This window comes from Protopterus annectens, chromosome 5.part1 (assembly GCF_019279795.1).
Source record: "Protopterus annectens isolate FY-2018-M chromosome 5.part1, PAN1.0, whole genome shotgun sequence".
NCBI classification, from domain to species: domain Eukaryota; kingdom Metazoa; phylum Chordata; order Ceratodontiformes; family Protopteridae; genus Protopterus; species Protopterus annectens.
In genome coordinates this window covers 245,840,481-245,912,569 of record NC_056736.1, presented here as the reverse complement: position 1 = coordinate 245,912,569, position 72,089 = coordinate 245,840,481, and positions in this window count along the sequence as shown.

Genomic DNA, 72,089 nt, shown 5'->3' with positions numbered 1-72,089 from the left:
TACATTACTCTTTGGAATGTTTGCTGATGTCACCATTCTACAAATACAGCAGGAGAAGACAAACCCACCAGTAAAGCAAATAGCACGCCGTGTTAATGTGTCACTCTCTGGTATCATAACATAGTTCGGTAGGGGTTTGAATCCTGCAAACAGTGTGTGTGTGGGGGGATGTGTATGTGTGCAGTTGTCTTTAAAAGGAATGTCCTTTTTGGAGACTGTGAAAACACACTAACAGAGGTACATTACTCGTTGGAAAATCTGATGATGTCACCATGCTACAAATACTGCAGGAGAAAGGAAACCAGCCAGTAAATCAAACAGTGAGCCATGTTAGTGCATTTCTCTCTAATATTATAACATAGGTGGGGTTTGAATCTTGCAAACAATGAGTGTGTATGTGTGCAATTGTCTTTGAAAGAAGTGCCCTTTTTGGAGACTGTGAAAACACACTGAAAGAGGTACATTCATCTTTGGAAAGTCTGATGATGTCACCATCCTACAAATACAGCAGGAGAAGGAAAACTAGCCAGTAAAATAAATAGCGTGGCATGTTGATGTGTCTCACCCTAATATCATAACATAATTAAGTAGAGGTTTGAATCCTGCAAATGCTGACTGTGTGTGTATGTCACTGTTGTTCAACACGGTGTGGGTTTTGCTTTTACTATGGTATGACATAGTATGATGACAACAGTAAGTGCATTGCAGACATTAGGTATCTGCGTGGCAAATATATATGTGTACATGTCCCCTCAATCACTACATAGGTGTGAAGCCTGCATACTACATGAATACATTTGTTTCCATTGACAGGTTGTGTGGCTGCTACTCAGATCGTAGGTCACATATGTATGTATGTGACATGGCTGTCCACTGTCATGTTCTGTGGCCAAGGTCATCTGTGGCACACACACCCATGACAGTTACTTAAGAGTAGTGTGAGTGAGGGTATATACCTGGGGTATATGTCAGACATGGTCATACACAACAAAGTCTGCCAAGAATGGACAGTCTTTATAGGTGTACGACTGCCTTGTGGATATGCATTCAGGCATCTAATGTCTGTGATACACCTTTGGAATCCACAATACCTATGGATATGTGGATACCAAGGGACACATAACATGGGTCTGTATGTACACAATGGTACCCGACATACATGTTGAGGGCTACCACCAGTGTGGTACTGACAGGATAGTATGTATAGTACATGAGGATGACTATGCCATAGTCGGCTTACTGCTATACAGCATGTATCACACAACAGGTATCTGTCTGTATGATACCCTTGTGTAGGATATGCTTCCCATCCAGGAAATGCATTTTAGGCCATTCCATGCATTCCCAGATTTGGATGGACACATCCCTAGTGTGTCTGCATGTACCTAAGGGGGCTATATGACACACAGGTGTGGTCACAGTAAAGGGTGGCAGTCATCACCACTGGTTAGTGTTATAGTGTAGCACCGGAAGGATCCAATTGATACTGGGTTCCCTACTACTGTGTGTCATTTGTGAGGACATCATCCAATGATTGCTTATAGTCATGCTGTTGAGATTGTGTATACTACCAGACTGCAAATCATTGACTGATATCAACGGTATCACCCGCAGCATAGTGTCAACCCATGTCATACACATGTCTACCCATGTTATTACATAACAGTAGTAGAATGCATACTGGCCATTGAAACATGAAATGGGATGTTAATAATGTGTACGTCAGGGTATGCCACACGTCCCATGTGTCCACTATACACGTACATCCAGACAGTGCGCACCCACCATGCTTACAGATGTGCACTTGCTAATCTGTACTGCACACATCACACACATACTGTCCACTCGCTAACACATGCTGGCAACACATCACACATCAGCCAAGTGGCACATGGGTGGATAATACGTACTCAGACCTAACCGTGGTGTAAACAATGCTACATTGACAATCAGAGCTTTGATGTATAATGTCTGCTCAGATATACCTACAAGGATGTAGTTAGACTTCTTTGTTGACAACTCGCTATTATTGCTACACTGCTGTAGTGTCACCCTGTGCATCAGCACCATGTTAGCCTGTCCCTCCGTTGATAGTGCAGATGACAGAAGGCAGCACAGGTATCATCATATGCACAGGGAGTTTTGTTGTTTGCCAGAGCCTGACACTGACCCATCCAATCGACATGTCTGTGTGTGTGTGTGTGTGTGTGTGTGTGTGTGTGTGTGTGTGTGTGTGTGTGTGTGTGTGTGTGGGACAACAGTACAGCATGGGCCAATGTTGATGTAATGTGTGTGTGTATGTGTGAGCCCTAGTTGTTTGCTTAATGTGTGTGTGTCTGCATGCACACAGCTCCACCATGTGGCTGCCATATACGGTGGTTTGTGGGACAGCCACAGACTGTACCTGCTTGGCTGTACAGATCACTGTCTCCAGCCAAGGGGACAGTACCTGTGCCTGGCAGGGGTGCTACGGACGGTATCGGGTACCAACCCTGACTGGGTACTGTCATCAGAGGCAGAAGTATGATGACTGGACCCATGTCCCTGCTGGGACTGGTCAGAGCCATGTGCACGTGGTCTACTGGGATGGACAATGGACAGGCCAGCCACAGCATTGCTGGAGCTGGTACTGCCACTACGGGAGCGGCTGTGAGCTGTGGGCCATCTGCGACCACTGCCAGCTGTTGCTGTTGCTGGCATGGGTCTGCGTCGACGTCGCAGCCATCCCGCATGGTCCTGGCTTGAGGAAGACATGTTGTGGAGGGCATCTATTGTCTCCCCCCAACGTCTATCAATGACCTCGGTGTATGTCCGGATGGCACCGGCAAGGTCACGGATGCTGTCATTGATAGTGGTGTTATGTGCCCTCTGCGCCCTAAGCCCCTGCCTGGTGTACCGTTCCATACGTGCCTGAGTCTGCATTACAGCCAGGAACATAGTGGTCATCGTAAGACCTGTGAGGGCATGCCTGCCAGGGGCAATACATCCAGTGGTCCTCCCCTGAGAACCCCTGGACCTCCGCCTATGTGGTACTGTTCTGGGTCTATGGCTATGGCTGCTGTGAGGGGATGCACGTGCCATGGGTACCACACTCTCCTGGTCAATGCCAACTGTATGCTGTCCCTCCCCTATGGCCATTGGTGGTGAGGGATGTAATGGCAGTATGAGTGTGCGCATAGATGGGGTTGAACGCTGTGTACTGTCGATTGATGGACCAATGACAGACCCTGTCAAATCTCCCTGTGCCAAAATGCATGTGTCATCATCACCACTATCCGTGGCAGTGCCTTCAGGTCGCCTGCTGCTTTCGCCAAGCCCTACCTCAGCACCTGTGAGAGGAAGACAGGAAACACACGTTACAGTCGGCACATGCACACATGAACACATGCATACATGCACACATGAACACATGCACACATGAACACATGAACACATGCACACATGCACACATGCACACATGAACAAATGAACACATGAACACATGAACACATCCACACATGCACACATGCACACAGGCACACAGGCATACATGCACATAGGAACACAGGAACACAGGAACACATGGACACTCCTCACTACAGCAGATACACACACACAACAGAAATCCAAATCATACTCAATACTGGTTGAAGGTGGGTGACAGTATCACAAGGCAAACAGTCATGCACATGTGTCAGCATGCAGAATAAGTGTTGATCAAGTCCATGCAGTGTGAGTGTAGACAGCCATAGTTAATGACAGTGTACATAGCTGTGGTGCATGTTTGTACATGTTCAGTGATTGCCTACACCCTGGAACACAATGTGTACAAGGACACAACATTTCTGTGCAAGTATTATAAGCTCTGCAATGTCCTGTGCACCATCGCACACAGGTATACATACCATGGCTGCCTGTGTTATCTGTGTGTCACATGGATTTCCATGTCTGATTGCAGTGTCTGTGTCTGTAGCAGATAATTGTGGACACAGGTGTAGCACATGCATGCTGTGTACACACACGGGATGAGTGGTGCATATATACGTGATGGCATACCAATCCTGGACACGGCCATTGTAACAGTATGGGGTGTAGTACCATTAGTAATCATCATCATGCATCATGTGGTCACTCAACGCCATTAAAGTGTGCTAGACTACCGCCTAGCATGCTGTACCTGAACCGCAGTGCCGTGGCTAAGTTCACAATTACACAGCCACATTGCACAAGGGTTTGTGGGATGTCCAGTAGGGAGCATTGCCTAACATGACTGTGTTATGTGTTGAGGAGTGTTGCACAGCCCCATGCTAGGCCCCTACCCCTCAGGTATGGTATGTGTGGTGTGTGGATGACATGTGGGATACTGAAGTGTGACCTGGCAGCGGGTGTCCAGTTGCACTATGTGTAGCATGTTGAGGTGTACTGCGTATGAGAAATGTGTTATGTTGTGTATATGTATGTCAACTATGCCTCTCCAATATGCAGTACAGTGTTGCCGCATTTGTGTCTGATACTCTGTGCATTTCATGTAATTGAAGCAGCTACTGACATTACTGAGATGTTTCACGTCTCACAGCAAACATGCACAGCATGCATTATGCGTAGGTGTGTTATGTGTACATGGCCTACACCTCACCTATAACATGCACAGTTCAATACCAAGTTTAAAGTGTTAACACACTCACCAGCATGTAATGTCTGCCCTGCTGTCACACCAGAGGGACCTGCAAGAATATGACACAGTTTGTCAGTGGCCACAACTGTGGCATTGCTACTGTGAGTGTGCTAAACTACAGTAGAACAACAGGCATAGGTGTACAGATACTATTCAAATTATCAGTATTGCACACAATAGGCAGCACAACTACTAAACACAGTACACATCTCACACATGTATAATCTAACAATACAGGTAACAGTAGTCTACAGCTAGGGCATGTTACCTGCACGCTCCATGTCACTATGCTGGGTGGCTCCGGCCTCCATGACGACAAATGTGTGATGTTGTTGTTGCTGTAGGACAGGAGCCACCACACTTAGCAGCAGTTCCTCCACTCTGGTGAGGGGGGATGTATGGCCACCTCACCACCTGTGGCAAGCTGTTGTCTGTGGATATCAAACGCACACCGCCGGACATGTCTAATTAAATCACTGCAGTGATGGCGTACCTGCTCATATGTCCTGTTATGCATGTCTATGTCATTTACCCGATGAACAAGTTCTTGCCACAGTGCAGTATGCTCCTGCTGGTGCTGGCTGGCCCTTGAAAACAGGAGGGTATAGTGCTGAACCAGGTTATGGTGGATTTCCTGTTCCTCTGCAGCTGTGTAGCAGGGGTTCCTGTGATGAGCCATAGGCCTGGAAGACAAGTAAACGATATGTATGAGCAAGTCATGTGGCATACTTAACATTATACAGTACAGATATCAGTTAACTGCCATACATAGCATCTGTTCTTCTGTCAGAGGATACACACATTCAGTACCACATATCAGTGCTCAGCCCACAACTGGCTGACAGTGCCTGCCACATTCCATATGACACATCAGTATACACCAGTACTCGGCTCACTGTTTGGAATCCAATGCACATCCTTGCCAGGGGGGTACATATCAAGCTAATGCATGCAGAAATATGTCATCCATTGCAATGAATGTGAAGTACAGTTACAGTATAACCAGTAACCCACCCTAGTCATTGATGCCATACCCCTACCTAACATATGTGCACAGTTGTTAATATAGCTGGCATACTGCTGCAACAGAGTATACATGTTGCTAGGTACACACGCAAACCCTGCATCACACATGTGATTGCGGACATGGTACAGGCATCATTACACACACATCAGACATTCATACAACACACAAATGTATGCTAACACAGATGAGCATTTGCTATGTACCTTACAGTATTGTGTGCCCTTACTTACAGATACCTATGTCTGAGGAATGTAATCTGTGCAGACGGCAGGAAACACACAAGAAAGAGTTACCAGGTGAAGTGAACATACACCATACTGTGCTGTTTAGGCCTACAGCTTCAGGTGGTACAACAGTTCAAATGTCGGCTGGATTCACCAGCAGTACCACTTACTGAGCATATATGTATTGCTTCAGCCTATGATGGGACACCACAGTCGTACACAAGGAACTACGTCACAACATATACCATCCTACTATATCTGCATCCCAATAACTGACATATCTTTCTCTGGCCTCACACTTAGGACACAAACGACCATGACAGAAACAACCTTACACCTAGCTATCACACCTTCACAGACCTTGCACACGTTCACTGTCACACTCATTCCACCTCACATAGTAGGTATTGCACTGTGTACATGTCTGTGTGCATTGTGTCATAAGTAGGTAATACGCTATTGTCCCTAAGGCCTACAGCAGCCTAGCCATACGCTACTCTGGCCCGTGACACACATGTCATTAGATTTCACTTCCTTCTGTCAACCAGATACACAGAGGTGATTCCCAGGGTGTGTTACCTATCCCCCAGATAATCATCAGGGGTATGTCTGACATCTGCTACTGAGGAGCCTTGTTTGTTCATGCTGGGTGGTTTACTCCAGAGTATGGCATATTTGCCAATAGGAGCCTATCCCTCCAGCATGTGTTGTTTAGTGAGGTTGCGGGGACTAGGGGCCCAGTCCGTGTAGCCCGGTGGGATTGTGAGGTGTTGACATGGTGGTTGTCTGACTGCTATGGGTGTGGCATACCTCTGTATGTTTGGCCGGTATACAATGCACTGTAGCTGTGGGTATGTGAGTCAGTCTGCATAGGATATGTGTTTCACGGCAGTATTACCCTTTGTGAGGTATGTCTGTGGCCTTTCCACTTGCTATAGTTTTCATGTGAGGTACATACCACATGGGGCATTGTGATGAGTACAGGGGAACACTGACCTATATTTCCATACATGACACATCGTTTGTGATTACACGTACCATGTAGACAGATTACAAGACTAGTGTGGCACTGTGAATATCAAAGGGGAGACTACTGTCCACCTGTGTCCCATGTTCCCTTCTGACACCTTCAGTGTTAGTCAGGCAACCACCTATCTGGTAGTGAGTGGGTAAAGTGTTTTGGAATGGGGTATGGCACTGCAGTATCAACACTGGTGTTCAGTCCATGCCTTGGTCACCAGGCACCTGTTACAATATGTCTGACCCTGTGTCTCCCTCTCTCACTACATATATAAATATATATATATATATATATATATATATATATATATATATATATACACATATGAATATTTATATACATATATATTTATATATCACTATATATATATATATATATATATATATATATATATATATATATATATATCTATACACATATCTATATATATCCATAGATATCCATATATATCTATATATCTCTCTATATATCTATATATGTATATATCTATATATCTACATATCTATACACACACATATATATATATATATATATATATATATATATATATATATATATATATATACTTGTAAACAGCCACTGCTGTACATATACATGCACATATATGCAGATATACTGCCCACTTTTCATGGTGGGAATATCAATTATGGAACACTTGTGAGACATACAATTATGTAATAATTGTACATGTACAACATCAGGATAAAGTATGCTAAAAATGCATTATCTAGACATGTTATTGATACATCACTAGATCTCAAATTTAAATTTTTAGTTATGCAAGTTAATCATCCAACTGTTAGAACAGGGGATATTTGCAAGAGAACAGAACAAAATGAAACCAAGTGGATCATCAGACTAAGAGCTGATCGTGAACCTGGCTTAAATGATAGGATTCCTATTAAACCAATACTGAAAGGCAAAGACCTTAGTAAGTAGTAAATGGTATTTGATGAGTCGAGTAGTATATATAGATAGTATGGCTCTATTTCTTTTATGATATTAAATGTACTAGAATGTGAGCAACCATTTACGCCCACCCTTTAGTTTTTCATAATGCTTAAAGGTATATTTAAAAGTCTATATTTGAAATTGTGCATTTAATTAGAGGCTGGTTGATGTTAAAAAGCTAGCCCCAATAATAGTAGGGCGATAGTACAAGGAAAATGTAATCTTGAAGTTGTATCTTGTCATTAATAACAAAAGACACAACACCTTATACTTTGCACTAGCTCTAATCATGCTGACGTTGAGTTTACCATGTTCACTTTATGTTGATCCAGTGAACCTATACTATTTACCATATAACACATGTTTAACAGAGATTAGCTGTTCATGTTTGCAATTTAGACTTCAGATTTTTGTAAGACGTTTTGAAGCATACACATATATTCCTATTTGAATTTGTGCATCTAATATAAGAGCGATTGAAGTCGCTATTTTAATGGAAGCTGCATCAGTTCATTCGTGAAATATATCCTAGAACCTAGGTATTACTCTAACAAGCTATTTCCAGCAAACTATTTTTGTTTCTCATTTTAGAAGCACAATCAAGTGTTTTCACTTGAATTTGGATATCTAATATATGTTCGACTGAAGTGCCTTTGTTTGAACGTGGGTATTTAATACATGTCCGACTGAAGTTTTTAATGTTAGTTCTGACAATTATCAAGCTTTATATTTCCTAAAATGCAACTTAGAGTGCAGATTTTGTACTGACATGATATGCCTAGAGATGTATTTTAACCATCTATCCATTAATATTGAATGGTTTTACATGCTTGAGTTTGCTTAGCACAGCTATTTTTATTTGGCATAAGTTTAATAGTAGGCTTCTATTTTATTTCTAAAACATGCGTATTTTTAAAAAATGCTTACTTGATGTTATTTTAAACAATTAATCCTAGCACATGAGTGAGTGATTAAATTTAGAATGAAAGTATGATATTTATGTTCATATTTTTATTTTTTATTATTATATAATTGGTTTTAAGTTGTATATGTTGAACTGATCACAGTAGACTAATTTTATACTTTGTATTTTATATACATTCTTTATATAGTTAGTGTTGCTTTAAATGTTTGAATGTGAGTTAAGCACAAGGGAAGTGATGTCACACAGATCTAAAGTATATATATATATATATATATATATATATATATATATATATATATATATATATATATATATATATATATATATATATGTTAAAAGCTCTGTGATAAGTTTGGCCTGAAGAAGCCTATAAGGTGAAAGCGCTTGCCAGTTTCTTTGTCAATAAAGTGTTTTTGTTCCTAAGACTACATCATTGTGGTCCTTTCAAAAGTGTATTTTGGACAGCTGTTTCCACTTGTAATGAAGTGAAGACCGAATTTCAACACGTAATAGATTGTGCTGTTTTATTGTGGAACAAGTTTTTGTTTGGTGAGGAGAAGACTGACCTGTTAATTCAAGAAAATTTACTGGGATTTAAACAGCCAGTGTGTTTTGCTGACTATTTTACAGCAAACCGTTTGCAGAAGACGTGAAACTCTAACAACTGCTATCTTAACAGACAGTTATTGTTCAACATAAACTTGTTTTTGGCTATCAATTTGGATGGTTACCTTCAACTATCTAAGGCGTTTATTTCAAATTTGCTCCACTAACTGTAAGTAATAAACTGAAAGTAGAATAGTGACAGTTGCTCTGCCAAGGTGTCTTGCCATTTTTTAACTAACAAATTATGTAATAATATTGCATAGTGTTGTGCAGAATGCATTTCGCTGTCCTCAGGCCATATAGCCGTAGCAGACCTCACTGGCTGTAACTCAGTCCCACAGCATTAAACCACCACATGACATATACCTGCACTGCTTGCTGTTTTCAATGCCACACACTACAACCTAAATAGATATGTGCACATAGCAACCTTCAAATACATATATATGTCCAGCCTTCACTAACAATTGCAGTATGTCCCTTGTCCTATGCACATCTGCATATACATATAGATACGGACTGCTACCAAATAAGGAGTGTTTACAGAATGTAAAGTACCCTTCAGACACATCATTCGGATGCCAGCAAATACATCTGTGTTACATACCTTACCTTTGTATTTCTCACCTCAGTCTTTTGTACCTGTTGATGTTTTTTTTTTTATTTGTTTTTTTTTTTATTTGTTTAAGTTGGTGTCTTCCACTGCCTCTGTTTGTTTTATTTTTTGTTTTGGTTGGTTGGTGTCTCCAACTGCCTCTGTTTTTTTATTTTGGGTTGGTCTCTCCAACTGTTTGTCTGTCTGTCTGTCTGTCTGTCTCTCTCTCGCTCACTCTCTCTCTCTCTCCAGTTGCTGCGATGATATTATTGCATGTGTAGACAGCAAGTACAGGCTGCTTTTTTAGGTATCTGCACATGTGCATGTGATGGCCTCTGCACCAGTTGGTGCCCACCATTTAGTAATTGCATGCAGCCTGCTGTGTGGTAATTGCAATTCTCTCTGTGATTTCAGGACACTGCTTTAAAATGATAGGTTAGGTAGGTGTAGGCCTTTCAGTTTTGCAAGGTGGGGACCATTCTTGTTTGCTGTGGACACTGTTGTGTCAATCAGAAGGTTGGTATATGTCTCATATCTGAAGCTGGGTTGTAGCCAGTGAAATGCATGTTGTACTGAAACCTGACTGTTGCTTCTTCAAGTACACTCTTCTCAGTGTGTAAGTTTACTCACACCTCCTAATGCTAACACTGGATACATGGGAGTATGTACTTTCTTTTGGAATTAGGGAATTAACTGGCATACAGCAGTAGTTATTGCAATGTATTCCTATGACTTTCCTATTTTCCCTTTACATTCAATCCTTGTAATGCATGTTATATTTCTTTATTGCAATGTATTCCTATGGCTTTCCTATTTTCCCTTTACATTCAGTCCTTGTAATGCATGTCATATTTCTTTATTGCAATGTATTCCTATGGCTTTCCTAGTTTCCCTTTACATGCACTCCTTGTAATCCATGTTATATTTCTTTCAGCACCAAGCTATTGTGTGTCTGCTGTGGCTTAGTGGTGCATCATGTAGACTGGTGAGTCCAAGGTGTGGGGTTTGAGACTGATGAGGGTATTTTATTTTGCTGCTGAGCAATACAAGGGCCTTGTCATACAGAGTGACTAAGGCACTTTTAAGCAGTTGTAAGTGGGTTGGCGCGGGTTTGCGCGATGCTTAGCAATGCTTAGCTAAGTGCACACAAGCTCACACTGACGCACCCCCGCTAACTACTGCTTAAAAGTGCTTACTCTCGCTAACCCCAGCGCTAATTTATATTAAAGAAAAGAAAATGGGGAGATAGGAAAGTGGTGAAAAAAGGGGGCACAGAGAGGGACAGACAGTAGGAAAACAAGCTCGAGATGTGCAGAAAGGGTGTAGGGACGGCCCATAGCTGCCCATTTCTTTAACAGCAACAGCTGTGCATATGTTGAAAATTTGGAGTGAGTTTTGACAGCTTCCACCCCTGAGAGAGGGGTGAGGACAACATAGTTTGTTGCACTGCCAATTAAAATTATTGGTGTACATGTCCTATGGACATGTGTGCAAATTGGGAAGCTATGTATGGGGCGTAATTTTTTTTCGGGTACTGATTGCCCTTTATTTTATTTATTCATTTTTTTCAGGTGAGAGTGGTAAGTGAGGTAGGGGAAATAGGTATATTTGGGGAGGTAGGTTGGGGAGGTAAACAGACAAGACAAACAAGACGCATACAGGGGTGGAATTTGACACATGGGGTGGGTGAACACAATTGATGGGGAAGGTTGTTTGGAAATCGCAAGCCCATGAGCCCACAGATGGTAACAGTGGAACTGAGATGCCCACCCATGGGCAGTCACCACTGCACCTTCACAGCCCCGGGGGTGGCTGTGCTGGGGGCTGAGTAGGACGGGCAGGCTCACCCGTGAGACACGCCACTCTCGCCTCAAGCTGGCATAGGGGATCAGCGACTGAAAGCTGGATCTCCCTACGCACCACAGCCCGGACACTTCAAAGGGTGATGGGTGGCCCTTCTCCACCCACGCTTGCACGGGGGGGATGAGCCCCATCCCCTGCAGCGTTTCCACCTGAGGGTGGCACAGGACCAAAGGAGGAGGGGAGTCCGGGCTGAGCACCAGAGCCACTGGTGCCAGGTGCACTCGCCAACTGAGGAGGGACAGGTGGGTCCGCTGGGACCGGCCTTCCCATACGTTCTGTGATTCGGTGTGTTTCATTGCAACATAAACAACAGCATTCCAGATTAGTTGTAACAGCATGCAGTAATATTCCTGTTAACCCAACACACCACAGTTCCAACAGTTGAACAGCAAACATAACACCTGCATATATTGAACAACAGTGGTTATTCCAACCGCATGCAGGGATGATTGGTAGCAACAGGCCACCATGAACATGGTGTTTGAACAGGGCACATGCATCAACATGAGTGCAAATATTTATGGAATAATAGGACATATATCCCAACAAATATTTAAGATTGCACATACCCATTGAGGTGCGGAATTGCATGGTTTATGCACAAACAGTAGGGTGTAGAAAAACCTCCATTAACATCTTATAAGCACTTTTACTCTACACTACATTCCTAGTGACTGCAGGTGTATATTCCCTACATGTATTATTACACTTGCCACCATGAATTAGGTTGTGTAATGGGTTTGGCTAGTTCAATCTATACTTGACCTATATCTCACATACTAACTGTCCAGGATGCAGATGTTACTGCTACATATTTCATGGCTGCATTTATATTTCTTTATCTACATATCTGGATGTTTTCACATGATATTTTCACTTCTAATTGTACAGAACCCTGCATTTATTGAAGCACACTTACATTTCTGGGGAACATATTTGCATGCTACTCGCGTGCCAGATTTACTTATGCATCCAGACAGTAACTGACTGTTGAGGACTGTATATTTACTTCACAGCTACTAGCACTTCCATCACCCACTTTAGATGGGACTGCAGAAATCTGGGTTGCCAGCACTTTCTAACACATTACTATTTGTATAATGCAAGGGTACAACATTTCATACTAAGTGAAACAGACACACTCTGGGTTTTAGACCTTTATTAATGACATTACACACTTTTCCACAGGCTCACTCCTTTATTTGTTTTAACGGTATATATATGGCAGACATGTTCACGACATATTGTACCTTTATTAATAGGTTAGCACACTCTTTTTTCAGGCTCACTCACATATTATTTTATATGACAGTGCCTGCAGAGATATTATTCCAGACATTTGTTACCTTTCTTAATGGGTTACTACACTCTTTTTCTGCCTCTCTAATGTTTTTATCCGACAGTACATGCAGAGGACTTATTCAGTCCATTTTATGGCTGTATTATTGGACTACAACACTTTCTTTCATGCTCTCTCCCATATTTTATATAACAATACATGCAGAATAATCACTAACCTGCCTGGCGGCGCAGCCTTAGTAGCCTATCTTCATAGGCTTGCTGATTCGTAACACGGTCACCTGCAGCTGTAAAGTAAATGAAGGGATATTGAGACATTCCTATCCGTTATACATACTCCATTTTAAATCCTTACGTACTGCATTCCATGGCTACATACTCAGTTGTGGGGCATCCCGCATCCCATGGGCCTCCTGTATCCACTAGTTCAGGTGGTCCTCCTTTCGTTTCTTCAGGTCCGCATGGTGGTGACGGACCTGCTCACCAGCCCAGGGAATGCCTGCGGCACTGGTGAGGTCACGAGCTAACCATTTCCAAGCCTCCACGTTGTACTCCGTCCCTTGGAACTGGCCCTGCAGTTGTCTTGCCTCGTGACGGTGGACTAGGAGCCAAACCATGTATTTGGACTCCTCGGTGCCGCATCCCTGTGCTCGGAAGCGCACTCCCTCTCCAACACCAGACATTCTGACCGCAGATGTGAGCTACAATCAGTTATGGCGTGTATTCCCGCCTGTGGGGCTTAAATATGCCGCATTTCCCACACTTTTTTGTGATTGGCCATTTTGTAACATTCTCGGCTGACTGCAGACCTGCTTAGTAATGGTTAAACTACCATTCCTAAGTTTATGTATGTTAATAGTGGCTGTTTCCCCTATGTTGTCATGGCTTAGTGGTTCTGTATTTTGATTATATGCAGAGGGTCCTGGGTTCAAACCTTGTCATTCTTTTATTTTAATACTGTCTAGACAGACTAGGGGGTGTGACTGCGTTTAAGCAACTTAGCTCTACGTTGCTCCCCTGTGCCCTACGGTGCCCTGGTTGGTACGGCGTGCACATCTGCACAAACACACTGCGCTGGGTAAAGCATTTTTAAATGTTGGGCAACTCTATTGCGCTGGGTAAAGAGCTATTATACTATGGGCAACTCTGTTTATATGGGTATAGCGCTATTAAACTATGGGCACCTCTGTTTAGATGGGTATAGCGCTATTAAACTATGGGCAAAATATATATTTTGTTCGCTGATACATTGGCCATGTCACTGCTTTTAATAAAATTTTAATCATATTTGTCTGGTATTATTTCAAATACTGATTTAAAACATAAATAAGAAGGGGAGTGGTGGGACTCGAACCGTGAATGCCTTCTCTTTGTGCATTCGCTCTACTATTACGCCATTGCTATTTGGATTAATTTGCATAGGTAGTTCTTATATGCTCTTCAATGTCACAATTGCTAACTGTGGTTAAGCAATGGGCACACCCGCGCAAACAAGTGCAAATACGGGCAGCTATATCGTGGATTTAAAAAAATATATATTTTTTTCCGTTTTATAACTCTGATGGGGGTTTACAGTGTCAGGGAGTGTGGTGTTGGGTGCAAGTACATTTGAGCGGACTCGCTCTTGTCTGTTGACATTATGCTTTTTAAAACCTTGCAGGGGCGTGGACTTTTAGACTGCTCGGCAGTCGGACACACCCCCTTCTTGCCTACTCAGTCCGTGTAAGAGTTACGGATGAGTCAGCATGCTCTCATGAATATTCATGGCACACTGACATCATACCGTTCAGCTGCAGCCTCCGAGTAAGACATATTAAGTCTTACACAGAGGTTTCGTGAATCCGGCCCAGTGATAATGCACTGACATATTATTTTGTATAGTACATTCAGCAAATGTTATTGTGTTTATATTGATGTAGGGCAGTGGGGTTAAGTAGCATTGCACAGAGGTAACTGCAGTATTTTAAAGCTGCTCACCATGGCATGGCATTGGTGCATGATGCCATACTCTGTGCAAACACAAAGGCCAAAAAGTGAAGGGATCCATTGTTTATTTTGGTACTTATGTGTGTTGTGTGTGATTCTATGTTTTTACTAGATTATAGGTGGTAAAGTGGGGTAGATAGGAAATGGAGGAATGAGGATAAAGCAGGGGAAGAACAAAGGGAAAGAAATACAGAAATGTGCAGGAGGGAGATAGGAAAGAACCTTAGCTATCCATTTCTTCAACTGTAAAAACTGATATGTGCTGAATATTAGCTGAATTTGGACTGTCACCTCCACAAAGAGGGGTGATAACATAATCATGTTGTATAGCCATTTAGACCAAATCAAGTGTGTCAAGAAGATGTGTGTGAAATGCAAAGCTATGTATGGGACAATATTTTTTTTTTGTGGGATAGGCACCCATTTTTTAATTCAGTAAAAGAGGAATGCTGGATAAAGGATGTAGGTACTTCTGGGTCAGTTAAGTGGAGTAGGTGAGGAAGCAAATGCAAACAGACAAGACAAACAAGACAAGACACAGTGATGGCAAGGGACACAAAAGGTTGAGAGAGACCATGACTGGAGTGAGGGAGGGGACAATACATGCTCATGCCCATCAAACATGAAGACAGTGAGAATCGAGTTCTCACCCACTTGTTTGTCATCACTGTCCCCTTACTACACTGGTGGCTGGAGTGCTTGACATCTTCTCCTGCTATGTACCATGAGGGAGAACAGCCCCTCCATCCAGCATAGGCATACTCCAAAGCTCTGGCATCTCCCCAAGGGTGATGAAATTCCCATTTCCAGCACTGTTCCTGGAGGGTAGCACTGCACCATCTGCCAGAGCCATACTACCTGAGGGTGCAGGTAGTTGCAGGGCAGCAGAGACAGTGTTGCCAATTTGGCTCCCTTGATGCTACAGCCAGTGAATCGGAAGAAGGCTGATCCACTGGGGCTGGCCTACCTTCCTTGCTATGTAGCATTTAGTGATCTGGTACGCCTGGGTGACATGGAAGCACTTTGATAACACATAATAGAAAATAAAAAGAGAGATAAAGATTGGGGTGAGAGAAAAAAAGAGAAAAGTAGTGTCATCACATGTGACATACAATGCATTAACACAAGTATACAACTATTTTGTCTGAATATTACATTTAAGTATACAGCCTAACAAATACACACGATACCTACAGATTGCTGAAAGTAATCCTTGAAATGTGCATATACTGCACATATGTGTATTTCTATTATACAGATTACAGTTAACAGCAGAGCATTTATATATGTAAATACTGTTAAAGAAATACGGTACTGTATAGTTGTAATTTGTGATATTTGAAGCCAGAACCTCAGAATACAGTCTTATATTTGAGTCCTAAAGTTGGTTTGTTCTACAGACTAATGCATGCATACTTGCTTTTACATTTAGGGTATGCATGCTCAGTTTGCTACATCTATATATAAAAAAACAAAATCTATCTCTTACTTTTAAAGCTACAATAACACTTCTCTTGTGCTGCATATATACCACTTGCTTCCCTCAGTTTCTCCATTCGAGCAGCATGAGTACATTGACTGAGCTCTATGTCAGCATTAGCTGGGTAAAGAACAGAAGAGTATTATGCATACCAGTCTTGCCTATATTTATTAATTTATTTATTTTATTTTATTTTATTTTACATCTGTTGACCGGGGTAGTCTGACTGGATACTTGTCCATTTCCAGCGGATCCCTGGGGAGAAAAGCTCCTAGGTGCAAACAATAATACATTTCATACGGCTTAAAACAAAAATAAAGTGCACAGAGACATTATTTACAGATTTTTCAGAAAAAAGACAATATTTACAGATTATTTCAAGCATTATTTGCAGATTATTTCAGAAAAAAAAACAAGTAATACATTTAGTAATTAGCAGATGTATGTAAGCTAAGGAGCTAGGATTTAGCTTTCTAAGTATTACAAATACTCTGTTATTGTCATACTTACACATCTATGGGATGTCCACTTTCTCAAATTCAGTCAACCAATGCTTGAGGGTATCATTTTGTGCCTGTGTATGTCATTACAATGATGCCTACACTATTCTGCAGTGTATGGGATGCCAGTAGCACTGGATACACCCTGAAACAAACTGCTCCATGCCTCAGACTTGTACTGGGAGCCACAATACCCCCCATGCAGAAACCTTTGGCTATGGGATTTTACCAGGAGTCCAATAAATATCTTGGAGTCCTGGACACCCCACCTCTGTGCCCTTAATTGTGCAGCTTCCCCACTAACTCTGGACATGTCTAACACCCGACCTATAGCAATGGAGAATTATGCTTTCTCACCATTTCCAATTATAGTGCTTACTGGTAGTGCACAAATCTGAGCAATGATGCCAACTGTGTTTGCTCAATGGTAAATTGAGCACAGCAGTGTCAAGCAGGGATAATATAAATATTTGAAATAGGAAGGTTAATCTGATACTTGACCTTAGTTTGAGGGGTGTGTGGTGATGTAGCTTGGAAATATGTATTAAAAAGTGGAAAGTAACTGTTAGGTGAGTTAAGTTTGTAGACATGTGGGATTCAAACCTAAGCATAAGGGACAAAACATTTTCTTCCACAGTGTTGATTTTCCATCTTTGCCACAGTAGAAGTGCTGCTCAGACATTGTCAGGAATCATTCATAAATACAGCTGACAGTTTAAGGTGTTATACATGTATATGTGTGAGGTTCTTGTATATAGATCCAGTTGTGTATGTATCTTATTTAATTGTATAGGCCATCCAAGTCCAGCTAACAGAATTATACATACAGAATTATAGTAGACAGTATACTCTCAGTCATACATCTGAAAACACACTAAGAGTGTCTTATCCCTCATACATATACATCATATCAGCTCCACTGTCTAAAGTGTTATAAGTGAGAGTGAATATAATAGGAAATGGAACAACAATAAAAAATGCCTGGAATGTCCTGTATTACAACCCGACACCATGTGAATGGCAGTCCTACACTTTCACCTGTTGCCAAGAATGTTGAAATAACACTTGTCTATTTTACAGTTCATTGCTATAAACTGCACTGTCACAACAGTAAAAATAGGTTGCACACCCTGTACAACCCAGGACCATCTGTACTACAGCCCCATGCTTACACCTGCCACAGGACTAGTGACATGACATGTCCATAAATTTCTACTCATTCTTAAGTTCGCTGTGTTAACTGTCGCACAACACTGCTTAGTGTGTTTGCACAGTGCCTAACATAATTAACTAAATACATCCATTTTCACTTATTGGCTGTGTTATTGTTAATTGTGGTGATGTTGTCTTTACCTTTTGCTTAACCCTCCAGGACCATCCAGCATAGGAAGCATACTATCATCTGCATGTGGTAAGCCAAATATTTTTATGTCAGTACTGATGAGCAGATCAAAGAAATATTTAGTATATAATGTTGGTGTCAGGACTATTGTGTGTATTGCTGCACTGTCTGTAATAGTGGCACCACTGTTAGTTTGTTAGCATATTTTGGAATATAGTAGTGTAAGTATTTTTTTCCTGTGTTTGTTGCTTATTATCACAGGTGATCCTGATGGTGGAAGCATGGGACTTTTACCACCTCATGTCAGAGTATTAGCAGACTCTGATGATGATGGTGACCAAACAGAGGCACAGCCAGGGCTACAGGGGTTGACACTGAGATTGACATAAAGCCATCCCCTGTGATTTAATTGGACACAGACAGGAAGCCTATGCCTACCCATTCAAGTGTGTATTTAGATATTGGACAGGTGGAGGAAGAGACAATCTGCGAAGTGTGGCTGCTGTGACTTCAGTGCCTGTTGACTCTGGCCATAGCCAAACTGTGGGCAAGGAGCCATGCAGCAGGGTTGTTAGCGGTGCTCAGAGGAGGCCTGCTGTTCATCTTCCACCTGATGCATGTGTTTCTTTCTGTGCCACTCAACATATGTTTAGGGCCTTCATGGAGGCACAAGCATGTTCCCATAAGTCCTCCAGAAAAATGCTTAGGGTTGTACATGTGGAACAGGCTGACAATTTTGACTGCCTCACTGTGTTGCTGATTCAATAGATTGAATGAATGACACATTGGAATGGGTGGTGTCTGTGATGGAACATCTGCTTGGAGGGGAAATGGCATCCTCGTGGGCATAGGTCAACCACATCATCTGCTGTTAGTCAATGTGACTGTGCCTGATTTCATTCCCAGAGTGGCAATACTTCCACTGCTCTATCAATGGTTGAGCTGTCTGCACCCAGACATGTCAGGCCATGGGGTCATGGTCCTGGGCATCCTCATGAGGGTATCTTGTCCAGCAGACATCAGTCATGCTCAGGTATCAGCAGTGCGTCTGACCCTGGATGTGGACATGCCAGTCCAACTGCTGGCAGAGCCAGTTCTCATGGTTAGGTATGGCAACAATGAACTGCCAACTCTACCATGCACCACTCACACCTGCTCAAAATACCAAGATGTAGAGCTTGAACAGACCGTGGCTGTATTCATGCAGATACTTGCACACAAATTTCACCTGGTGGACCCATACTGATACACACACAACGGTTACATGGTTAAGCCATGAAGCTTAAAAGTCATTTTCGTCTCACTGGCCATTTGTTACTTTTTTGAATGTCTGTCTGCTTCTCTCTCTTACTCACAGACATTCAGTGACCTTTTGTGTCAGCCTAGGCTTCCTGCCCCTCCACAAAACACCTTGTGCAATTGATGATAACTGTACCATATCCCTGTTTTTTATCTTTTGAATAGAGGGATACAGAAGCTTTGTGTCTGATTCCCAAGGTGCAGAGCCAACATAGAGCTTAGGATATCTGCATTTGTGATGTTGAATTGGTAATTGTACCTTTGACTTATATTGGTCTTATAAAATTAGACAGTTGATAGCATCAAACTTTTTTTGCAGCGGTATTGTTAATGATCTTGTGAGGGTTGTGAAGTCTGAAAATGATAAACCACAAAAAAACGGCAAAAGCACCACAATTTCACTAAAACCAAGTCCAAGGTACTCATGAAAGATGTCACCAGCAGCACGGATCCAGTTGAAGCAGTTTTAATAAAAAGTAAATTTACATAAACAGCATTTTTGTTTCTACCAAGCAGACTTCATCAGATGTGGATGGACAACTACAATAATGCTTTAAAACTCTTCCAAAACACAAATTAGCCAATAAAATACAACAAGTAGTTAAAAAGCTAATTATTATAAAACTTATGAATATTCATGATATTTATTGGCTAAGTTGTGTTTTAAAAGGATATTAAAGCATTATTGTTGGAGAATAGGCTAGAGTAAGTATCTGAATACTTGGGAGAATTAGGTTGTGGTGGAATCAGTAGTGGAACAGTTGCATATCCCTTTGGATAGAAAATAAAGGTGTAAATCCTTTTTAAATGTAGAATGGCATTGTTGAGAGTGGATAGAGGGAGGGAGATTGTTCCTGGCTTTGGCTATTATCCAAGAGTATAGTATTTGTCCTACTGGTAACTTGGGTTTATGAACTTGTAGGAGGAATTTGATTTCGGATCGTAGGTGCCTAGCAGGGATATAGAGGGTAATTAGAGAGTTCAGAGCAGGGTAGTCCTGGGACCTGTATATTAGTTTGTGTGTACCTGTAAGCTGTAGGAGAAGTAGGTAGTGGGGGAGTTCCAGCCATTGCAATTGTTTGAGAGCTAGACAGTGGTGTACAGAATGACGATTGTTGATGGCGAATTTTGCTATCCTGTTATAGCAAGATTCCAGTTTTGTGAGTAGTGAGAACTGTAGATTTAGTGGTAATGGGGCACCATAGGTTAGCAAGGGTAGGAGGTATGATGAGGCTAGAGATTGTTTGGTTGGGAGAGAGAGGAATTTACTATGCCGGTAGAGAAGTCCAAGTTTTTTGTGGGTTTTACTTATACAGTTCTGAATGTAAAGGTTAAAGCTGAGGTTTTCATTGATTATTACTCCCAGTAATTTAGTATGGGTTTCTAACTCACTCTTGGTAGAATCAGTTGAGTAGATTTCAAGGTTACAATTTTTGTTAGGGGCATTTTTCTTGGGAGGGAATATCATCAGTTTGGATTTTTTTGGAGTTAAGGAGAGATGGCTTTTGTGAAGCCATTTTTCAACGGCGGTAAATTATCCATGGACGTATTTTTGTAGGCTATCCAGGGTTTTAGCTCAGCAGACTATAGTAGAGTCATCTGCATACTTGATTAGGGACCCATGCTGAATAATATGGTTCAGGTAATTAATGAAGATATTAAACAAGAGAGGACCTCGGACAGAGTCCTGAGGTACCTCTGTTAGATTGTGCAGAAATGGGGAGATAGAGTTATGCCATTTGACAGCATGCTCCCGGTTTGTGAGATAGCTCTTGAACCAGTTAATAGAAAGGGGAGTTAGGCCTATAGCAGATAGGTGGGAGAGAAGGATAGGGTGGGAGGTTGAATGCTTTTGATAAGTCCAGAAAAATGGTTGACACTATGTTACTTGAATCACGAGCTTTGGTGATTTTGTCAAGGAAGGAGATAAGTGCAGTGGATGTGCTATGGCCAGGGTGGAACCCATGTTGTGTAGAGGAAAGGATATTGTTTTTCAGTAGATATTCTAAGAGTTGTTTTTGTACACATTTTTCAAAAAATTTGGAGATAAGTGACAGTATAGCAATGGGATGAAAATTGGAGATATCAGTGGATGGGCCACCTTAGTGAAATGGTAGAATGATGGCTTTTTTCCATAAATTGGAGGCATAGGCTTCCTGAAGGGATCTATTTATTAGGATGCTTATAGGATATGCCACTGAATTGGCAGGGAGTTTTAGAAATTTAGCAGGAATCTTATCTGCTGAGTTTGAGCATGGTTTTAGTTTTAACAAAGCTTTTTAATCGAAGAGGTGGAGATGGGTCAGAGATAAAATTAAGGGTGAGAGGTTTGCTGTGTGCTATTGGAGTGAAGAAAGAAGTTTCTGGGAGTAGTGGAGTAGGGTAGAGGGGTACACGTTTGTGGTGAGGGGGGTGGTGAGGATGTAGAATTGTCTGGGAGTGGAATGGAGAAAGTCACTGTAATTTTGGCTATGGTGTCTATGAAATATGAATTAAAGAGACTGGCTATTTGTTGTGGTTGCATGTCAGGATGTGGCCAGGTGTTGGGTTTAGTGCCAGGTGTTAGTTGGTTGTTGATAGAGGACCAGAAGAGTTTGGGGTTCTTTGTTTTATATGATTGTTGGGTCCAGAAGTATGACTGTTTATCTTTGATCACAAGTTTTTTAACTTGGTTACGGAGTTGCTTGTATTGAATTAGGTCAGAAGTGTTTCTAGATTTCTGCCAGAGTTTCCAGGCTCTGTCCCTAGAATGCATGATATCTTTAGTGGATTTAGATAGCCAGGGGGCATTATTGGATTTGATCCTTTTGGTTCGGGTGAGAGCTATTTTGCTTAGAATTTCTAAAAAAGTGTTGCTGAAAAAACTGTAGGGCATCATCTAAGGGGAGATATTTAAGAAGAGTTCCAATTGATGCTTTTTAGGGTGGTATTAAGGGTGAGGCTTTAAATTTGTACAGGTTTTGGACTAGTTTGAAGGTATGGGTTTGTTGCAAATATGGGTAGGAGCGAATGGTAAAGGGAGGTAGATGGTTGTTAAAGAGTTGAGCATAGTGCCTGAGGATATATACTTGGTGGGGTCAGAGACTAATATCCAGTCTAAGATGGTTCCTTCATTGTTTTTGATATACATATACATATATATATATATATATATATATATATATATATATATATATATATATATATATATATATATATATATATCTATTGGTGGTGGTGGTAATAAGCTGTGTGAAATGATACAGATTAATGCTAGAGGTAGAAATTTTACAGGAGATATGGGCCCAGTTAATGTTCATGTCACCTAGGATTGTTGTTTTGTTCTTTATGGCATTAGATATCCATGAGAGAAACTCTTCTAGAATGGGAATGTTATTCTCAAGAGGAATATAGATGACTGATATACAGAGTTTTTTAGAGTGGTTGATATCAAGGAATAAGATTAAAATTTCAGCATTATGGAATTAGGGATTTTGAGCTTTAAATTGGGTTAGGCTCAAGGTGCTAGGGTAGATGATGGCTACGCCCCCACCATTTTTATGTTGTCTGTCTGAACGGATTATGTTATAATTGGGAGGGAGAATCTCAGAGTCTGGGATGGCTGTTTTAAGCCAAGTTTCTGTGGCTGTGAGGATAGTTGTGTTACTTTGTGCCAGCCATGCATGCAATTCAGTAGTTTTATTACAGATACTCTAAAAATTAACATTAGTTAGGTGGAGGGATCTGGTATTATTAGGGGTGTGAGTAGAAGCTGGACTGTAGTTAGGGTGGATGTCACTGGAGTGATAAAGAAGGGATAGGGCATGGTAGAGATGTCATGTAAAGTAAGAGATCTTAATAGTTAGATAGTGAGTTAAGTTGTAGCTAGACAGGTGAGGGAGGTGAAATGTTTCTATAAAATGGAATATATATATATATATATATATATATATATATATATATATATATATATATATATAGTTTAGTGAGGAGGATGGGGCTAGTATAATAAAGGCTAGGGCCTAGACTGGAGGCTTTCTGAAAAGTTTGTGGTAAATGTAAGAGTTAGAAGAAGAAGAATGGAGATTGAGAATAGAAGTAATGTTTGGTTGAATATAGGATTCATGGTGGGTGAGAGTGGAAGGAGTAGTTGTTTGCAAGGAAGTAATATAATGGAAGTGAGGGAGGGAGATGGGATGCAGGAAGGGGAAGTGTCTGGCTAAGTATAAAAGTAATGAAAAAGGGGGTGGGTGGGTATGGGGGTAGGGGAGAGGAGCGGAGTGAGCCCAAGTGGAGCGAGGGTGAACGGAGCGGGTTGAGTCCGGCCCTGAGATCAAAGATAAGGAAGTAAGCCAAAAAAACTATCAACAAACCAGCAGAAATGGGTCAAATGTCTTTGGTATGAAATGTTAAGATTAGACCAGGGCAGGAGATAATTTACTGGGTATGCACACACTACTTGCAAAGGGACAAAATAGAACAACTGTTACGTGAGGGTATTGGGAGTTTTTAATTGCTGGCATTTCCGGCTGAGCATTCAACAGTGTGATACCAGGTAGGCAGAAAGCATTGTGGCCAAAAATAGCATTTAAAACAATTTAATTACAAAGGGAAATAGCTTATTTTAACCAGGCAAACACTACATTCAAGTAATATAGTGAAAGTGGAATACAATGCCACTTATTAGAACTTCTAATCAAATGCTGTGAACAATTCTGTGTCATGCAAATGTATAGTCACACAATTTAAAATACATGCATTTTCTTGATGCAGTTGGTGCAGTAATGAAATCCCTATATTTTAGTTATAAAATAACTGATATGGAATGTGTCATGCAGTTAGTTTATACAGTCAGACTTCTCAGTTAGTTGCATGGTAATGTGACATGGATTGCATAGCAATTATATGAATGTACATAAATTAAGTGCTAAGGCAGTTATTTTGGATATAACCGCTGTTCATGCTATCTGTTTTCCATATCATTTGCCCAGGAAAATGAAGTATACACAGTTACTGTGCACATTCCAGATGGTCTTCTCCATTGGACAACACATCTTTGAATAGCTTTAAACCATTCAATCCACAGGCAATGTTCATTTCACACAATGAATTAAATGTTATATTATGATATGACATTTATCAAGCTCTGTTGATTGGAGGGATAAAGCCAGAATTACAGCCCTGATAACCAATGGACAGTGCAACCTATGAGACGATGTTTACCTATACTGTGGGGACATGCACCTGATAAAATAACGTAATAAATGGACATATGTCTGTGGCCACAGACACAATTCCATTTCAGTGGACACCACAGACATCAGCTTTGCAAAGCAGAACACATCAATTCAGTTAGGAAGTAGCAGAGAGTATTATGTTATGCTATCATGCAGCCAGAATGTAGCAGACCTCATGATCTGTCTGACACCAAGGAGGAGGAGGATAAGGGTTCAGGGCATAACGGAAATAAATACCTGCATTGGCAGTGACAACGGCTCACCACCACTTGAGTCTTTTCCCCACAGATAGCTGCCTATGACTGGTCAGGATAGGGCAGATGTGGTGGAAGCATGGCCAGTTGGGAAGAACCAAAAATAAAATAAATGCAACCATAAAATTATTCAAAAGTAACTATTGCAATTTCATTTTTTTAATTTTACCTGGTCCTATTAGTTGTCTACATTTTACTAACAGTAAGCACATTTTGACAATCTTGCTAAAAACAGCTGCAGTCATTTCATTTTGAATGGCTCAATGGTGTTTTTTTTTTGTCATTAGTACCAATTTCATGAAAGCTAAGGAAAAATACACAGGTTATACTGGACAAGACAGTTATGTTTGTAACAAGGCACTACTATGATCTCCTAGACAGAAGTATAGATAGACACAGAGATAGACAGACAGATGGAGAGACAGGCAGAAAACTAAACAGAGATCAAGAGAGATAAAAAATAGACAGGGTCATTTACTTGGTTAATCCATATATCCAGTGAAGAAATGTATATTTTATTTTTTGCATTGCTGTTGCACTTGTGGTTTGGTAAACATATATCTGTTTAGACACATGCAATTACTATAATGCCCAAGCAGATTATTTAGTAAAAAGCTACAAGGCCTAAACAACATGTCCTACATAGACCAAATTAAAGTCCAGTTACTATAATGGGTATCCTTCAGACTGATAAGAGGTGACCCGTGTCCGGCATACAATGCATCCTGCAACCCATTACTGATGAATTTACTGATATCAGCAGGTCAAATGACATAAGAAATACTTAGGCATCTAAATTTCTTCTTCCACATTCGGTTTAGAGAGACAGATATATCTGGCAGAGGATACTGCTGCTGTGAAACAGACTCGCCATCCACATAAAACAAAATTCATCCCTGCCCATATTCAAGCACACCTTAGATCTATTGATGGGAAACAGATCATTTACCCCAGAACTCCCCCCTGTAATACTAATGGACAGAGCAGCTCCTAAATGTTTTATTCCATGCAAGGGTCCCCTAAAATTATCTGTATTATGAACCCAGCTATTCTCATTTGGGGTGATATGTAATAATTGACCATGGGATGAGTAAGGCCAATCTATAACCAAATGGAACAAATATTTTGAGCACAAAAAGTGAAATTACCTAGGCTTAAAATGGCCAGAAAGGGCTGCTAGCCTAGTGCTTACTTATGGACCTGTGAGCCTATGTACTCCATAAAATAGTTTGCTGTTAATTACTGGGAAGACACTTGTTCAAAACAAGAAATGTCAACCCAGGCTGCACGGCATAGAAGGGCAGAGACTTGACTATGATCCAGAAGATCAGAGTTCAGTTACTGGCTTCGCTGTGTAGCAGCAGGGCAGAAAGAGTGGAAAATGTATAACTTTTGGCATGCCCATCCTGAATATATATTTGGATGTTTCCTTGTGGGTTTCTAGTGTAATGTGGGTCCTTCTGTACTTATAATTTCTCACCATTCAAAGGGATAAAAATGGTTCAGAGATTTTTTTTTACAATAGCATTCACACCGATTAATCACTTGTCTTACAAGATCGATTAAAACATCTTGCCCTTTACTGCATGGTGTGCAGACTGATGAGGGGTGATAGATATTACATTAATATAGAGGTGTCTAAAATATTCTTGCAGCAACATTGGCTATATCTTTTAGACTGCATACCTTACATGTAAGGAACAGTAGCTTATTAGTATCACTTCATTTATGTAAGTCAACTTTTCAGCATGTTCTTCCCCTATAAAGCAGGAAGGCTGTGGAACACATTACTCTTTCACATAAGGAGGTCCAATATCTTTGAAATATTTAAGAAAAAAGTTAGACAACTGGTTTGATATATGTTATATGATCACAAGTTGAATAGATACAAATTCTTGAATAGCCTATCTTAGGCTCTAAAATTGATACCCATATACATTGAACACTGGATCATAATCAACATTTCTGAGCTGAAAGGCAAGATGCACATCTCAATAGTCAGACAAGAACTGGATAGGTAGTCATTAGAAGCAGTAATGCATCTATCATCATGTCACATCTCATCTTGGCTAGGACTTCCCCTCCTTTATGTATCCAAAAGTCCCCACCCTCATCAGCAAAGCAGATGAAGACCTTCCACTAACTCTTAGCCCTTAATGGAGGCACAGTGATATGACAAGGTGAGTCTGCACATAAGTATGTTTTTCCCGGAATGGAAAGGACTAACTGCTGAAACCTTATGCCAGGATTTCACTGTTTTTTGCAAGTAAAGGGAACAGACTCTTCTATGTGGATTAAGGGCAGAGAACAGTGGCAAGGTGGAATATATGGGGCAAAAAAAGAAAAAAAGGAAAAAAAAAAAACAGGAAATGTTGAAATCTGCATCCATGTTTGTATATCCACATTATAACTTAACACTGGTTTTACCATTTAGAAGGTGTGCAAAGGTGTTGACTAAAATTATCTGAATAGTGTGCTTGCCACTTTAAAGGGAGAGAACTTATGCAGCTGTAAAATGGCTTTTAGGTGCAATACAGATTATTTACTGGAAGAGCTACAAAGCCCAAGCAAGATGTTGGAGAATAGAAAGAAGAGTTCCAGAGGAGTCTGGGTGAGTTTGTGATCAGCATAGTGGAGACCAGAGTTCCAAATCTAGTCAGAAGGATCATTAAACCAGAGGAAAGTATTGGTGATTTCATGTCTGACCTTGGGAAAGAGACTGTGTTTTATTTCTGTTTTTACTCAGCACGGAATCCACTGTAATATTTTGTTTTAGCTAGAGACCACAGATGTTTTGGATCCACTGAAGGAAACCTTGGAGTGAGCTGGCTGTAGAAAACAGACACTTATTTGTGTTGCAAGCTGCAAGGACATTTTATTCTATAAAAGCTGTAAAATTCTTATTTGATGTTGAGCAATATTAGTACTGAGTTTTACTTTCTTGTTAATAAAGCTATTGTTGCAGCAAACTCGAAATGTAAGCTGCAAATTGGTGGATATAGGGGGAATTATCTGCAGGTTTTATAATTTATTATGAAGCCCCAAGCTGTTGCTTCCAAACAAAGATAATTCTCCATAATACAGCATTTTTTTTTTATTTTCAATTTTTATGTGTGACTTGTGATGCTGCAAAAGACTGCACATGGCAGTGAGTTATAATGAAATTATTGAAATCACCTGAGCTACTTTCAGAATTCCAGTGGTGGTGCAATTTTTGCACTTTAGTTACAATAGATGGAACAGAAAATGAAATTTCAAGATCCTATACTAGCAAATTCAAAGCACAGCAAAAAAGGGGAATTCACAAAACCACACCGAACTATAGAAGCACTTGTTTATTAAAATAACACAAAGCTTTTGAGATTAACAACTCCCTTCCTCAGTGTTGTAAAACACACTGATACTGGATTTTCTACACATACAACTCGGCTCGGACGGTGAAAAAACTGTTTAATGCCAAAAACCACGAAAATCCACAAATAAGTTAAGCGCTTTCATCTGACTAGCAGACTTCCTCAGAACAAAGTTAATTGGTACTGAATTCATTAAAATTCTTAAAATTCTTTATTCATTATTCTTTATTCATTAAAGCCCTTTTGGCTATGAAGGAGAGTAGATGGCATATGTTCACTGATGCCACTAGACACCCAGGTATTAATGATTTTATTAGTATAAAACCATATTTAGTTTTGTCCTAATTTTTCGAATTTCAAATTTTAAGAATATTAAGAATTCTACATGTAGTTTATGTATATATGTAGACATATATATGTTTATATATTTTTTATTGGATTTTACAAGAGTTTTTTATATATTGATCTAATATGTAAATATGCTTATGCATTTGTGCAATTCTGTACTTTAGAAGTGTTAAAATGTATGTATTTCTTTAAGATAATCATTGTGTGATTTTGTGTTAGGCGCCAAAATTTTGGTATTTAATGAATTCAGTTCTGAGGAAGTCTGCTAGTCAGATGAAAGTGTTTAACTTATTTGTGGATTTTCGTGGTTTTTGGCATTAAACAGTTTTTTCACCGTCCGAGCCGAGTTGTATGTGTAGTAAATCCAGTATCAGTGTGTTTTACATTTACCTTCTTCAGTGTTCAATTAAAACCATGTAATACAATCTACTTAAATAGCAAATAAAACATATGGGTCTATATTATATCCTCGAACGCTTAAAAAAATGAACGCTGATTGATCAAACTTATTTTCGCGAAACTGCAAAATATCGAAGCAGCAGAAACTCAAATTTTTTCCTAGGGAAAGAATTTGGTTGTCTGTTTCTGTTGCTTCGGTATTTTCAGTGTTATGGTGGAAAGTTACCGGTCGGATTCAGGTAAGTGTGCGATTGTGTGGATGTGAGTGTTAGGGTGATTTAGGTGAGTTAGGGTTAGGGCTCGGGTGAGGTGTGTGTGCGATTGAGTGGACATGAGGGTTAGGGCGGATTTAAGTGAGTTAGGGTTAGGGAGCGGATGAGGTGAGTGTGCGATAGTGACGGACCTTAGGGTTAGGGTTTGGGTTAAGGTAACTGGGTAGATAGTGGTGTGTGCATAGTTTAGTGTAGGGTTAGGTATTAGATTTTAGGTGTATGTGTGTGGATTTCTGTTTGTTTGGTGTGCTTGTGTTGTGTGTATGTGTTTTGGATCAGTGATTTTTTTCCCTTGGAAAAAAATTGCTGATCTGACAGTTCGAGATTGTAAGCTTTCACTTAAATTAGGTCGATCAATCAGCGTTCGCTTTTTTAAGCGTTCGATGATATAATATAGACCCAAACATATCAGATGACAAAACCCCCCAGTCAGCAATCACAGAAAGTTGAACAAATAAAGTACAATATATTAAAATGCATATCATATGACATAATATAAAGCTCATTTCCTTTTGGCTTATCCTGGTTAGGGATCGCCACAGTGGAACAACGGTCTACAGAATGATTGGCAGTGGAGTTTTATGGTGCTGAGTTGCAATCCCAGTGCCCAACCTTCAACAGAAGGTATGCACACACACACACACACACACACACACACACACACACACACACACACACACACACACACACACACACACAAACACACACACACACACACACACACTAAGGGAGAATTGAGAGTGTCCAATCCACCTACAGCATACCTTTGGGATGTGGGATGAAACCGGAGCACCCAGAGGAAACCCACATGACCACAGGGAGGACATGCAGACACTGCACACAAAGCATCCCAGCTGAGAATCAAACCAGAAAACCTCTTGCTGTAAGGCAGTAACCCTAACCACTGCCTAATTTAAATTCATCTGCCTGGCTCTTAATACAGGCTTAAGAGTAACCATTGTATTCAGACCTGGAAAAGAATCAGCTTGTAAATGCAAGATCCATTCATACTCTATCACTTCCAACTTATTATTGTAATCACTTCCTCTTATACTTTTCGACAGAATTTGTGTCACTATAAATCTATAAGTTAAACCATAGTCCATCACATGTTTAGCAAGGGGATTCATTGGTACCTTTTGTCTAATGTCTGATTGATGTTCCAGAATCCGATCCCTTAACCTTTTGGTGAGTTTACCTACACAGAAACAGGAACACATAGAGGATGTAGCTAGATATACTATATATGTCATGTTACAAGTAGCAAACAATGTAAAACAATAATTCTTTAGATTTACTGGATGTACAAAGCTGTTATCACTTAAAATATGTTTACAGCTAGAACAATTGAAACAAGGAAAAGTGCCTTTCTTATTTAAACATTTAGGATAAGGAGTTAATTCCATCTCCTTGTAACCTAAATGCTGCTTCAAATTTTTACAATTTCTAAATTCAAACTTGGGTCTCTCACCCAAAAACTGTCCAGTTTCTGGCATCGCATGTAACATATCCCAGTTCCTTGTAATTGTTTTCATGACATCACTAGATATTCTGCTGTAGTTCATAACATATCTCAAGCATAAATTCCCTTCTATCTCTAGTTCCAGTAGTTCCTAACTGAGAAAAGTAAAGTCTAGCAATAAACTGTCTCTCACTAAGAACCTATCTTCTCATATCATTTAAAACACTTTCATCATATCCCCTTGACTTAAAAATCATTAAACATATCTAGCATCTGTTCATTACACTTCTCTAAATCAGTGTTAAGCTTGTTCACCCTTAAGAGTTGGCTCTTCAAAATGCCCTTAAAAGTACAACTAGGGTGCATACTTTTTTGATGGCGATATCTATTAGCTTGAATATCATTTTTAAAGATGCTACTATTTAATTCATCATTTTTCTTAACAACAGAAACATCCAATAATTAAATATGTCTATAATAATAATTAAATTTAAATTTCAAATACTTAGTGGTGGTATCCAAGTGATAACAAAATTAAATAGCTCTTGTTCATTTCCCTTCCATATTAAAAATACATCATCCACAAACCCCTTCTAAAAAGATATCTTGTCATAATGCCAAGTACTCTCATTAAAAATATACTCAGACTCCCATTTCTCCAGGGACAAATTTGCATATGTATTTTCTACAGATTTTCCCATAGCCACCCTTTAGGTTTGATGAAACACCTGTTTATCAAACAGAAACGCATTGCTAGTAAGAACTATATCTAACAATTCACAAATAGTTTCTACTTGTCTGGAAGTATATTTTTCTTTCATAATTAGATACTCAAGTACTGCCTGAATTCCATAGTCACAAGGAATGACAGTAAACAATGAATTTATATCTAATATCACAAAAATAAAATTAGTACATTGAACAGAGGTATACCAAACATAAAGTTTGTGTAAAAAATTTCCTGCCTCACATATGAAACTAGTTACTTCATTCAAAAGAGGTTTTAAAATATCTTCCAAGTATAGTAAAATGGGTCCCATCGCCCATCATCTCTCAGAGACATAATACAATGTGAGAACCTCATTCAAGTATAATGTTTTATTGTATTACAATATGCTAGAATGTTTACAAGTCTTTGAAATGCAATTAGAAGCGGCCAAGAAATGTAAACTACAAAGAGATATACATGATTTTAAAATGGGGAACATTTTTATTGGTCGAAGAAAGAGAGTGTAATACGGCAATCGAACATTAATAATGCACCATCTAGTAGAGGCTCTATATATCAATTAGATGAGATAACTAACTATACCAACATCTGATACACAATCCAATAGCACCTGTTCCACAGTGACTCTGAACCAGGTTTTAACAGATACTCCAGTTTTGGCTAATGATACGGGTGAACAGAGGCCTGTAGAATGTATACATGATTCTGAAGTAAGATAATGTTTTCCAACAACAGCGACAGCCTTTTTTACAGAATCTACCCAAGAAAGGCCAGTTGAAACAATGGAGTCAGTCCAGGAGTCATTTGTGAGGGAGAAGGATTGGCGAGAAAAGCAATTTCAATGTTCCACATACATGGAGCAAGACTGTCAACAGCAAGAATTGCAATGGTCAGTAATTAATCTTTCAGACTTTGTCTTAACAGCAAATGACCTCTCCTTGTTAAATAAAGGACTTCAGTTTATCCCTTCAGACTCTGATACTTTAGAAAATGCTCTTACAGATTTAAAGTTATTCCTTCCTAATTTAACGTTAAAATGAACTTTTAAAATAATGAAAATATGGCTTATGTCCATAAGAAATCTAGTGTGTTTATAGTTGTTAGTCTACCTGTTTTAAATGCATTTCACAATGTATGTGAAAAAAGATAAGAGAAATTTATGAGAAGTGGAAGTTGATGAAAAATCATAATTTATCCAGAACAGAATATGATTCACTTCTGAAACTGCAGAATACTGATAGCATTCTGATTAAGCAGGCCAGTAAATGGGGTGCCATTGTTATTTTAAATAAGGAAGATTATATAAAATCAGTGCATGATCTCTTATCTGATACTAGTGTGTTCTGTAAAATAGACTGTAATGCACTTAAAAATGTAATCTATAGAGTTAATAGCTGTATATATAATTTGCAACTAACAGGAGGTTTGACTTTAGAATTCTATAATTATTTTACCATACCTTGTCCGGTCACCCTTGCCTTTTATGGGCTGCCGAAAATACATAAATATCTAATATGCCCCCCCCCCCCCCATGAGACCTGTCATCTCTGTGAGAGGATAGGTGATGGAACCCATTTCATTATACCTGAAAGATATTTTAAAACCTCTTTTGAGTGAAGTAACTAGTTTCATATGTGACACAGGAGATTTATTACGCAAACTTTATGCTTGGTATACCTTTGTTCAGTGCACTAATTTTATTTTTGTAATAGATATAAACTCATTATTTACTGTCATTTCTCATGACTATGGAATTCAAGCAGTACCTGAGTATCTAATTATGAATAAAAAAATATACTTCTAGACAAGTAGAAACTATTTATGAATTGTTAGATATAGTTATTACTAGCAATGTGCTTTTGTTTGATAAACAGGTGTTTCATCAAACCTCAGGGGTGGCTATGGGAAAATCTGCAGTCAATAAGTATGCATATTTGTCCCTGGGGAAATGGGAGTCTGAGTATATTTTTAATAAAGGTACTTGGTATTATGACAAGATATCTTTTTAAGAGATTCATGGATGATATCCTTTTAATATGGAAGGAGAATGAACAAGAGCTATTTCATTTTCTTGCCTTCTTGGATACCACCACTACGTTTTTGAAATTTAAATTGAATTATTCTTATGAACAGATTCAATTCTTGGATGTTTATACTCTTAGGAAGAATAATGGATTAGATACTAGGATCTTTAAAAAGGATATTCGAGTTAATAGATATCTCCATCGAAAAAGTATGCACCCTAGTTGTACTTTTAAGAGCATTGTGAAGAGCCATCTCTTAAGCTGAGCAGGCTTAACACTGATTTAGAGAAGTGTAATGAACAGATGCTAGATATGTTGAATGACTTTAAGTCAAGGGGATATGATGAAAGTTTTTTAAAAGATTTGAGAAGACAGGTTCTTATTGAGAGACAGTTTATTGCTAGACTTTAGTTTTCTCAGTTAGAAGCTACTGGAACTAGAGATAATTATGAAAGGAATTTATGCTTGAGATATGTTATGAACTATAGTAGAACATCTAGTTATGTCATGAAGATAATTGCAAGGAAGTGGGATATCTTACATGCGATGCCAGAAACTGGTTAGTTTCTGGGTGAGAGACCCCAGTTTGCATTTAGGAATTGTGAAAATTTGAAGTAGTGTTTATGTTACAAGGAGATGGAATTAACGACTTATCCTATACATTTAAATACGAAAGGCACTTTCCCTTGTTTGAATTGTTCTAGCTGTAAACATATTTTAAGTGATAACAACTTTTTACATCTAGTAACTCAAAAGAATTATTGTTTTAAATGGTGTGCTTCTTGCAACACAACATATATAGTATATCTAGTTATATCCTCTATGTGTTCCTGTTTCGATGTAGGTAAATTGACCAGAAGGTTAAGGGATTGTATTCTGGAACACCAATCAGACATTAGACAAAAGGTAACAACAAATCCCCTTGCTAAACATGTGATGGACTATGGTTTAACTCATATTTATAGATTAGTGATACAAATTCTGTTGAAAACTATAAGAGGACATGATCACAATAATAAGTTGGATGTAATGGAGTATGAATGGGTCTTGCGTTTACAAGCTGATTCTTTTCCAGGTCTGAACAAAATGGTTACTCTTTAGCCTGTATTAAGAGTCAGGCAAATTAATTTATAATAGAATAACTTTATATTATGTCATATAATATGCATTTTAATGTATTGTACTTTATTTGTTCGACTATCTGTGATTGCTGATTGGGTTTTTTTTTGCATGCGATATATTTTATTTGCTTTTTATGTAGATTGTATTACATGGTTTTAATTGAACACTGAAGAAGGGAGTTGTTAATCCCAAAAGCTTTATGTTATTGCAGTAGAAGGAGCCAGAGTTGAGCTAAAGTCCTAAAACTTATTAATTTCTCCAGTGATTCTCAAAATTGCTACCATGGCGCAATATCTGCTGTAGCTGCCACTTGGAAGTTATGGCAGTGGCAGCCAAGAATGTGGCTCCACTTTGGGGTACTATTCTCCTGAAGTCACTAACTTGCGAGGAAAACCTAGAAGCATACAGAGTGGCATTTTAGTCAATTGCCAGTTGGGAGGGTTGTGACTGTGCCTGCTGGACTTGCATACTAGTTGTCTAAGGGGATTCTCTCCATGCCTTTATGGGTATTAAGATCACTGATTATAAGAACTATGAAAAGTAAACAGATGCATTCCTGTATTCTGAGCAGAAACTGAAGCAGTTAAGCTGCAAGATTAGAATTTTGTTAAGAGCAAAATTATAAGGTCCCAGTTATCAGAACTTAACCATATCATTGTGTTTTGGCTAGTCCAGAAGGTAATAACAGTACAGAAACTATGAATAAGACACTATCAACTGACAAAATTAAGCAAGCACTACCTAAAGATATAAAGAAGTGGGACTGCCTGCAGACCCAAAAGATACCATAATACTTGTTGAAAGAGCAATGTGTTGTAACAATCTTATTAAAGTAACTGATAAACGTGTATTTAAATTAAATGGGACATTCAATAATATTGTTTAAATGCAGGAGGGAAGGACACATGGGAAATGTCTGTATTAATGATAGCAATAAGAGTAAGCCTGATGTAAGAAACAAAACTGATGATAAAGCTGCAAATAAGTTAGAACCAGTAAAGTATGGGAAAGCTATTGCCAAATTAGCTGAGACCATGTTTTTTGCTGTGGATAAACTCATAAAATGTGTATTCATAGATGGGAAGGGGTTCCAAGGACTACTAGATTTCAGTAGTTTGATAACTCTCATTAATGGTTAATTTACCTGCAAGCAGCACAATTATTCCTCTAAAGCTGTGGAGGTTGTATGCATTCATGCAGGTAGAAAGACACACCCCACAGCCTCAGTGCAAATTCAAACAGAACTTAGGAAGGTTCTACATCATGTGGCTGTAGTACCATACCTCATTATTGGAAGATACTTTTCCATTTAAGGAATTGTGGAGACAAAGGGAAGACAAGGGTTTTATTAACATCTCCAATCCTCAATCCTCAGGAAAAAGACAAAACTGTCTCTAACTGTCCTGTAGAGGAAGCCACTATAGATTTATTTGGCAAGGCAAAAGGAAGGCATGGTTCAGAAATAATGTTGACTAACCACTAAGGAATGAAAGAGTGGGTAAGTATATAAGGACTGTAAAACCCTGAAACCCCATCAGATATTAAAGAAGGACAGCAGCAAAGAAATGAAAACAGATAGGAAGAGCAGCCAAGCACAACACTGGACATCAGGAAAAAAGATGAGACCAATGAACAAGCTATGTTACCCTCCAGAGCCAAGCTGAAAGTTTGAAAGTTCAGGGAAAGAACAACACTTGATGAGAAGAAGAACAGAAAAGGAAGTATTCCTTGATAAGACAAGCCTTAATAAGGAAATCATGAGAGGTGTTATTCTCCAATCCTCAGACATAGGACATAAGCTACCAACAAAACAGACATATGTCTAAGCTAAACAATAGTCTGAGGTGTCATTTGAAGGAGAGGGATGGAATAATGAGATCCCATTTCAGTCTCAGTGTGGAAAGCGACAGAGCTTTCTATCTCTGGAAAATCCACCAAAAGAATGAAAAACAAGTTTTTAATCAGAAGGTGAGCAGACTGAGACTCTTAGCAGAGACAGAAATAATACAGTCAGAGGGGAAGAGGAAAAACTCCCCACATCATTTCCTGCATGCTACACCTACTTTGAGCTTTAAACTGATGTGCTGTACAAATGATTAGGGAAATAGAAACAGTGTGGCAAATGTTTGTATGTATACCCTTTAGAAAGCTAGTATTAATCCTGACACATAGCCATATTTTCGGAGAACATCTAGGTGTGGACAAAACTAGCCAGGTAATACTGACTGAGGATAATACAAGAGATACAAAAAGTTTGTGCAAGATACACAAAGTTTCTTATGGATGACACCCTAAAGAATTATTGCACATTGCTAAGGAGACATAGGAAGAGGAGGTAACTCCTTTCAAAACTATGATGGAGCACTGCACCTGCTTTCAAGGCATAAACATGGTGATGCCAATAATACATAAGCATATGGAAGGTGCACAAGTAGCCAGAAAGGTAACATATAAATCAGAAAGTAAGGATTTCAGATCAGAAAGTTGGAAAATAAATTTTCGATCAAGTAAGTAAAGTAAACTACAGAGTCAAATAAATGGGTAAGTGATGACGAGTGAATATACTGTATAAACATCTTAAAGCCATTAAAGGAAGCTTAAACAGCCCTGGCCAATCTAGTAAGTTTACTGATCCTAGAAAAGGACAGAGTTTTTTAACCATGTAACGGGGTGTGGTGGATGAATGCCTTTCCACACCTCAAAAACAGTAACTATCAGAACTATTACTCTGCAATAAAGGTGTGTTCTCCGAACTGCAAGCACAACCAGCAAAATTAAGCACCATATATAGACCAATCAAGGTCAAGAAGTCAACCTTAAGCTTTACTAGATAATGAATGGTGCCTCAATAAAGTGCAGTTTTAGAGGAAATATAAAAAATGCTACAGCTTGCAGTTAATTACGAATTTAACAGTGAATGAAACAGTCCTATAGGTTTGTACCCAAACCTGAAGATTTTGCAGTGAGTTTAGAAAGTTCAATAGCATACCCATGTTCAAAGGACACCCCATACCAAATGCAGGTGAGATAACTGAGAGACTATAGAAAACTAGCTTCCTGCACATCCTCAATCTTATAAAAGGCCAATGGCAAACCCTATCACAGATGAAGCCAGAGTAAAAAAATGCCTTTTCAACCACAGATGGTTCTGTCTTTTGGGCTTTATGGGTTGCCAGCCTCATAGTCTATATACCACACCATATCTAGATGATGCTATAGTTCAGTCAGAACAGCAGACCTTGCATCTGCCCAAAATCCAGACTATCATAGATTTTTACAGAGAAGCAAGGCTCACTGTTAATGCCAATACGATTGAAGTGACTGAGGCTAAATAATTAGGATATTCATAGTTAGAAGAACAACTAAACCCTGAAGGGAAAAAGCTGAAGATGTATACCATTGGCCACTATCCCAAACAAAGAAGCAGGTATGGGCCTTCCTCAGCCTAGATAAATATTGTAGAAAGTTCATACTGTACTTCTCCACTATTGACTGATCCCTTACTAACCTTTCAAAGGCAAAAATACAAACCAAAGTAAGGTGAAGATCAATGCTAGAGGTTTCCTTTCAGCATTTGAAATCCATCTTATGCTTTGAGCCCATATTTATATCCACTGACATTTATAAACTTCTTATAATGTACACACAGGAGATCATCATCGTCATCATCATCATCACCCCCCTTTTTTCCATCTTCTACATGGGGTTAGTGGATCGTGTTAACTTTCACCATCTCTCTCGATTCACAGCCATACTCCTCATAGTCTATATGATGTTGGCTTTAATACTTTTCTGGAGAATAGATGAGGAAGGACACCCAGTGTTATTTAAGCAGATAATTAAGTAAGGCTTACAGTATTTAGTTATTTAAGCAGATAATTAAATAAGGCTGACGGTCAGTATTTAGCTATTAATCATGAATATCCAACCACTAAATGAGCAATTGAGACCTACAGCACTACCTTTTGAGAAGAGAATCTACTCTTGTGACTATCCACACATCACTCCAGTGGTTGCACCAGCAGAAAGAAGGGAACATCAAGCTCTGCCAGTGAGCCATATCCATTCAGACCTTCTACTTTAGCATGTAGGATTGTAGGGAGAAGATCTCTTTTGATTTTAAAGAAAAATGAATGTATCCATTAATGATGTTGTTAGCTATGGTTATCATAAGCATTATTGTATTGCAGTATCTGTTATTATTTTTGATTGCACTGAGAACTGCATCCATAGTAACTTTGTTACTGTGTCTTGATAGCATTTATTAATTCTGCCTTCATATATTGCTGTGTATTACTCTTGCTATTTTTCTGCCATATCTTGTAATGGCATGTAACAAAAATACTGAAAATAGAGGGCATAAAGCCATGCCATCTAAAAGACTTGTGTTCATGCTTCAGTAAAAGGCATACAAGTACAGTTTGTTTTCCTAGTAAAGAAGCCTCTGGAACGTCCAGAAAAAAACAAAAAACATCTGAACTGTTCATCTGTTTTCAGCGCAGACCAAAAGATGTTATCACAAGTAAAACCTCAGATATTGATACATAAAACTACACCATTTTGCTTCTCGGACATTAAGGTGTCAAGAGGTCAGAATACAGTGATAAAATCACAAGATATGGAAACAGTTTCTTGCTACAGGCCCCTTTTTCTTCTCAGTTGTGATGTTAATCAAAGAAATAATATATTGTGGAAAGATAAGCCACTAGGGCAAATGCTGAACTCACAAACTTCAGAGACAAAACAAAGGCATTCCAAATCATCTCTGCTCTTCAAAGATAGGTATACTGCAACGAGACTGACTTGGCCAGTCTGACTTTCAGATTACTCCATCAGCCTTCATGCTTCTTGTTCCAGTCATACTTGGTCAGCTCCTGACTGCCAGTCAACAAGCAGACAGACTTTGAAAAGCTTTGTTGAAAAACTGCTGTAGTTATATAAACTCTGAAAAAAAACCCAACGATTGTGATATTGCATATTGCCAATTCTCATACTGGTAAATCCAAAAGGTATCCATTCTCAGAACCAGAGAGTAGGAGGTACCAGACGTGGCATTTAATCAGGACTCCCTGCGACTGAACTGGACTTTAGCCTACAATACGAGCCAGCATCAAAGTGAAAGAATAACCTCAGTTTCATGCCCCTCTCAGAAAGAGAGAGAGAGTTGAGAGAATTCTGGACTATTTCACAGTGCCGATCAAGGACCAAAAGACTCTTAAACAATGAAACCCCATTCATAAAGGACTCATAAACTCTAAAGTATTGTTTGGACTGATCGTGGACTACTTTGTATGTTACATGCCTTACCACACTGCCAAGAACTAATGTAAGTAATCTGATGTTTCTTTTTCTGACTCTTCATGCTGTATAGCAAGTTCATTTCTGTTGATTGATCCCTGCTCACTACCCCTACAAACCCATGGTTATACCCCTACAACAACTTTGCTATATTCTATGTACTATTCTGTTTTTAAACTGGGATGGAAGCAAAAGTATAAATGACCAGAGACATATATTTTACAGCTGAGGGTCTGGGAAAAAAAAATAATACATGGCACATGGATAGAATCCACAAAAAGACAAAAGGTACATGTAGACTCCACATAGAAGGAATCAAACAGCCAAAAACTCAACAGGAGAGACAAATGATGTTAGATGGGAGCACTACTCAATGCAACACTCGGAGAATGATCAGTTGTTGTCAGACACATCCTGACCAGATTGCCACAGACAGCTACTAATTGAGTACAATGCTGATGTCAGACTGTGGTGAAAAGTGAAAAGAAATATGCACAGTATGTCTGTAAAGCCAGAATAACTGCACATATTGAACAAATGGCAACATTGTCAGTCATTTTCAATCATAGGTAACCCCTATACCAGCAATCAAAGTCAAATTTTGACTGTCCATAGCTAAGATATCAGAGTGTAACAAAATAAAAATATTAACAATTGCCACAGCAGTGTATTTTAACCCCCACTACACACACAGATGTGGCCATCAATTGCAGCCACTAATATGAATCTGACTTTAACACCTCAGATGTTTGATTCTGATCAAGTAAATGAATAAATGAAAAAATAACTGTCACACAGGAGTTTATAATCTTCGTTCTCCTCTCAGAATACAACCCACTGCAAAGTCCTCCACTACCATCACATATGTCTCAACATCTTATCACTTAAGGAGAAAACTAACATATAATGATGGGCAAAGGATCAAAATCAGCAACAGTTATTGCCATTATATACATAGAAACTTTCTATAGTAACAGGCTTTGGATTAGCAGGCTTTTTGATAGCTGTTAAATATGAAGCTCCAATGTCATCATTATTTATTGACTGAAATACTCATTAATTTGCAAGAAAAAATAAAAGAACAGACCAAAATATGAGGCAAACGAATGAGAAAAATTCAGACATCAGGGAGAGCTGAGAGCATCTATGCCCCCCAGCGCATCAATTAAACCACATAACTGCACACCTGTGATATTTGATTCCAATCAGATGATTACACCATAACTAATTACCATACAGGAATGAATCTACTTTACAAGCTTGAAGTTTCAAAACATCGAACTACAAATGGTCAAGACCATAACATCAAAGTTTTGAAACTTTGAAATTGTAATAAAAACAAAAACAAAACAAAAAATATTGTATGTTTTTGCAGGGGAGGGGCGGAATCCCCCTGCATCCCCCACATCCCCTGCTAAAAAAATATGCCAACACCGAGATTGCTCTACAGTGAGGAAAATGGTAAATCTCCCATTCTGTGCTGTATGGTGATCTCCATTCAAAACATTTGAAGTTTCAAAACTTCAATCTTATGGTCTCGACCATTTGCAGTTCAAAGTTTTGAAACTTCAAGCTTGTGAAGAGAATCCACAGGAATATATCTTATCTGCTCACTGCTGTCAGAATTCAGTGTGCAGCTCATTGAACTTCTGCCCACGTCTCAACCTCTTAGCTTATGAATCAAAGAACAGCACATTTTTCTAGGCTATTAAGCTTGAAACTCGAATGCTTGGCATCATTATTTAGTGACTAGAATTCTCATTGATTTGCTAAAAAAGCAAGAGCTTTTACAAGGAAGATAACAAAATATTAAGAAAATAAATCAAATTCTGTGAAATCAGGGCCATTCAAGAGCTTCTACATGCCTACACTTATTTGTCAGGAAAGCCACAAACTTTACAAGAAGCAGACCAAAAAATATGAGGCAAAACATTACAGCCATTCTGCAACATCAAGTAGAGTTAAGAACATCTATGCCACCATCACCCATGCAAAAGCTTTACAAGGAGAAATATGAGTAAAAAAATCAGACAAATTCTGTGAAATCAGGGTCATCTGGGAGTATCTATAACCCCACTTGTTGCCAAAAAAAATTGAAACTTTACAAGGAGAAGATCAAAATATGAGTCAAAAAATCACAGCCATTTGGCAACATCAGGGACAGTTGACAGCATCTAAGTAACCCCCCCCCCCCAGACACCACACACACACACATACATTCAGAGTTAAATAAAGAAAACATTTGCCTTCATCCTGTCTATAAAAATATATATAATAAATATATCTATATACTTAAAAAAAAAAAAAAAACATGTTCCCATGATCATTCTGTACAGCATGTTGAGTCTTTTAAAATCCTGTTTTTGTCTCAGGCTGTCAGTCACCTGTGGCACCTTCAACCAAAATACAAATGATCTTCACTACTTCATTCAGCACCCGTATGAGATGGATGTTGAGTGACATCCTCGACATCACAATGAAAGAGATTAACAGATTGGTGAAATAAGATGTTTGATGGGGTGCTTTGAAAACAGTCCAGCAACTGAAATGGACTACTATGATTTTTTTTTCACACCCAGTTTGCCATAGAACTATCTGCATGCATACTTGTGAAGCTGAGGAGTTCTAAAAACATGTAACAAAAACAAATTCAGAAAGTCAGCTAATAGTTGACTTTCTGACTTTAATTGTGTTTATTTTGCATTTATTTATTTATTTTTTTAACTGGGTGGGGAGTGCAACCCAGCAGCCAGTACTATGAGTCACCCCTGGAAAAACAAAGGCAGTGAGTTACTGCTGACACATAAACACATTTCGCACAAAAAACTTCATTAGAGCAAACATGCCTTAAAATGTTTTTTTTTCTTTTATCATAGGACAAGCCCCCATGCGCCCTCTATTAGTGGGGAGTCTTTGTTACCATACCTCCTTTACCTAAATATTCTGATTCTGTGGTCTCACAATAGTTGTAAAAAGATAAAAAAATACAAAAAATGAATCATTGCTTCTTTACTTTACAATCTTCATTCTATCATGATTCAGTCAAATGAGTTTTCAGTCAAATTTGTCTAGTCATTTGTGATTTAATGAAATGTGATTCAGTCAAAACAACTGCTAACTATGTGTGTGTGTGTGTGTGTGTGTGTGTGTGTGTGTGTGTGTGTGTGTGTGTGTGTGTGTGTGTGTGTGTGTGTGGTTTAATTACATGCATTATGTGCATTAGGCACGGCACAAGTATATAAATGCCCTTTTCCAAGTTTCCCAGTTTGGAAAAGTAATATGTATACACGATTATATAATGAATGGTTGACATGTTGCTTGTTCAACATACAAAATATGCACCTCAACATGTTGAAAATTCATTTTTATTTAGTTTGTTTACCTAAACCTTGTCACCACAATAAACAGGACATGCTAGAGGGATAAATCCCTGTCCCAGAGACTTCCCATACTCTGGAACAGGCTATCCATCTATGTCAAGCAAAGTTCTTCATTAGCACTCTTCAAGAAAAATCTTGATGAGTGGATGGGAAATAGGAAATACACCCCGGGAATCACTTCTGGGTCTCTGCTCGACATTGGCACAGCAAAATAACTTTCTTGGGTGGCGTAAGCCAGGGAACCTTGTTGGCTAGTCTTACGTAGGCACTTGGGCTGATAACCTAGTATCTACCTATGAACCTATGAACCAGGGTAGTACACTAATCACAATGGACCTTCTAAAGGCATAGCCTAGGTGAAGAAATTCACAAAAATATAAAACAGAACAAATCCACAAACCTAGAGTAATCACAGAAGTTAGATATCCTATAGGCATTTTAAACAACATGTAAACATTATTAAAAGAGTAGAAAAACAAATCTGAATTATTTTTAGTAGGAAATATGAGAGGGAAGCAGCAGGTGAGAACACAGCGTCAAAGTAGGAGTGATGCAGGTGATGTGGGCATTAGGTTACCTGTCCAGTTGAAAAGCAGTTGTAGTCAGATTTTACATGGAGGTACCCTTTTAGTTGAACACTGAACATGGGGAAAGAGAAGACTTATTTTAGGTGAGTGGGGAGGGATTTCCATAGTTTGTGTGTAAGAATGAAGAAGGAATGTTTGGCACAGTGCAGTTTGGGTTGGGGTGTCTGGAGTGAGGGAGGTAATTGGGAGAGATCGCAGAAGTTGTAGAGGGTGGTTTTATTATAGTGTTTGGATGCAAGAGGTGGAAAGGCACCTAGCTGAAGTAGTCTGAAAAGAAGACAAGTAGCTCAACTCTGTAGGAGACTGTTAGCTATGTGCCTTTGTATAAGGGGATAAAGTGACGTTCCTGGGAGGGATCTGGATATGAATTTTCCCTGATACTGGGTGATTTCAATTACCCTACCATTAACTGGGAAAACCACTCAAGTACAAACTCCCAGTCCCAGCGCTTCCTGGAATTCATCAATTCAAATGCCCTGGATCAGCTGGTAAACTTCCCTACCAGAGGTGAAAACATATTGGACTTAGTCATCACTAACATGGGCGAGAGGTGATCCACACCGGAGGTCAAGCTGAACTGGTTGGATCAGACCATAAACTAATCACTCTGTATGTCCACACCCCACCACCGCCCCCAACTAAGGAAACCACAGTAAAAAACTTTTCTAAAGCAAACTTCACCTTACTTAAGACAGAGGCAGTAAGTTTCACAGCCCACACACTAAAGGATAACGCTGCCCAAGATGCAGAAATCTTTACAAATGCACTCTATGAGCACCTAGAGGATGCATAGATCATGCCATCCCTAGCAAAACCAAGACTCACTCCTTTAAGAGAAGGAAACCAGTCTGGTGGACCCCTGCTATAAACAGGCTATACAATAGAAGGAGGAAATTAGTTCAGAAAAAAAAAACAAATCCCAAGAAGGAAAGACATCCCTGATCAGTATCAGTAAGAAACTAAGGTCCCTCATAAAATCATCCAAGGCTAACTTCAAAAGAAAAATAGCCAAGGATTCAAAAGATAACCACAAAGCCTTCTTTAGCTATGTTAAGAATCTAAGTGGCAACTCACAGATATGCACTGAACTAGTGCAAAATAGCACAAAATATACTGAACCTACTGATATTGCCAACATCCTGGCAGATAGATTCATTGCAAATTTCACCCCCCTCTCACTCCCAAAAGGGCCCACAACAATACCGGAAAAGTGTGGTGTCCCGGAAATCACAGATGCACAGGTGAAAACAGCCCTTTCAAAAGCCAAAAACACAGCATCAATGTGGCCAGATGGTGTCCCAGGCTGCGTCTTGCACGAACTACAGAATGAACTAAACCCCCCACCTAAACACGCTGTTCAACCTCAGCCTCTCCACAGGCTATGTGCCCATCAAATGGTGCACAGCAATGGTTATTCCACTCCACAAAGCAGGGGCCACAACTGACCCTGGTAACTATCACCCCATAAGCCTGACTAGCCTGGTCTGCAAGACTATAGAGCGCATCATCATGGAACTCTTTAACAAAGACATTGGGAACCTCCAAACACTTGACCCGAACCAGTTTGGCTTTGTTAAGGGCAGATCATGCCTACTAAACCTGGTTGACTTCTTCAAGACAGTCACCAAGGCCATAGATGACAGAAAGGTGGTTAACACAGTCTACCTTGACCTCACCAAAGGCTTTCAACACCATTCCCCACTTGGGTATTACAGAAAAACTCACCAGCATGAACATAAACCCCTACATCACAAGATGGGTTGCCAACTGGCTTACAGACAGAACACACACAGTAAAAATAGCGGGCTCCAGGTCCGACTCTAAACCAGTCACAAGTGGTATGCCGCAAGGCTCAGTCCTGGGACCCCTACTGTTCGGCATATACTTCACAGAAGTACAGGCAAACACAGTAGGCCTATAGCTAACCAAGTTCACCGATGACTGCAAACTGGGAGCCATAATTGACCCTCCGGCTGACACAGACATCCTCCAAAAAGGCCTTACTGAGACGGACACCTTGTGTCAAAGTCTTGATCTCAAGAAAATGTCAAAAAATGCATAGTCATCGCATTTGGGAAAAACAAAACACCCATGAATTACCACATAGGTGGCAGCCCCCTTAATACAGAAGAGGCAATAAGAGATCTGGGGGCCCAGGTAGATAGTAATCTCTCCTTTGACAATCATATTGCCAAAGTAGTTAGGAAATTCTTCTATGTGGCCCATCTAATTACTAAAGGGTCCACATCTAGAAATAAAGAGGGTATAGTGCCCCTCTACTCGTAACCCATCAGACTCATCATACAGTACAGTGTCCCATTTGAGATGTACCTCACAAGACACTTCCAACAGCTGGAAAGACTACAAAAGTACCTCACCAAGAGGATTACTGGCCTCAAACATATGTCCTATGCAGCCCAACTGAAAAAACATCAGCTGTACTCAATGGCATATCGCTTACTCAGAGGTGATCTCTGCCTGACTTACAAAGCCATGTCTAACTCAGAATTGATGGACATGCTCCACCTAAAGAAATTCAAGTCACTGCGAGCCACGTGCTCTAGTGAGCTAAACCACACCACAACAATAAATAGAACATGCTAAAGGGATAGATTTCTGTCACAGAGACTCCCCATGCTTTGGAACAAAATTTCAAACTACATTAGGCAGAGCCCCTCACTAACACTCTTCAAGAGAAACCTTGAAGAGTGGATGGGTAACAGAAAATACACCCCTGGGATCACTTCATTGGCTCTGACAGAGGATCAGTTAATTAATCAATGGGGCGATGAAAGCCAACACACTCTGGCTAGGCTTATAAATGCCCTCGGGCAGATAGCCTAGTACCTACCTATGCACCTATAGTCTGTAGACTGTATGTGCTTTCATTTTATTGTACAAACAAAACATTGTCACCCAGAGAGTAGAAGAGGAAACACATTTCCTTTTCTGATGCAATCCATAACCTGAGCACATTCAGCTCAAATTTGTCAGAATAATGGATTGTGTTATGGGAAGGGTTTATGCACATTAGGCTCAGAGGCAGGGTTAGCATTGTGTATAGCACACATTACTACATATTGCACAGAGCTACACTGTAAACACATAAATGCCTCTTTTTCCTGGGGAAATTTTTTTTTTTTTTTTGCTTCTCAACTCAGGTTGAGTGGAGCCAACTGGAAGATGGATTAGCATTTATAGTGCAAGAATTATAGTGCTCTAACAGGGCTTTTGAAGGTTTCCTCATTTGTTTCTTTTTGTCCCTTAAACCTGTTATTTTCCATTTGAAAGATTAGATTTCCTATTAGAAATGTCATTGTACATATCTATTGTCATTTCTGGGAATTGTTCTATCAACAGATTAACTGCTATTATGTTTTATTTTTCTTTTCGATGATTATCCGATTTATATTGATTTCTGTCTTGTTTTTTTGTGTTAAAATGCTATGCTCATGTAGGAACTATTTAAAAACCATGTAAATAAGTTCATGTATATATGTTTTTCCCTGAAATTATAAATGTGCATCATGTGTAACTTAAACGTGAAGCTTTTCTCCCTGGGCTTCCTCTGAAAATTATTTTTATCCAGTCAGACTTTTCTTGGTCACAAAGACAAATAAATAAGTTTCAATAGCTGTCATTTCTTGTGGTCTTCAAGTGTGGATATCATCAATACTGACATCAGACCAAACACTACTCATGAGTATACTCAGTTCAGTTAATCAGATGACTATAATCGACTTATGTTGGCAATAAATAATATCTCTCAGGAATTCTTGAATTCTTGAATTTGCATTCTGTCAGCATGGCTGAATATTAAGAGCCAAGAGACATCAGGAAGCAGTACTATGTAAGATTAAATTACTTTCAAAACTATATGCCCAGCAATGATTTTTACTTTCATGACAATGCATTCCTGATATTTTTTTTTCTTGAAACACATTAATTTTCTCAAAGGCTACACATAAGATCAAGAGAACATATTAAGCAGAAACTCTCTGTTTATAAAAGCTACACCACAAAAATAAGAGCTGTTCTTTATGTTCATTCCTTTATGACAGTGCAGTCCAACAGATCTTTAAATCTCAAGCCAGAAACCAAGTGAAACATCTCTGATTAGTCAGAATTAAGTTCCTTTCTTATGTTAATAAAATTGAACCACTTTAAATAGATTAAAGCATATTCATTATGTATTTTGAAAGTTACTTCTTTAAGAAGAGAAATGGAAATTGAATGTAATTTGGACTCAATGTCAGATATGTGAAAAGACTTGTGCACCACTATTCAAATTTAGACTTACTCTGCAAAGTGGATTACATTTTTTTTCCAACAGCTGGATGATGCCAACACAATATAAGCAGATGCAGGACACACAATAACAACATAATGAAAATTACAACATGTATTGTAAAGTTAACACCATGTGTAAGTTGGCATCTGACAGTACCAGATTTTGAAAAGCTGTGAAATAATTTTGCAAGTTTGTAGCATAAATAAATTTGTACTTATCTACTGCATGCTTATAATTAGTATAATTATTGGCAGAACATGACAACTGTGACTAGATAGTCACTGCAATAAAGTACAGTTTCATAGGCCTTTCAAATAAAGGAAACATCAAAAAATACATCTATCTCTATACACTAGGAAACTATATTTGATACTTGACTAAGAAAGAAGTTGTGTTTTGCTGCTCTTATTTGTAGCAGTTTTTAAACAAACATCAAATCTATACATTCTTCACCTACAACACTTTTGTGGCCTTCACCACACACTGCCTTGCATAATGCACCTTACAGAATTACTAACAATGTGCTATATTGATGAAATGAATAGAATGAAAGAGGTAAGATCAAAAGCAATATTAGAGTGTTGACCAGTCATTCTTCAGATTAGTTATTATAGCAACAGTCAATGAACTCTTTGCCCTTATAGTGCATGAGATAGAATACACTGCAGTTTGGCCACAACCCCACTCAGATAGTCACTGTCTAGTATTACTGCACACTGTTTCAGAACAATTGCTAAATTTAAATGTCGGCCATCTTAAAACACTCTGTATGATGTAACTAATTCCACAATAATTTTAAGTAGTAAGTACATTATGTGTATTGATCATTTAATTTTAATATCCATGAACTTCAATATAGCATTACATATCTGCCTATCAGAGCAAATTGTTTCTTTGCAGGTTGGTAGAGAGTATAGAGCTTACTGTACATTTTTTGTTAAGTTACCTGTAGGAAGGTCTACTACAAACATTCTAATACCATGAAACTCATAAGAGCTGTTCTTCATGCATGGTCTGAGTGATGACCCTCCTCTGGACTACTAGTCAAGGAGCCTCAATACTCACCACTGGCACCAGTGGGGAAAATCCACTGGGAGGATAACAGGTACAAACACCCTATTTCCAGATGCAGTTATCTGCATCAAGTGCAATAAAGCACAATTTCCCTTAAGAGCACACTGGGAACACAGTCAGTCTGGGGCTGGTTTCTACCTCTTTCTCCAGATCCCCAGTAAGACTTCTCACTGGCATGCTGTAGAGTTGGGATCTCAGCTAAGTGTCCAAGCCCAGATCTTCAGCACCCTCTCTGTCCAACCAGTGCTTTTTGTCCCTGCCCAAGTAGCTGACACACACACCCTTTGAGATTTGGTTTACACACACACACACACACACACACACACACACACACACACACACACACACGCACGCACGCACGCACGCACACACACACACACATACACCTGGGAAAGGCTGGCACAGGTTTACTAGCTATGCCCCCTTTTGCCCAGACTATATGGTAGTCATGACTGCCACCAGACACTCCTGCCAGCTACCTTAAGGCCCTTCCAAGGGTACCCAATATACTGACTGAAATTAATATTAATACAAATGGTAGTTTGACCAAGAGGAGGCTATTAGGAGTGGCCCACACAGTGGCACTAAATAAATATTCAGTACTCTGCAATCTTAAATATCTCTAGAAAGATCAGCTACAATGAAAGGTTTAAATATATTTAATAATAAGTAATAAAAGAAGAAGAAAATACTAGGTATATATTCACAGTGACATCAGAGTTCAAATCACAGGAAATATTTAAAATGACATTGAAGGACAGACTCAGAAAAATAAAGAAAAACAATATCTAAATTAAGCTTCAGTATAGTACTGACTGAATCTAAGAGAATCACTATTCCCTACTTACTTAACAGAGCAAAGCATATGATGTGGTGAATGGTGCTTCTTGTTGTCAGGCCCAAGACAGAATACAGAATGCTCTGTCTCACCCAGAGACTACTCAAAATAATATCTACAATATTACTTCTGAGATAGGTTGCAGAATGTCATCACTTCTGTTTATCTGACCTCTATTTTCTATGCAAACCCCCATTGCTGGAAGCGGGCAGGACTTAGCACCTGCCTGTAAACTACACACTAAAAGGCTTTTGCTTAGATCTTTGGCAGGTGCTGGAAGTCATAAAACAATTGCATACCTCCACGCTTCCAGAGTAGTAGTTAATTCACCTGAAAGACAATACAGAAGGCTTCTTAGTACAGAATTTGTGTCTCTGGCTGCATTAAAATCTGTGAGATAGCATCTTTATGGCTTAGCCTATAAAATCATTTCAGATATTTTCTAAAGTTTGCTCGACTGAGGTTAATCCTCCAATTTCCTCTGTTAAAACACATAGATCTAAACAGTTGCAATAGTGCATGTACATTTCTGTTCTTTCCAGTAGGACACACTATTTATATATTTCAAACACAAGCACTTTATAAATACCTTTTTCAACACAAACATCTGTACAAATCAGTTTGATATACACATTACATACAGTTCTAATACATTTATAACACAAGCAGCTTATATAAATCAGTTTGCTATTCACAAATGATATATAATTATTTACAAAATTCCAGCAATCTGTGCTGGCAGAACCTCCTTTCATCACAGTCTGAAATATCAGTTTAAGTAAGGTAACTGCAACAGCCAGGCCGAGAAAATGCAGCTGCTGTACCTTGCTCAAATAAAATCAAATGTGGGTAACAAAAGTGCAGCAGCTGTAGTGAGACAGGGAGGAGGTAGAAGTGTAGTTTAGGATTTCAGGTAGTGATTGGGTGGGAGAATAGAATTTTGGGGTTAGAGACCACCAGAAGAACTTTAGGTTTAGAGAGTAAGAGGGAAGTTTAGGGTTCGGGAGCAAGTGGCATGTTTAGATTAAGGAAAGTGGAGTGGAAATTTCGGTTTAGGGAATGACTGAGGATTTTAGGTTTAAGGAGATGTGCAGAGTTTTAGGATTATGGTTAGGAAGTCAATTGGAGTTTTAGTATTAAAATCAGGGTTTGGTGGGGCTATACAGTTTAATGGGGTTGGATATTAAAAAGGCAAGGTAATTAAGTAAGATCAGGCTAGTGGGAGTTACTGCACTTGTGGTTTAGAGGAAGTGGCTTTGAGCAGGTGTTGTAAGCTACTAGCACACAAGCACACAGAGACTTGTGGTAGACCTTTTGTAACATCCAGTTGTCCATTTTCCAAACTCGTTTTCCTGTTGATGGTCATAGTGCAAGTGAGTTGAGCAAGCCTAATCAGAATTGCCTGACATCATCAGCAGTTCCAAGCTAAGTCTGTTGGATTCTAATGTTTTGCCTGGCAATCTGAGACATAATCTCTCCAAGTTCTGAGTCTCTACAGGTCATGCTTCCACTCAATCAGCTCTAATAAGGATTTCAAGATGTCTCAAGGAATATTTGTTATGCGGGCTTGTTGTAATTCTGTCTACCATAATTCTGATCTGCACTATGAAAAGCCTGTTTTTTTTTAATCTGGTATAAATATATATGAAATCCAAGTTATGGTGCCTCATAGCATTTCCACTTCCACAAGACACAGTGCTTTCTAATGTAGGAGATGCGTAGTTAGCAGGGATGTGAATGTGCAGTCATCCTCAAATTGGGTCAGTACATGTGAGCTTGGTGTAGCAGTAAATTTCTGAATACGATGTAGAACAGATCTCCAATTCTTCACTGCACATACTGCAGTATATTACGTATATACTTTGCTTTTCTTGCATGTTTTGTATGCCCATTCATCTTACCTCATTCAGAGACATAACTAAAGCAGGGTAAATGGAGCAGCAGCCCCAGACTCAGATTTTTGCTGCCAGGGTGATGATTGACAGGTAGCACTGTTGCAGGAGTGTTATACAATTGCTTTATGCTTGCTGATACTACATTTGCACTCACAGCTGGAGCAGTGAAATGCTCATTGTGTGGTTGAGGTGCTTTCTGGAAACTGCACAGAGTGACAGAGGATCTAGCTATGGTTCTGACCACTATTCATTATTTTCAGTCCTACTAAGTTGCTAAATAATAATAAACACTTATTTGCATTACTGATCTTGTTACAACCATTCAGAAGTTTTAGTCTTTCTGACTTGCTATATACATATCTATCTATCTATCTATCTATATATATATATATATATATATATATATATATATATATATATATATATATATATATATATATATATATATATATATATATATATATATACTCAAAACAAACTGTTGACCGAAGAAAAAAACAATAATAAAAAGAAAGCAGGTGGAATCTCTCCAGTAACCAACCAGAAGCCTTTGACAAATCACTCACAATGTTAGGAATGAAGAAAACGTTTATTTTAAGCTCAAACACTAGCTTTTCGTCAGTTTAAAAAAACAACTTCCTCAGAATGGATGCAACGTCATGACAGTTAAACCCCTTCTTATATCTTCAGCCTTCCACTCACATGCTTACAGTTTGTTTTGTGTGTCTGTTTGAAATGGAAGTTGCTCCGGTTCCACCATGCGGATCATCAGCAGAAGAGGACGCCAGTAATTTAACCCAATTGATAGGACTGCTCATGCAAAAGGTGAACACTCTTTCTAACCATTTAGATGTCATTATGGGATCCCAACAGAGTCTAAGGACAAATACTTCTAATTTTTCAACAGAGACAACGCCAAGGGGAATGGTGCAGGCAGTCCCACAGTGTGTTCTACAGAACCCGCGGGTTTCCCAGTAACTAATGGTGAACCCATTCACCACAGGGGAGTCAATAAGACTATCAGAGCCGGAACTAATGAGGAACAACTGATGGATGGTGTACATATGCAGGGGACTAAAACGCTCCAGCCTTTGAGGATATCTATGACTGTGAATAATCCCCAAGTAACTTCCAATTTAAACCAGTGGCTGAACCGTTCTTTTTCATTTCATGACAATCAAGGCATCAATACTATGGAACAAGGTATGTCAACTGAAACTGATTTTCCTACTAAATTAAATTTGTTTGATCAAAGTTGATGAGATTAAGGAAAATTCAGTTGGGGGTAGCATACTTTGAAGAATGTAAGCGATCTAAAGTAGTTTGCAAGGGCCTAAGGTATTGGCAATACACTACGGGATTGGTGGGAGGATCAGCCTTCCACATTGACTTAATCCAATTATTCGATAGACATGGATTCGAACTTTTGAATTTGATTGGCGAACATTATCAACTGGCTGCTGATGGCTTGATTACCGATATTAACAAGCTGGATGGGGAGATAAGAAATTACTTAAATTTTCATAGGTACCAGTTTGATTACAAACGGACTTTTAGTAGTATAGATCAATACATATCTAAAATTACATCTAACAAGATTAAAAAACTACACAAGGATGTAAAGGCTTACAAAGAGGGCCTTGCCTACCCGAAGCCTCCTACATCCCAAGGGAACTTTTTGGCTTTTACTACACGCCAGACAGACGGACCTAATATAGCCAGCTCAGGAACAGGATCGAGAACCAGCAGCGTGGAGAACTTACCTGTAGATTCTATAGATCTGAATGAACCGGTCCAACGAGGTGAACGCTTGGCTTCTCAGTATAGGTCAAATAACCCTACTGAGGAGGTGGAGGGTACAAATTTTCGGAATTCAGCATCGACCCAACCCTCACATCAAGGCCGGAAGCCCAGGAACAGGTCAAGGAACAGGAGAAACTAGACCTGACCAATATTGCTAATGGTCAAGCTTCTACGAGGTCATGTAATATTATCGTGAACATTGGCTTGGACTTTAAAATTTACAATTTTTCTGATTTTGTTTTCACTAGTGAATTAGTGGAATTATTAGCGAAAGGGCTTTCTTTTGTGCCTTCCAAAAGGGCAGATTTGGCCAAAACCATAATAGATTTGAAATTATTTGTCAGAAAACAAAATTTACAGTTACTGTTGGGTAATCTAACGAGGGATAAGGGTGATTTTTTTGTATCCAGTACTTACAATCCACCTTTGCATCCCTCGTTGGAGCTTTTTGAACAAATCTGTGAACTTGACATACGTTACTTGCTGAGTCAGCCTTCATCAAAGCAAATATCTAAATTTAACATCAGCAAGGAGGAGAGGTCCTTATTAGATTCACTATGTAACTCACCATTTAGGGTTATGCAACCTGACAAGGGAGGCGGGTTGGTAGTGATGAATGAAGTGGATTACATCAAAAGAATGGAGAACATTTTAGTTTCAGAAACATACATGGAAGTGTCCAGAAATGAATTGAATACAGGCCTGTCTAGGATAACTTCATATTTTAATGACATGTTTATTAACAATTCAATAGATTTAGATTTTTCAACTTTATGTCCTTACCAGCTCCAAGGGTTCCAATTATATTTGGGTCTCCAAAAATTCACAAGAACCCCATGGACCCCCCCCCCCCATGCATTCTCTGGTTAGCGCCAGGGGCAGTATCACCTATGCAAGTGCTAAAGTGGTGGATACGATCTTGAAGAAATATGTGGTGAGTGAGCCTCAAATATCTAAAGATTCCTGGTCTTTTCTATCAAGGGTCAACAAAGTACCTTACAGTGTAGATAGTCATTTTTTGACTATAGATGTGAAGGATTTGTATTCCTCTATTCCCCATTCAGTGGCTTTGGATTGGATTCCTGCCATGATGATTTCCAAGCAAGCTCCAGCTGAGGAGATTCAACTGGTTAGCAAATTGCTAGACATTATTTTGTCTTGCAATTACGTGACATTCAACAAAAGATATTTCCTTCAGAAGATAGGTGTACCCATGGGGTCTCCATGTGGAGCTAGCATGGCCAATTTGGTCATGGCCTTTTGGGAAAGGGAGAATGTATTAGTTAACTCTTTTGTTCAAGACAAGGTGTTGATGTACACGCATTTTCTGGATGACATTTTTATCATCTTCAAATGGGATGAGGAGGTGGCCAACTCACTTTTAGAGTTTTTCAATTCTTCAACTGGGTTTCTCAAGTTCACTTCTTATTTTACCTTGGATAGGATTGCATATTTAGATGTAGACCTGATGAAAGATCAAGTTAACAGTCGTTTTATAGCCAGAATACATTGGAAGGAAACTTTTTCCAACAGTTACTTACAGTTCAGCAGTTGTCACCCCTATTCGCAGAAGAGGTCCATTATTAAAGGTCAGCTGGTTAGAGCTGCTAGGATGGTGACTAAGGACAGTGATTTCATAGAGGAATGTAACTTCATAAGAAGCCTTTTTCTCAACAGAGGTTACCCAGAAGGGCTTATTTCTGAACTCTTGTCGGAGGTACAGAGTAAGAGGGAGACAGGTTTTTATTTACCTATTCTTAATCAGATCAGTGTACCCCAGGACAATTATAGATCTAGCCCAGTTTTAAGATAACCTATTCCTTGTGGTTTCATCTTGACATATAGTGTGGATGTGAAGGAAATTATTTCTACCATCCGTAAAAATTGGAATTTGGTCATACAGGATGGATCCACTCGGATTAATCCGAGGATGTTTTTAAAAGGGGTTGTAATCTTAAAAACATCCTTGAGAGGAAATCTAAGGTTCCAAACTTCAGAGTGGGCATGTACAAATGTAAGATGTGCTGTCATTGTAGGAATATCAACGTGGGCTCCACATTTGAAGTTAGGGGTACCAAGTATGGAATACAGGGTAGATTCAATTGTACTAGTTCTTAAGTGGTTTATTTGGCCAAGTGTTCCCAATGCCCGGCTTTCTATGTCAGGAAAACAGATAGAAAACTACAAGAGTGCATGTATGCACATCTGTACGCTATAAGAAAGGGCAAGATGGAGAAGGCTTTGGCGAAACACATCACAGAGAATCCTCAACATGAATTTTTATTCCAAGCGATTGACCAAGTACAGTCAGATGGGAGGGGGGGGACCGGACTCACTCATTTTGGAGAGTAGGGAACTGGTCTGGCAGCTAAGGTTGGATGCTTGCCATTATCCTGGCATCAATGGTATGTCATCAATCACATGTTTATTGAAACTCAAAAGTTTAAACAGATGAAGTAATTGTTTTATAAGTGTTCATATGCATAATTTGTTTGATTTTCTGATTTTTTGATTTTCTTTTGTTCTTTGGATATTTTTCTGATAAATATACATATTGTAATTTTGGATATAAGTTATCAAATAGTCAGGGGTGGTACCCTCATAGGAAGTTTCGGGGCCACGTGGGTGGTTGGGGGGATCATGTTATTACATTTCAAACGGTTCAGTCTGACATAGTAAAATAAGAACATGTAGTATTCCATGTCATATGTCATGTGTTTTAAACTTAGCAGTTTCTTGCTGGAATTGTTTTGTGACAATATGTTTTATATTTCAATGTATTTTAATTGATTCTTTAGCCAAGGTTAATTTCGCACATTCATATTGTACATACCATGCTACATAATACGTGCTTTAAATACATGCTGGAATTGTTTTGGACAACAAGTTTTCCATTTCCATGTATTTTAATTGATTTTTCAGCTTAGGTCAATTTGGTGCATTTATATTGTACATATTATTCTATGCTATACAATACGTGCTTTAAATACAGCAGTCTCATGCAAGAAATTTTTGTGATAATATGTTTAATATTTCAATCTATTTAATTGATTTTTCAGTGTAAGTTGATTTGGGTACTTATATTGTACTAAAGACATTTCATCCTACAGGAGTTGCATGGTTTTTAATAAAGTATTGTATTTCTAATATATTTTTTAGTGATCATGTGAGAGGAAGGCTGAAGATATAAGAAGGGGTTTGACTGCCATGACGTTGTATCCCTTCTGAGGAAGTTGGTTTTTAAACTATCTAAAAGCTAGTGTTTGAGCTTAAAATAAATGTTTTCTTCGTTCCTAACATTTTGAGTGATTTGTCAAAGGCTTCCGGTGGGATACTGGAGAGATTCCACCTGCTTTCTTTTTATTATATATATATATATATATATATATATATATATATATATATATATATATATATGCGCACACACACACACACACACACACACACACACACACGAAAGCACTTTTATTTATTTATTTATTTTTATTTTACATTTATTTTACATTTGTTGACCGGGCTAGTCTAGCTGGATATATGTCCATTTTCAGTAGAGGCCCAGGGAGATAAGCTCCAAAGTTAAAATAAATTTACATTAAAGAAATACATGAAAATAACAGAGTAAAAGAAAGCATTATAACTGGTGACATAGTTATAAAGTGTAAAAATGCAGTAAGTAGAACATAAATGGTAAAAATATTGTTACAAAAATATTGTTACGAGTGACATTTTGAGAGAATACTAGTGTAATGTACAGTAATTGTGGATAAAGGAAAGTAAGAAGAAAATAGCATTTATGTAAGTACATCTAGTGGTATAACGTGGAAAGAAAAAATAAAAAATTAAAAAAAAAATAAAAAAACACTTCACTCTGACAAACACCTATTTTACTGACAGAGTGAAATGTGTGATTTTTTTTTTTTTTTTTTACCAACAGTATGGTTTACCAAATACATGCCTTACTTTGTGTGATGTCAGGGTAATGCTTTTGTTTATGGTAAGATACAGCATTAGGGGTTATTTGTTAGTGATTGCAGATTTTAGAGTCAGAGTTAGGGCTAGATGAAGAATGTAGATTTGTTGTGTGAGTGTGTTTTCATATATTTGTAGTATGTGAGACTATCTCATCCAGTGAAATGGTTAAGGAAAATATTTTTCAGGAGGTAATTTGTTCATTTGGTAATGTTCAGCATTAGAGTTAGGGGTAGAGATAAGGTTAAGGTTAGCACACAAGACTAATGCATTTACAGTAATACCTACATGCATACATATATTTATATAATACATAGGTCTTCAGTATCTATATCTATATGTATGTGTTTATATATCTATATATATATATATATATATATATATATATATATATATATATATATATATATATATATATATATATATATATATATATATATATGTATATACTGGTGCAGTGGTTAGTGTTGTCACCTCACAGCAAGATGTTCTTCGGTTCAATTCTTGGCTGGGGTACCTTCTGTGCAGAATTTGCATGTCCTCCCTGCAGTTATGTGGCTTTCCTCTGGGTGATCTGGTTTCCTCCCACATTCCAAAGATATGCAGTAGGTGGCTGAACACTCTAAACTGGTCATAGGTGAGAGTATTTTGTGAATGAGTTGTGCAGATCAACTGCCATGGGAGGGCTAGCCACGTGGCAGTGTAAACCTTGGCTCAAGATGATTGTCACTGCAGAAGTGACGTGACACTCCAAACCATGTGCACAGTGGGAAAAGGGGTTGAGGATGGGTGGATATATATATATATATATATATATATATATATATATATATATACACACACACACACACACACACACATATAACTCTAGAAATCAGCACACATATAAATTATATAGATGTAGATGTACACATTATCTCTCTCTCTCTCTCTATATATATATATATATATATATATATATATATATATATACAGTGTGTGTGTGTGTGTGTTTGTGTGTATGTATGCATATACATATACTCATACACATTATGTGTGCACATATATGTACATATACATATGTAGTTTGACTTCGGTGCACATACTATTTATTTTGTTGTTTTGACAGTACAGTGTGCATTTTTGTCTACTGTGTTATTAGTCAACTTTAAAGTGGCTGGCTATGATTTGATCAACTACATAGCAATGTGTAGATTACTGTACTGTAATAGTGGTTGTGTGACTACAGAGCTGGATTATTTAAGTAAGAGGGTGTGAGAGACATTGACAGCTTAATATAGCCAATGACCATGTTTTTAGGTGATATTGAAGTAATGCAAGTTATACATTGATGGGATTAAGTCTGCAGTTTATCTGACTTTTGAATTGTTCAGCAATGCAGGAAAAATTCCAAGCAGTAAAATCTTACCTTCTTGGGAAGCTAGAAGAAAAAGATGGATGAACTTATTAAGGGATATTTTTGATATTAGTTTATTGTGGAAGTGCATTACAAGGCTGAATGATTATGCCTTGATATGTCAATGGTGGCTCAATTATGGGGTTGAATTCCAGGCAATAATGCTTTGTGAAATAGCACATGCTGCTGGTTGAGCAGCCTTTGATATCAGCACTTTTTCAAAATACATTTCATTTATTGATTTTGAAGTAATGCAATTTGGCAATTCACTTGAAAACATTTGCTTTGCAAATACGAGACATTCCCTACCTGTGACAAATAAGACATACAACAGCTCCTGCTTCATGAACTCACATATCCTCACCAGTAAAACCTGAAGTGGCAGTGTAATGCTCTGGGAATTTATAATTGTCTTCCCTTCTGCTCAGGAATATGAACGGACTGGCTTAGGAACCCTTGTTATGTCATTCAGGAAGAGAAATTGATTAGTCTTAAGAGATACCTTTTCCTTTTGAAAGACAAAGTAGGGTGGGTCTATGGTTAATCGTCGAAGACAATTTCCACTGAATGGCTTTTCAGCGTATACTCACAGTTAAATGTGCGTTTTATCATACACACTCATCAAAAAATCCATTCATTGGATACTCATAGCTGGCCATCTACAAGGAAGTAGCACAGTGGGAAGATTAATTCAACACCGGACATTCATTATATGGGGCTGTGCCCCCCACACCCCCAAACCTCTGCTAATTATATATATCAACTCTGAGATCGCACTATGGTGGGGAAAGGGCTGGTTTGCTATCCTGTACTGAAGATGGCCAGTTATGAGCATTCGATGTATGATGATCAGCCTAGATGACAAAAACAACATTGCTAGTTTTCACTTAAAAGTAGTTTGATGGATATTATCTTCGATGATTAACCATAGACCCAGTAGGGTAATATGAAGCTCTGTGGTCTCACAAGCAGAGAAGCAAGAGATGATAGCCGCCATCATCAGTGTATTCTCTGAGATGAGCTTTGTTGCACATATTGGGACAAATAGAAAAGAATGTGATGACTGGGTCCACATGGGTGGGGCAACACGAGTATAGAAGGAGAGGAAATTCCGAACTGTCAAATGACTTGAAAGGGGGTTAACACATGGTTCAGCAAGAAAGACATTCACAGGATCACATAAAAGACTGCCCAACATACAATTCTGGTGGACTTATTCCTAGTTAGGAAAGGGCACTAGGGTAGACTCCTTGCTTGCAAAGTCAACCCCAGTGAAACAGTCAGACCACAGTATAAACCACTTTTTGCCACAATCAGCAGCAAGCCATGGTCAGAGAAGGCACTAAGAATAGGCAGAAGATGTGTAAGTTGACTGAAGAGAAAGCTCAAGAGTTCAAGGAAAATGCTCAGGGTTCTATCACCTCAGGAAGAAGAGGATGTAGATAGAGGTGAAGAGGAATGTGAAAACCTCAAAACAGCATTTGTGAAGAATATAGAAAAGATATGTGGCCGAGTCAGATATGGAAATAAGGTACATAAGGAAAGCTGGTGGTGGAATACAGAAGTCCAGGAAGTCATCAAAAGAAAGGAGTGCAAGAAAAAGTGGGAGATAGGATGGACATATCAAGCTAAGACGGAATATTGTTTGCCTAACAAAGAGGATAAGACAGCAAATGCAATAAGAACAAAGCATCAGATGCACTCTAGCAGCTTCTGGAAAGTGACCTAGTAGATGGGACAAAGAAATTCTATCAGGTTGCAAGGCAAAGACAGAAAGATAAAGAAGACGGTCATCAGACACCTTTCATAAGGTTTGGCAGCAACAACCTGTACACTTGCCCGTAGAACATCAATAGCATATTTATGAGATACTTCCACCAGCTACTGAATGAAGAAAACCATCCATATATTGCACTGTCCAAGACAAAGTTCACAAATAATATTAAGAAAAGCTCACACTAGGAGAAGTAAGAATGGCACTAAGGAAGATAAAGTTTGAGAAAGCAGCAGGCACAGATAAGATCAATATGCTGGGAGGGTTAGGTGGGGCAATGGTGTCAGAGATTACTCATAGCAGTGTGGAGAGAAAGACATATCCCAGATGACTGAAGAATAAGCATACTTGTGCTAATGTACAAAAAGGAGACATTCACAACTGTAGGTAATACAGAGATATCGGACTTCTGTCACACTAGCTGAAAGTTCTAAGCAGGGTGATTGATAAATGAATATGCAGAGTAGTAGAAAGTAAGATGGAGGAAGAGCAGTAAGGATTCAGATCATGGTGTAGCACAACCAACAAAATGTTTACAGAGAGACAAATAGTTGAGAAGAAGCTAGAGATCAGGAAAGTGTCTATTCAGGCATCCCATGCCTTGTTACGTGGATACTGGGTACATTGATAATTTTTTGAAGGAATTATTTTAAAATGGTGATCTTTGTAGAGGACGACTACTACTGGAAGACTGTGTGAACCAAAAATACACAGGATAGGTGCTGGTTACTACAGATTTCTATCCCTCTGTATTGTGCTGTGAATCTCAGAGATTTCCTGCCCAGAGAATAAGGACCCCTTACAATCAAAACCTGCCACCTCTACCTAATCTAAGGAAGCTCAGAGTCCTAACACTGAATGGAGCAAGGAACTTTCCATCCCTCTATACTCTACTGTGAATCTCAGAGATTTCCTGCCCAGAGAATAAGGACCACTTACAATCAAAACCTGCCACCTCTACCTAATCTAAGGAAGCTCAGAGTCCTAGTACCAAAGGGAACAAGGAAGTACGTGTTATACAAATATAGGTGTATGACAGACCTTTTTAAAATACCTACAGCTGTATCTAATAAACTATCTAGCCAGATGCCCAGCAGTCATGCCCCTCCCTACCCCTAGCAACTAAACCTTTTTCCTCCTTGTATAGCCTCCAGAATCTAATAACCAGAGACCTTATTTTCACACTGTCTCTCCCATACCAGCCGCTTCTGCTGCAATTTACTTTTCTACTCCAGGTGCCTACCTTCACTAAGTGTGTTTCTCAACCTTCTTACCCCGTCTCTTTCCTAGCTCAACTTAAAATACAGCAGTGCTGTAGTAGATTACATCTACATCTCCCCTAACATCCACCTCATTCCTCACTAGAACTCCCAGGGATCCCCTCTTCTAGTGTTCTCTCTAGGTTTCGACATACCTGATAGTACACTCATAGTAATTAGCTATCCATTGATTGCTCTCTCTGAACTCTCATACTTGTCTTAAATACAGTGTCTTCCTCCTTGTTCTGCCCTTTCTTTCCTCACTTCTTTCCTGTTACCCCTTTTCTGTGCCATATCCTATCCCTTCCCCTCTTCCTTACCATCTCATTCCCTCCTATCCTTACTCTATGTGATACCCCTCCATATACTCTCTCTTCACTCCAGAGCTTTAGCCCCGCCCAAGGCTTACCTGCCCTTACTTTCTCCCTCCTACTTCACATCCTTTTCAAAACCTATAAATCTGGGCTGCCTGGTGAGGTGCGATCTTTATTACCTGGAATATTCACCCTGGCTGATGTGTGCTCCTGGCCCTAGTGACTCAATCTATGTAAGTTCATTTCAATTGCTGTTATGGATTGTATTACCTGTATAGTGCACAGCTGTTTCATGTGAGTAGAAAGTGTTCAGTAATATCATACAACAACAAATTCTGCACAGGCTGTTTCATCTTGTCAGTGAATGCCCTAATTGACTCTTAACTGCTTTTTGTAACTGCGCTTCCCAAGTGGAGCTGTTGCACACTAACTTGCTTCCTTGAGTGAGCAATATTCTACTGTTTTTATACTAAATTATGTGCAGAAATGTGTGTTATTCCTCTGTTTTGTACTATCAGTGCAGTAAATTGCATATTTATAGAGGGTATGTGTTGTAAAACCATTTTATAGCATAATTTCATCTAGGTTTGTTTAGCTGTACAGCCTCTTGTAACTGCGCTTACTTAGTGGAGCTTGTGTAGATTAGCTCACCTCTGAGTGAGCGCTCTGCTACACCGAGCATTTATTAGCCTGAAATATGCAGCTGTCAGTGTTTTTCTGAATTTTTACTGTATAAATCTAGCCTATTAAATACTTTATGTTGTTATTCCTCCTAGTCCAGGGCAGTCTATCACTAAATTCGCCTCTTGCTTATTGTACTTACTGCTTCACATTGACGGAATCCTTTGGAATGGTAGTGTTTGACCATTCATGCTTTAGCAGCCATAAATAATGCTCAGGCATTGGGAGACATGTTTTATCTGGCTTTCCATTGCTGTAATTAGCTCACAGCCTCCCCAAACATATTATTGTGGCATGCGTCTTTTCAGCTTTGAAAGTGACTGTATTTAGTTCCATGGTTACTGCTGTACGGACCTAGCCTCTACCTTGCAGTTTACTGTGTAAATTACCATAGCACCATATATTCAAATGCTATATTGGCCACTAGACTACAAGTGATCACTCCCAAAGCCGAGGGACTCCCATGGAACTGTATAGATCTATTATTATTCTTAACTGCCATTGTAGCTCACAGGAGCTGGGAAATACTAACATCTATAGGCTGTACTAGGCTGTATTTAGCATGGCCACTGTGCACGGCTATTGTAGCTCATAGGAGCTGGAAAATACTAAAATTTAAAGGCTGCGCAAAGCTGGAATTAGCACTTTGCCTCCCCCAAACATGTTAAACTAGGGGGATTATTTTAGTACTGAAGAATTTCAGCACAGTTTCTGTAGTACATAGCGGCTATTGTTGTTAGGTTCCCTCTTCTAGCTTGTAGAAGGCTTAAGAGAGCTGCTATCTTATCAATTCTAGTTTCTTTTTCTGAGTGTGCTTTTGATATTGTGATACACCCTGTTTTACCTGTAGCCCTATACTGCTTTATTACATTTTTGCTAATGTGACGATGTGTAGATTAATAACCAAGTGTTGCAAATGACTGAATACCTCTGGATCTGCCCTTATTTTTAGTAAAACTGTTTCTGCTTAAATATTCATAATGACTTGGTCTTATTTCTCCCTCTCTTTCTAACGTACACAGCTTTCCATCCCTCTATACTGTACTGTGAATCTCAGAGATTTCCTGCCCAGAGAATAAGGACCCCTTACAATCAAAACCTGCCACCTCTACCTAATCTAAGGAAGCTCAGAGTCCTAGCACCAAAGGGAATGAGGAAATACATGTTATACAAACATAGGTGTATGACAGACCTTTTTAAAATACCTACAGAGGTATCTAATAAACTATCTAGCCAGATGCCCAGCAGCCATGCCCCTCTCTACCCCTAGCAACTAAACCTTTCTCCTCCTTGTATAGCCTCCAGAATCTAATAACCAGAGACTCCCTACCTTATTTTCTCACTATCTCTCTCATACCAGCCGCTTATACTGCAATTTACTTTTCTCCTCCAGATGCTTACCTTCACTAAGTGTGTTTCTCAACCTTCTTAACCCATCTCTCTCCCAGCTGAACTTAAAATACAGCAGTTCTGTAGTAGATTACATCTACATCTTCCCTAACATCCACCTTATTCCTCACTAGAACTCTCAGGGATCCCCTCTTCTAGTGCTCTCTCTGGGTTTCTACATACCTGATAGTAACATCATAGGAATTAGCTATCCATTGACTGTTCTCTCTGAACTCTCATAATTGCTTGTCTGAACCTGGTTCGTTCACCCTGCAGGCTTACTCCACTCCCCTATCCTACCCCTATTCCCACCCACCCCCCAGTGCTCCTAACCTTATACCTCTCTAGCCACTCCCACTTTTCCATTATCCAATCCAAACCTACGTCTCATTAAAGGTATTCTCTCAGTACTCGATAACTCCTCCCATTTCATTACATACTCCACCTCTCACTCCCTACCTTACAACATCTACATCACAATGCCTACTGCACCCATGTCAACCTACCTTAAACCCTTACTCTTGTACTAACTTCTACCTTTCATTTTCCTTCCCTATATCCTAACAGCCTATGAACATCTTAACTGCTGTGATTTCCACCAGCCCTCTAAACAAACATCTCTACCAGCTATATCAGCCACCCTTGAAAACATCAACATAACATCAACAACCAGCTATCTCCTCCCAAAGTATCATAGAGTTGTCCATATTACCTATAAACATCTCCAAGTCAAGAAAACCCAAAACACATTGAATCAACCTCTAATTCACACATACAGACTACACCAACATCTCCTACTGGATGGTGACATTCATCCCAACCCTGGCCTTAGTAATAACTGCCCTGTTAACCTAGTTAGACCCTCTCCCTCTACCTTTCACACCCCTACAAGGCCTCCTAACTCCTTCTTCATAGCTCACCTAAATATATGAAGTATAAGCAATAAAGTGACTCACCTTCATGCTCTTCTGGAAGTACATGATTTTGACATCTTATACCTAACCGAAACATGGTTAAAACCAGCAACCCAAGACTATGAAATAACCCCTCCAGGATACAATATTTTAAGATTAGATTGCCTAAACAAGAAGGGTGTGGGCATAGCCATAATATAGAAAGCAGGGCTCCAAGATACTTCAGTAGATATCCACCCACCTTCAGATACCAATACTGAAATTCTTATCACTAAGCTTCAACTAAACACTTGTAAGTCCATATACATTATATGCTCCTATCTTCCTCCAGGTAATAATATCACCGCCCTTGAAAATATCCTTAGCTGGCTTTCCACAAACTACCCACAAGAAACCATAGTGCTAGGTGACTTTAATATAGACTGGAATAGGTGTAATACTGATAATCCTACTAACCATGTAAACCTACATGGCTTTTCCCAAACTATTACCTCACCTACCAGAATCCACAAACCTACCAATAAAGAAAGCACCTTAGGTTGGATTCTAACAAATACTCACTCCCCAACATATATGGCAGGCACCCTACCAGATGATCACTCACTAACTTATATAATTAGACAAAAGAGTAATATTCCCTACCCTACCATTTACAGAACCACTATTTCCAATAAACATTTTAACTCTGAAAGCTTCCAAAATGAACTTAGTGTGTGCGATAGGGCACCCCTAAAACACGTCCAGCTAGAGGAAGCAGTGACATACTTCAACTCCAAATTCCTAGAAATCTTGAACTACCATGCCCCTTGTTGTACTCTTAGGATCAGGACAAAAACTGTTCCATGGCTAACAAAGGAAACTAATCAAAACATTCTACTAAGAAACAAATTTTGGGCCAAATGGCATACTACTAAAGACCCAGCTGATCATTTAAAATTTAAACAGCTTAGAAATACCACTAAAGCATCAATACTATTAGATAAAACAAACTTCCACTTTCAACTTCAACAAACTAACCAACATAAACTGCAAAAATTCTGGTCAGGTATCAATAGAATCCTACATCCAGGCCACTCAAAGACACCAACCCCATCAGGAATAGCCCAAGAGACTCCTTAACAAATTGCTGATACCTTTAATACCTTCTTTACTGAAGCCATCCAGTCACTTGCTAACTCATTACCTCCTGTATCCTCCAACGTGCCTTCCTCCTCAACTAACTTACTGCCTTCATTTCAACTACAACCTGTTCCTACACTCTTCATCTGTACCCTTTTTCAAAAACTCAAACCATCTACCTCCACTGCTGACCTATTACCTGCTAAATATCTGCAAACAGTAGCAAAAGTTATTGCCTATCCTATTTCTATCCAAATAAATAGAACCATAACAGGAGGTACCATCCCATCCATCTGGAAAATCTCCCATATAATCCCCCTACACAAAGGTGCTAATTCAATTGAACTTTCAAACTTTCGTCCAATTGCCCTACTCTCTCTCTTAGCTAAAATTATAGAAAAATGCATCCACCATCAACTGTTAGACAACCTTCTCCTAAACAGACTATTAGCTCACTCTCAGCATGGCTTTAGACCTTTCCATAGCAACACCACTGTCCTCCTATCACTTTCTGACCACATTAACAAAAGCCTTAACAATAACACCTTGTCCTATGCAATCTTTATTGATCTCTCAAAAGCATTTGACATGGTCAACCATCAGCTAATGTTGAATATACTTAAGTCCCTCTCACTTGATACTCATGCACTATTGTGGTTCAAGTCCTACTTAGATAACAGGCAACATGCAGTGCTTTGGGATAATAGTCTATCCAACCACCTTCCTGTCACCCTTGGTGTAACCTAAGGTTCTGTATTAGGCCCTCTTCTATTCTCAGTTTTTATTAACTGTCTAAATGTAAACATCCCTCAAGCTACATGCATACAATATGCAGATGACTCCACATTAATATGCTCTGCTACTGGTCCATCTGAACTGCAGTTCCTCACCCAAAATGTCTTTCAATTAGTAGAAAATTGGTTCTTACAGTGTTGTCTCCTCCTTAACCCCAAAAAGACTAAACTATTGCTCTTTACTCCCACATAAAAGTCCACCCCAATTGACTTCATTATCAAATCTAATAATGGCACAGTCATATCTCCTGACACTACCACCAAACTCTTAGGAGTAACTATTGACCACAACCTTAACTATGATACTAATATCAACGCCACAATAAAATCAGTTAACAGAAAACTAGGCTCTCTCTATAAAATTAAACCCTTCCTTACTCCCATAGCTAGAACTACTATTGCCTACACCCACCTTATCTCAACTCTCTTCTATGCCTCTCCTATATACACTAATCTATCTAAAAGCAATCTCAACAAGCTGGCAATCTCCTACAATAACATTTCCAGATTTCCTACCGGCTCCCATTTTAGAACCCACAACTGCCAAAATCTGAAACAACTAGTTTGGCTGGAGCTGCATAATCAAAATCTATTCCACCAACTTATTATTGACCATAAGACCCTTTATCATCCAGGCAGTACACCAATACTCATGAGTCTAATCGCCCCATATAAAAATCTTACAAACCTACGCTCAGCAAATAAACGACCGGTATCTAGACAAAAACCCAACAATAAAGCAGGAGATTCTCTTTTCTCTAACACTGTGGGAAAAATCTGGAACCTACTTCCTGGTGATCTCACATCTCTTTCTTCAACTCCATTATTCAAAAAATAAATTCAAAATATACTTTACAACCCACTGGCTATGTCCTTGTACTAACTCAGACTAAGATTTCTCTTACTGTTATCCTAGGTTATAGCACTAAATTCTACTCACTTCATAGCTACTTTTAAGACCTTTACCTTCTACCCCTCTGTTAATCTGATCATATAGCTAACTTGAGATTGTACAAAACCCATTCTACTCTGAGACTATTATAGGTTAGAATAATTGTACCCAGGAAAGACTTTACAAATGTGTCACTGCCTTATAGATGAGTCACTGCCTTTAAATAACATCTCCCTGCCTTGTAAATAATTATCTGTTCTTCTGTGCCATATTTACAACTTTGATTTTGGAATGTCTTATACCCTTCTAAATATTATTTTCTTCTATTATTGTTTGGTCCACAAAAAAAAAAATTCTAATTTTGTTTATCTATCATGATTACTAAGTTACCATGTAAACAAATGTTTTGTCTTACAAGTGAACTGTATCTGTAGTTGCAATATTCTGTTTTGTTTTTATGTGGAGCTTTTCTCCCCAGGCCTCTACTAAAAATGGACATATATCCAGTTAGACTAGCCTGGTCAACAAATGTAAAATTAAATAAATAAATAAATAAATACATAAAACAGAAATCATATGACAAGGCCCCAGGATTTGGGCAGCCTTGTGATGGTTCCAAGTTCAAGAACTACTGGTCGAATAGTTGCAGGGTATGTGCAAAGACCCAATGATACAAGTACAAACAGTGCTCAGTCTCACAGAGGGGTTCATAGTGGGAATGGGTGTGCATTAGGGTTCTCTCTGAACCCACTGTTGTTCACACTGGTGATCGACTACATTAGCAAACAGGCCAGAGAGACAGATAAACAAAGCTGCTGTATGCAGATGATGTGGAATCACAAGCAGACTCTGAACTAAAACTTCAGCATAGGATAGGGGAATGGACTACAAAACTGAAGGCACATGCGATTAAATTGAGTTCAGATAACAGAGTTGTTATAACAGCAAATGGGGGAATCAGAGTAAGCCAAGAACTGAGATAGAAAAGAAACAGTGACACAGGTTAACAACTTTAAGTATCTGGGAGGAGTGGTTGAGCAGAAGGAAAGTCTGAATGAGGAGGTCAACGCTGGAATCAGAGGCTCTGCAGCCAATCTGGTACAGAGTGTCAGGGGTAGTGTATAACAGAAGAATGAGAAAGAAACTGAGAAATAAGATGTGCAAAACAATGTTGCAACCATTACTACTACTGAACACAGAAACCTGGGCAATGAAGGCAGAGAAGCTGAGAAAGCTAGATATGATTGCAAATGAAGGGCCTCACATGGGTGTTAGGATGCACACTGTGGAACAGACAAAGAAATGGGGATATCAGAACAGAAGTCCAAGCAGCTCTAATTGCAGAGCATGTCAAAGAGGGCAAATTATGATGGTTTAGGCATGTGCACAGGAAAGAAGTAGACAACTTAATGAGATAAATTTGGGACAGACAGGAAGAAGGCAGAAGCAAAACAGGGCATCCAGTAAACAGATGGGTGGATTGTGTGTGAGAAGACCTCTGACAGATATGCATCTCTCAAATGAAGCAGGAGAGTGGCATTCACTTGAGAGAGATGACAACAGTTGATGCAAAAACCTGACCCCATGCAGAAAATGAGAAAAAAGAGGATTGATGAAGATGAATTTTCCAAATACAGACACATTCAAATCAGGGGGCCTAGAAGGCACAGTACTCAGCTCCATATTATTCTCACTATTCATTAGTCATGTCACCAAAGACATCCTCAGGCTATGTTTCTTAATTAATGCAAGATGATACCCTTTGATTAAGGGAAGGATGGATACTCATTCACTCCATCTCTCATTCATTTGTTATTTACTTAAGCAATAGTCTATGACTGGATGAGGGTGTATCACGATTTAACAATGGTTAGTGTGGTTTGATCATGAGGGCAAAGCCAGAGTAAGTAAATAAAGTCAACTGTGGGTAAATCCTGATATACACCCACACAGGTATGTATAAAATGCTTACCTTTCTAAAATAATTTCTTTGTATAACAGCACTTCAGTCTTCCTCTGTGTTGTTTTCTGTAGGATGATGTACTGAGCATGTGCATGGAACTTGCTTTCCAACACTTACACAGTAGAACAGTGTACTGCAGGAGAAGCAAATAAGAAAAGAGACTCTCTATTGTTGTTTTTTTCCATTAAAAAAAAATCACTTTTAATAGGGACAGCAAAGGAATACAAGGAAAATCGGATATGTATCTGTTTCTTTAGTTTTGCAGACTGCATTTGATTTTTCTCATTTCCTGCTCTGTTCCTCAGCATATACAGACTGAAAGTCTGGTTCTTCACTGGTATTACAGACGTCTGACTTTTTTTCCTCTTGGTATATGGTCAACTTACAATGGGCATACTTGTTGGACTGTTCAATTAACCTGCATATTTTGGAATACTAATGAACTCTTAATGTATAATTAATCTTAAGTACTTTACAAAGCACACTGACCTGCACAGGAGAAAATGAAATAAAAAGTCACTATAAAAGTTTAGTTAGTGCAAAAAATTTTCTGTATGAAAGTAAATTGAAAAAAATAAATATTTTTAATGAAATATTCAGCAGAGATGTATGTATCATTTTCTTTACCTGCCAGTATTGTTTCCAGCCACATCAATAAGACATGCCTGTCAATCAGCTGCTGATTCTTCAAGTAGTCAAGAATATTGGTTGTCAAGGTTTCACAGTTAAATATGCTTTTTTTAATACTAAGGTTGGATGTTTGCTTTCATACTGGAGAAAAGAATACATGTCTTAGCAAGATAAAAAGCCTGACAAAACTTTGCATTAAATACTCTGTGAGGAGTCTATTCAACATCTCACATGATAATGAAAATAAAATACAATTTTCGTTCTTGATTTAAAACATACAAACAGAAGTATCTTGTTGTGCAAATAAACAGCTACACTATTTAAAATAAGAAATGTGGAGCATATTGCATTTTGCTCATGGGGTTGTGTGCATTTAAGTGATTTAACCGCTTGCTGTTCTCATATGGTAACTTATGGGATTCATAAACATTACCACTAAGTGCACACTTGTATTCAGGAACATCCCTACCACATTGCTTGTGCTAACTATTCACTTAGAAAAGCTACACTAAAGTGATGGTAACCCTCATGCATCCCAGCTTACATAGTATAATGCTTTCAAACACTCACATGATCTGAAATTTAGAAAAACGTTCATTAAAAATATCTGTGACATGTTCAAATACACACTTTCTTCCGACTATTTCAGAAACCCAAACTTCTATATAGTAACTTAATCTGCATTAAGTTTCTCCTGTATGAAAGAACCACTGTGGTATCTGGTGGAATACACCAAAATTTGGTAATACATGTAGCATGACAGGTAAAATGAAATAACTTTCTGGTTACAGGATGATGAGAGCTTGACTTTTTAAATACATTAGCACCAGTTTCTTTTAAACAAATGCCTTGTACCTTATTTTGTACAATAAAATAA